Genomic DNA, 72,089 nt, shown 5'->3' on the forward strand with positions numbered 1-72,089 from the left:
CCACACGGACCACCCTCTCCTGAGGGCGCTGCTAGCTGGAACGGCCTGGAACATTCCATGCATCTCTTTCTCTGTTCCGGGAATCTAGGCCGTCAACTCTAGCGTTGGCTGGGCAACACAGCCCGGCCGGCAGCAGGGCAAGCGAGGTCACCGGGCAGCTGGCCACGTGGGGACAGAACCCCTTCCCCCACGAAAGTCCACGGCCGTGATGCGCCAGGCACGACAGGCTTGCGGTGCTGGGGGCTTGGTCAAAACTTGGACGTGAGGCACACGTGTGTCGGGCGCCATTACATTTGGAGGTCTTGTGTGCACGACATGCTGGGCTCAGAGGACGTAGAAAACACCCTCTTATTTTCGTACGTGAATTGGCCAATGTCCAGACAGGGGGCTGGCAGAGAGTCCTTGGGACGAAGGACAGGTGATCTCACGGGATAGGTGCAGGGCAGGATGCCAAGGCCCAGGCTCTACCCCCAGCTGGTCATCCAGGAGCTGTGTGACGACCGGCAACACGTTCAGCCTCTCTGTGCCAACATCCATCAGATAGGTCCAGGTAACGGAGGAGGTACCCGCCACCTTGCGTGCGTCCCTGAACGCGGGAAGAATAGAGTCCCGCGGCAATGTCAGCCACGTGGGCTCAGTATCCAGGTGGTGAGGAAACGTGACGTAGGGAGTCAGGCCCGGGCTGAGTCCCAGCTCTGACGCTGCGCTGGGCCGTGGGGTCACACGGAAGGGAGCCAGGGGCTCCAAGAGACAGCTGCACCTCCGCGTTCACGGAGGAGGCACGCTTCGTAGCAGTAGCAGACGCAACAATAACACCTAGAGGGCGGGAGGGGACTTGCAGGGATGGCCAGGTTTATGGCACTGATGGCAGTGAGAGTTTCGCGGGCACTCGCTTATCCCCAAAACATCATAATTTGCATACACGAAATGCGCACAGCTTTTTGTGTGTCAGAAAAAGGAAATTTTTAAAAGGAGAAGGTTCTAACCGCTGAAAACTCAGAGCCTGTGGGGAAAGGCAACTTATAAATGGCTTTCATACCATGGTTCATACCAATTCACTCAGAGAATGGAAGGAAACTCAGAAGTTCCGGCCCGTGGAGTGTCGCGGCCCCGGGCGGGGTGAGGGCTGGCTGACATAGCAGAGGATACCCCGTCTTCCTTCGACACCTTCCGTTCCTCTTTGTAAGCTGCCCGCCCGGGCGCGGCGAACTTTGTGTCTGTCCCAGTGTGGCAGCCCTTCGGCTTTTGCGAAATACCATCATCCGGGAGCTGGAGAATCGTGACCTACAGGCCAGGTTCTAAAGACGGCTGAGGGGCCAGAAGAACCAGCCTCGGCAAACGGCCAACTCAGATGCCCCTGTTTTGGCTGAACAAAATGGGTCGTAAGTGTGAAAAGTTCCTAAGAGGGTCAGTACGGACACAAACGTGTAAATAAACAGCTCTTGCCCTGGGGAGCAAAAGCCGTGAAATTGTCGTCAACCACAGTTCACAGTCATTTATGACCATATATATGGACATTTGTGCCGTATGTGGGGAGACAGATGTGTGGCTGGTTTTCATGCTGCATCACAGGTAACCTGTTTGATTTTTCTTTATCCGAAGCCTCTTGAAAGCCATCGAGGTGCTAAAAGTTGGCTTTTTTCCTTGACCGTGCAAAGAAAACTCAGACAGGGGTGATGGCCAGTGACCGGATGCATTTTTTCAGGTGAAACAGACATTTCTTAATGTATTTGTTTCCTTTTTTGTGTTAATCCTTCAGAGTTATTCAGTTTACTGTTAATAACAGATTACCAAAAGAGCATTTGTAGCTCGGCGTGGTTGCCGCCACGGGTTTAACTCTCCCGCCTCTGGAAGTGTGTTCTCCACAGTTCCACACACTTGTGTGCACGTGCACACATATCCCCACATGAATGCATACAGTCTGGTTTTGTTCAGCTTAATGCTATAATCTAACTGCAAAATACAAAAAGCACCTGTGCAAAATAAAAATCTCAAAGAATGGGTCAATAGCCATTGAAAATAATGTTGGAACAGGTGTTGCATGAGAATCTTTGATCTTGAAGACCCTTTTAAAAGTGTCAGAAACAAAGTACACGGTGAAGTCAAAGAGAAAACCCGAAGCATTGTTTTCTAAAGTAAGGAAGTTTTGTGTTTTGTTTTGTTTAATGCAAACTTTGCTCTATCGCCTGATGTTTCGTGGGATACAGTTGAAAAGACAAAATCCAAGGGAATTAGACACGTGGCACACAGGGGCACCTTCCTCCCTGTACCACGGCTGTGATGGGAAAGAGGCCCGACAAACGTGTAGGAGCAAGTCCTGGGTCCGCGCGGAAAACTAAGCTAAAAGGCAGACAGACGTCTCATTAACCATCGCAACTGCGCGAGCGCTTTACGCGAGCAACACCCAAGAACAGTCTGAAAGCGAATGGAGGTCGCTGGGGTTTGGGGAGGGGTCACGGGAGATGGCGGAGGAAGGCCCAGCTCGCGTGCGTGGCGGTCAGCACCCACACGCTCAGCTCCGGCTGCGCGGGCTGCGCGGGCTCCACGGCCCGTACCGCCTTCCCGCCATAAGTGAAAGGGCCAAATACTATGCGGAAGGAACGCGGAAGGCCGGGCACTCTCACCTACTTGGAAAATGCCTGCTACCGTTCATTAGGCACACGTGTGGGCCAGGTACTCGGGTGCAGGTGCAACGTGGACAATGTCCACACCCACGTGGGCTCAGAGCGTCAACGCGAGCAGGTCAACGAAGCATCAGCCCGCTGACACTTGGCCACAACACTCCTTCCCATCCTTACAAATTACAGAGGAACCCCGAGTGAGGGTGTTCACGCGAGTTACGTACATCAATATTTACTGTGTCAGAAATCAACACAGCGTATGCAACATACATGAATTTATTCAAAAATAGCCACAGGAATATTTCACTTATGCAGGTTTTTAAATAACATATACGTGTGGAAAATAGTTACATTTTCCAAAACAGAATAAAACTACAGAGTGGGACTTCATCAAACTAAAAAGCCTCCGCACAGCAAAGGAAACCGTCAACAGATGAAAAGGCGGCCGACAGAATGGGAGAAGAAATTTGCAAAGCATAGATCTGATCATTGTCAGTAGCCAAAATATATAAAGAACTCCCACAACTCAGCAACAACAACAACGAATCCAATTAAAAATGGGGAGAGGAGCTGGACATTTCTCCAAAGAGACACACAGACGGCCAACAGGTACATGAAGAGGTGTTCAACATCACTAATTATCAGGAAATGCAAATCGAAACCAGGATGAGATACCAACTCACACCTGTTGGGGTGACTAAAATTAACAACACAGGAAACAACAAATATTGGCGAGGATGCGAAGAAAGGGGAAACCTCTTGCACTGCTGGTGGGAATGCAAACTGGTGCAGCCGCTCTGGAAAACAGTGCGGAGGTTCCTCAACAAGTTAAACACAGAACTACCCTAGGATCCAGCAATCACATTTCTGGTATGTACCCAAAGGAAACAAAAATATATCTGCACCCCTGTGTTCACTGCAGCATTATTCATAATAGCCAAGATACGGAAAGGACCAAAGTGTCCACCAGTGGATGAGTGGATAAAGACGTGAGATGTATATGAATATATACGTATGAGCTGAATAACAGCTGTAAAAAAAAAAAAAAAAAAAAAAAAAAAAAAGAAGGAAACCCCACCATTTGCAACAACATGGATGGACCTTGAGGACATTATGATCGATGAAATAAGTGAGGCAAAGAAAGACAAGTACTGTGTGATCTCGCCTATATGTGGAATCTAAAAAAACACCGGACTCGGGGCGCCTGGGTGGCGCAGTCGGTTAAGCGTCCGACTTCAGCCAGGTCACGATCTCGCGGTCCGTGAGTTCGAGCCCCGCGTCAGGCTCTGGGCTGATGGCTCGGAGCCTGGAGCCTGTTTCCGATTCTGTGTCTCCCTCTCTCTCTGCCCCTCCCCCGTTCATGCTCTGTCTCTCTCTGTCCCAAAAATAAATTAAAAATGTTGAAAAAATAAATTAAAAAAAAAAAACACCGGACTCACAGAAATGGAGGACAGGTTGGTGGCTGTCACAGGCAGGGAGTGGATGCAGGGGGCCGAAGTGACAAGATCAGTGAGTCCTGGGGATGTCGTGTGGAGCGTGGTGACTACAGTTAACGTACCGCATCATAGATTTGAAAGTTGCTAAGAGAGTAGATCTTAAACGCTCTCGCCACGAGAAAAAGCACGTGTAACCGTGTGAGGTCACGGATGTGAACTGGACTTAACATAGTAACTGTTTCGCAGTATATACAGTACTTCCCAGTAAATACACGGATCATCACGTGGTACACCTAAGCCAACGCTGTGTTATATGTCAGAGATGTCCCGGTAAAACTGGGGGGCCGTGCAAATCAAACAGAGGAGGGCAGAGAGGGGCAGACAGTAGGATGTGCCCACCAACCTCCATCGTGTCCCGCTTACTAGGAGACGCCAGATTCCCACATACCTGTGCCTACGGTCTGTTGTGATGTGGTGCTTTGACTGATCGATCGACTCATGAAGACAACCAGCTTCGTGCAGGTATGTGGTAGGGAAAGAGGGGAGAGTTTTAGCAGCCTTTGCAGACAATCACCGATATATTCTTTTATACTACCCTGAAACTTGACGAGCAGTGTGTTATGGTAAAGTCTGCTAATTCAGTATCTGACTTGAGTCATGTTGGACCCACTCACGATTTTGTCGCCTCATGCTCTGATCGCCTACTGAGTTACGCAGATCTTCCAAAAGTCAACTCATCCTATGTTTGATATAAAAAAAAAAATCACATTTGTTAGTGTCTCCAGTGATCTCATCAGAAATGTCTTTAGCACTGGGAAGCTATCAAGTTCACAGTGACAAATTAAATTTTTCCAAAATTCTAGCATTCTCTTCAAAGCCTGAATTTTATTATTGGCAACAAACACTATCCACTGCTTTCCTTGAAGTGACAGGCTTACTTTGTTCATTTTCAAAATAAACAAGATTGCCAAATACCCAAGTCCGAGCAACGACAGTTGGTCACCCGTTCTGTCATGTGAGGACGGAGTCCGGGATGACGGCAGCCAGCCAGGGCGCAACGACATCTCACACTCCTCAAGTGGCGTCCTCGGCCAGCTAGACGCTTTCTCGATCTGTAGATTTTCTGTGTAATTATTGACTGGTCTCTCGAAACTTAGAGTCTAAATGGCCTGCAGGACAAACCACGCTAATATATCTCCAAGTTAAATTTCAAACGTGTGTGCGTGTTGTCTTTAACTTTGAAACCCATTCTATGCAGAGTGCTCCCAGCACATTATTCAAGAGACGGGCCCACAGTCTGAAGCGGGTGCCGCATTCCAGCGGCACTAGAAACTTCAAGTCTGGCAAGATGGCCCAGGCACGCTGCCGCGAAAACCGAGTGGCAGTGCTCGTCTTGGCAAAGTCGCAACAACTTAGGTTTTCTAATACAAAGCAGTGTCTGTCTTAGCCCCAAAGCCTTCCACGAAGCCTCTGGTTAGAATCAATCGCTCCCTTTCCTGTGCTTCCCAAGTGCTCCCGAGACTGGATCACAGTAGAGCTTCCTGCGCCCTGTGGGATTCCCCAAGCGTACTCCTAGGCTGCCCCCTACCACCCTCTGGGTCACCGTCCACAAGCTACACTCCCCGTTCATTTACGCATTTGCTGAGGAAGCTCGCGGCCTTCTTGATCTTCGTTTCTCTAAGTGCACCACACGGGAGCTTACTCAAAGGAAGTCTTCCACAAGCATCTATTCAATTACACGGAGGCATTTTTTTTCAAGCTCAAGTAACCAGAACGTGGCGGAGCAGCATTTGAAGCCAGACCTGCTGATTCAGTTTGTAGCTCACTGATGTTTCCTGTACAAAATGTCCCCTCTTCTACAAAACCAGTTCCGTGTTTGGCAGCTACAAACCCTCCCACCTGTCACTACCGATCAAGTAGGACATGTCCAATGTCTTTACGTAGACAAGTGTGAAGTGACAAAGTCCAGAATCACAGTGACTCCGGGAACCTTGCACAGCAAGGTCTGTACTCAGAGCACCCCCCGCCCCCACCATAGACAATATCGCATGTTCTACTCCGGGTCCCTTACTGACACATTCCATCCGACACCAACACATATCATCGGACACCAACACATACTGTCAGATACCAAAATATACCATCAGATGCTGCCAGATATCAACACATGCCATCAGATATCATTAGATACCAACACCTGCCATCAGTTACCATCACATACTATCGGATCCATCAGAGACCATCAGACATCAACAGACACCACTGTATACCAGCGCCATACTTGTGCAGAAGGTCATACTGCCGCCCTAACCGAAAAATCTCCTCCAAAATTCTTGGAATTTTGGCACTTCAAATCCTATGGAAGCCGGACTCCTGGCTCCCCCGTGGGGTCTAATGGCAGCCCACAGACTTTTCAGGACAGGCCACCATCTACATTGGCCTTCACTGCAGCACCGACTGGCCGGCCCGTAGTCCCATGGAGAAAGCGAGGCTAGACACGGTGCTCACATCCACCGGAACGTTCGTATTGCAACAGTCACCCTTTCCTAACTGTGGTGCTGTGATCTTCAGCAAGGTCGCCATTTGGGGGGATCACCCACACTGGCTCCAGCCCTCCGTGAGGCTGACTCCCCACAACCAGCTGCAAACTCCCACGGCCAGAAAGAGGGGCTTTACAGAGCGGGATTGCCCCGAAATCCATACTGCCTGGAGCCCCCGTCGCTCCGCATTCCCGGAGGTGTCTTGTGCAAACATTCGGAAGCTTAGCAGGGCACTTAGTTTGAAAAAGGTTTGTCTCCCGGCCTATGTCTTCAATAAAAAAAAAAAAAAAAGCATTCAGCCTCCTGGGACGACAAGAGCAACACAAGGCCTCAGAGCCGACCTGGCTCCCTCAGAGCCGGCGCCCTCGCAGGCTTGAGAAGCTATGTTAGATTTCGGTACCAAGTTTCACATAAGCCCCGAACCTCCCTTGAGCAAACAAGGGCTAAAGAAAACCCGGGGCCTCCCTGGACAGGGGAAGGACATCAGCAGGGGTGAGGAGGGGCGGCAGCGATGAAAGCCGGTGTGAGGAGGGGTCCACGCCTCCCTCCCCGCGAGATTCCCCGACTCCTTTCAGACCGCATGGAAAACATGGAGCTTTTCCACACAATCCCTTGGGTCAACTTAGCAAGGACGGCATTAGCAGTTCCTTTTCACACAGTCCTGCTGTAAGTTTGACTTGAAAGTGTTCTTTAATGTCTTGAAAGCAAAAAGCAAATTGAAGACACAGTCGAGGACACTTTGATGGGCGTGGGAGCTGCCGGGGCCTGATGGGTGCAACACAGAGACGGGAAGAAAAGCCTTTTGTAGCCGGGTGGTTTCCCCCAGCCAAACGCTCGCAGTTACCGCACAATTTCAGAGAGTAGTGGAGCCCGATGGGAAAAGTGCCATTCGCTCCCGGACTCTGCCCGTTATTAAATGTCTGCAATAATTAGCAAGAATATGAATTGCTCCTTGCTTCCTCTTGGCTGGAGAAGACGAGAACAAATAATGCTCTTGTTGGTAAAACTGGGGTTTTAGTGCGGTTCTCCCCTGTAACTCGCCCATTACGTTTCTCGTGTAATTCAAGAGAATTACGAGGACGACAGCTATTAAGGTGAACGCAACAGCGGTAGAACTCAATCCGCAAGTGTGCCCCCGCATATCTCCAACCAAATATGGAGGCACGTTTCCAGGGAGGGGAGTCAAGGGGAGCGGCCAAGGATGCTCCGAAGCATCCACAAGACAAAGAGCTTAGCTGTGACCCGCGGAGGGCACTCGCCAGCACGCGAGGGACCCACGAGGAACGGTGGCGTGGTAATTGCGTGGCCGCTCTTGTGACAAGAGCTGTGAACAAGCAAAGCTCTGACTTATCGCTGCCGGGAGGAGGCTTCCACGGCCATCATAGTTATCAGGACTCAGAGTACACAACTCTACCAACAGTACAGTGCTGATAATTGTGGTCACACAGTGTGTCCGGGTGCTAATTCAATCCTCACAAGACACCACGAGGTGGATATCATCTTGCATCAGTTTCCACAGCAGCAACCGAAGCTAACACACCATCGCGTGGCTCTCTCTCTGTGCTCTGTAGAGTAAAACGCCAAGGCGAAGCTTTCCTGAATGAGTAATTCTGTTGTCGGTAAAAGACTTTTATCTCCCGTCTCAAAGCAGGAAGACAGGCCTGGCTGGCAGGTGGGGAGACAGTTCGGTTGGGAAGCAGGTATCGCAGCCCCCGCCCCTCCCTGCAGCCCCTTCCCACCAGCCCAGGATGCTAGTTGTCTTCTTCCTTCAGAGTCTGAGCCGAGATCCCCGCTTTTACTAGCATGGAAATGACTGGCACAATTTTAAAGGCATAAAAACCTCGCTCTGAATAGACCAAGACTAGGCTCTGGGCTCAGATTCAGGCACACAGCTCCTTCCCTGTACCCGGACACCTCCCCCCTCTGCTCACCGATGGCCTCGAAGATTGCCCAGGCCCCGGGCCTCAAATCTCAGGGAGGTGTGTCCCTCCCGTCACTGTGACTATACATTCAATGACGCGTATCAATTCTCGGGGACTGAGCAGTCAGCAAAGCCTAGCCTGACTGTCCCACGGTCTGCCTGACACCATGGCCGTGGCCAGAGAGTTGCTGAAGCCTTGAACGTGGCTCATCTGAGCTGAGCGTGCTGCAGACACGGATTGCAAAGACTTGGATGTGGATTAAAAGGATGGGCAGTATCTCATTCATAATTTCTATAATGACTACGTGTTGAAATGGTGATGTTTTATATAATATATTGGGTTAGATGACTACACCATGAACGTTATTTCACTCTGTATTTTTTTTAATGTTTATTTTTGAGAGAGAGAGAGAGAGAGAGAGAGAGAGAGCCAGCAGGGGAGGGGCAGAGACGGAGACACAGAATACGAAGCAGGCTCCAGGCTCCGAGCTGTCAGCACAGACCTCGACGTGGGGCTTGAACTCAAGGACCGCGAGATCATGACCGGAGCCGAGGTCGGAGGCTCAACCCTGAGCGCCCCAGGCGCCCCCACTCTGTCTGTAAAAGGCTTTATGGTGGTTACTGTTGAATGTATGAGCACACGTGTGGCTTGCATCCTGCCTCTGCTGGACGATGACCATCTCCATCCTCTGGGTGAGAGCCCTTGGCTGGGAAGCTGAACGCTGAATCTCGCCGGAGGCGGCAGGAAGCTCTAGGACTCTAGGAAAAGCTGGTTGTCTGGACTCAGGTGAGGTACCAGCTGGCTCGGGGGACACTGTGGCCACAGGGAGGGTCCGCTTAGATCTAATCTCGCTGTGGAGTGCCCGTGTTCGAACATTCTGAATAGACGAGGAAAGAGAATTTTCACATGCTTTCACAAGACATGCGGGGCAAGGATTTCACCTTCCCGGTCAAAGCTTACCCAAACAGCAACACTCAAAGCCACTTCTTTGTGAGCCCAGCAGTCAGAGGGAGCGAGACGGGAGCCTGGGGCCCTACTGGCACCACCCGCCCAGCTCCGTGGCTGGAGCCCGGCTGTCCTGCACGCGTCAGGTACAGAGCCTGGCCCCGGCCTGGCCGCCGGGGTTCTGGAAATGCCAGCTCGGCTCAGCCCCCAGGTGGCCCTGCTGTGCGAAGCCCAAAAAGTGGGAGAAGGAAGCCGAGTGACATCACCGAATTCTGCTCTGTCGGAGAGCAGACAAGACACGGGTGAGGGACAGCCGGGCGGAAGGATTGCAACAACATAGCAGGATTTGGTGATGGGTAGTGAAGAGGCAGCCAGGGCCCCTTCGGGGAGAGGGCCGGGACAGGCTGGGGCCAGGCCGGGCAAGGGGCTCGGATCAGGAGCTGCTTCTGGGCAAGGTCCTCGCGACTCTCGTCTGGGCTGCCAGTGTTAGCGATATGAAACCAAAAATACATACAGTTGGGTCTCGCTATTCACAGTACCTGGTGTTCCTTCCGTAAAGTTGCTGAATCAGGGACGGCCGGACCGTCGCTCCCAGGAGAAACACAGGGCTAGCTCCTGCAAGGCTCTGCTCACAACATGTTCGTCAACTGGTGACTACACTATCTTGCTCGTGTGTGTTTCTGTGTGAGACACTTTATGCAACATACAATGCTGGCTCACTGACACTGAGCTCGTGCCAACAGCACCGTGACTCAGCCTGAAGGAAGCTTCTCTGGCACACGCGTCCTCCCCAGAAGGCACACGTAGCCCCCTGCGTCTAGGAGCCCCAGACAGCCCTGCAGGGCCGGGCACGGGGGCACGTCCAGCAGGGAAACACCAACAAAAATGCGAAATGGAAACCACGTGGCACTAAATAGACCTCGAAAGGGACACGTGTTCACAGCATGACTGAAACCAGAAAGCAGAGCCGGGAAGGGGCAGCTCAGGCCACGTTTGCTCCCTGTGCACGTCTGTAACGCCCCTGAAATCCCTCCAGCTACGGACTCTGAGGGTCCAGGTGAGTCTTAGCAGGTAGGTAAATTCACAAATACGGAATCCGTGAATAAGGAGGGTCTGTAACCTTGACAGTGAATTGCTTAGTCTACCTTTCCTTAGTCTTATTTTCTCATTACAAAAACACTGCATTGACAAAAAATTGTTTAAATAACTAAAAGTACGGGAAAGAAAAGAAAAACCAATGATCACATCTGACTTCAATTCAGTCTTTGATGTATGCTCTTAAATATACATTAAATAAAGAGGGTTTATGGTGTGTGTAGTTTTTCCTGCATTTTTCACTTTATCTCGTGAGCTTGTCTCCATGAAATAGTCTTTAAAAATATCTTTAAAATGCAACTGATATTTATCACAAAAGTAATAGTCATTATAGGAAAACTTGAAACCCAGGAGAAAGTACAAAGAAGGAAATGAAGGAAATTAAAATCGTTTCCCCGTTCCCTCTTCACCCTTAGAAGACAATTGAGAGTTTTGTACATTTCTTACAGTATTTTCATACTACTGAAATGATATTAATGCCGGCTAACATCGATGGAGTGTTTACACTTACTAGGACATTTGAAATGTACGAAATGTAATCCTGGCAACAGCCACATGCGTAAGATACCATCCTTCCTATTTCATGGATCAGGAAGGTGGGGCTGGAACAGGTTAATTAACCTGTTAATTTTATCTGTGATTAGTTAAAAATCATACAACTAGTTAACTGTTGAGGCCAGAATCCAAACTCTTACCCCTTTTGGCTCTAAAAGCTGTGTAACTGACCACACAGCTACGTGTCGGGGTCTGTGTGTGGTAATAGTGGGGACCCGGGGACACACCTCCAACGTTCTTGGAAACGCAATGCCGTATCCATCGTTCACAGAGCCTATAACTCATTTAACCATCTCATTATTGTTTCATATTTGCATTATTCACAATTGTCACTTTTATTAATAAAGCCCAATTGAAGACACTGATAATAACTGGACATAATTCCAGACTCCTCCACATGGAAATTATCTCACGACTTTTGATAAACGTTACAAAATTTAATTTCCAAAAGTTTACACCAGAGTGGCAAATGTGTTGCCTCTTTGACGTTTTTGTGTTGTCTTTTTTTTTAAGTTTTGACAGTTTAATAGGCAGAGGGTACAATTATGTAATTATTTTGTATATGATTTGTTTTGTTTTATAATTTTTAGCATCAACTCTTACACTTCTTTTGTGTCACCTTAAATCTTGATGCTATTATAAGTGATATTATTTTTATTTCAGCTTCCAGCTGTTTAATGCTAGCATACAGAAATACCACTGCTTGCGTTTTGATCTTGCTAAACTCATTAATTCTCATACCATTTTGTAGGTTCTTTTGATCTTTCTACATAGATGATCATGTCATGTGAATACACAGTTTTACTTCTTCCATTCTAATATGTATGAATTTTCTTAATTTTTCTTTCTTTACTCCACTGGTGACAACCTCAGGTCTGATGTGGAGTGGACCCTGTGGGAAAGCCCACCTGCCCTCAACCCCATCCATGGGAAAGGCAACAGATCTTTCACCCGTGAGGACAACATTAGCTGCAAACTCTTCGGAGGTGCCCTTTACCGGGTTCAGACACAGCTTTCTATTCTGAGTTTGCCAAGAATTTTTTTTTTATCATGAACAGGTCTTGAATTTTGTCAAAACTTCTTCTGCATCTATTAAGGTAACTATATGGTTTTTCCTTTTTCATAATGCATGTCACATGTTGACACAGAAAAATTCTTAATTTTTTATCAAACCAAATATGTATTTCATGAGTACATGAGAAGTATCTATCATGATCATAGTGTAATTATCCTAGGAATACAATGGTTTAACATTTGCATACATATTCAAAGGGCAACATTTAATAAGAATCCCTGATTTTACTTTCTTAAACATTTCTTCAAAATTTAATATTTGAAACGTTAGTACTAACTACTTAATAAGGAAATAACAAAGGTGCCCTCGTTAAAATAGGGAACAAACAAGGTAATAATGTGATAGCATTCCCTGCCAATTAAACAGACAAAATAAAAAAAGTAATACTCAATAATGCCAGTGAACTGAGGACAGACACTGGCACTCTTAATGGTGCAAACTTTTGGGGAAGAGATTTTGCAGAGAGAAATTTAAAAAGTGTTAATCAATGGATAGACATAAACTGGAGCTCATCAGAGTGAACAGTCTTCTCTTTGAAAGATCATTAAGAAAACGAAAAGGGAAACCACCAGTGGGGAGCAAATGTTTGCATAACACCTATCTGATGAAGGCTTGTATCAGAATCCAGAAGGAGCTCTTATGATTCAACAATAATGAGACAAACAACCTCATTTTTAAAAGGGTGGGCAAAAGATTTGAACAGATGCTTCACCAAAAAGGTGTACAGACAACGAATGAGCCTGTGAAAAGATGCTCTAAGCCATTTGTCATCAGAAAAATGCAACGAAAATCACAACGAGACATCACTACAGACCTATCAGAAGCACTAAACTTCTGGCAAAAGCTGGCAAGTGGGACTCTCACGCTTTTCCGGTGGGAATGCAAAATGGTACAGCTACCTTGGGAAACAGGCTATCATTGTCTTATAAAGTTAAACATAAACTTACCATACAAGCCCATCCCAGATATTTACCCAAGATAAACAGAAGTGTATGCCTTCGCATAAAGACCCATACGTGAATGTTTATATTCGCCTCATTCATAATAGCTCCAAACTGAAAACAACCCAAATGTCCATTACTGATGAATGGATAAGTGAAATGTCAAATATGATAGAAGAGAATACTAGTCAGAAATTAAGGGAAACAAGCCACAATCGTCCATGCAGGAACACGGGTAAACCTCAAAAGCATTCTGCCAAGCGACAGAAGACATACATAAAAGCCTACAAATTATATGATTCTAATAATAGAACATTTTACAGAAGATAAACTATAGGGACAGAGATCAAATCGGTGGTTTCCAGGGTCTTGGGGTAGGAATAAGGAGTTTATTGAAAAGGCATGAAAATCTGGAAGGTGGTGCAAGTTTTTTTTTACATTGGTTGCGGTCATCATGATTACATGACTGTGTACATTTGTCAAACCTCATCTAAGTGTACGTTCAAGGGGTACATTTTAATGTATATCAATTATACCTCAATAAACGTGACCAAGGAAAGAGGAGAGCAGAATTCCAAATATAAGCCAACAAACAGAAGAAAACCACTTCTCTGTATGTCTTTAATATTGTACCATCGACCATCTATTCCTTGGCTCTATGGCTTTAGGCCTCCTCGGTTCTTATTAAAATGCAAACACCTTTGTGGTGCGGGAAACATCAAAGTTTTTTCTATCATTAATGCCATCTGGCCCAATAATCTCAAGCGTCCAATAATCTCAGGCTAAACAGAACAAAAATGCAGAATGTGGAAAGCTCAGTGGGGTCATAAGCATTTCTGGGGAGGTCAGAAAGGTCAGCTCAAGGGTGCACGTAAGCTGGACAGATGGGATTAGGGCCTCAGGATATACTTGGGGCGGCGGGGAGAATGCCTGAGCGCCTGATGGCGGGGGTCTCTTCCCCACCCAACTTTCTGCTCACCAGGCTTCCTTTACAGCCTCAGCCCCCCCGCCCCACCCCATCACAGCATGGAACAGTGCGAAAATGTCATCACGGGATCACTGCCAATGTGGAAAGGCGACATGAGCAGTCGCCCATGTGTATAAGATGAGCCATGGCCCTCAAAGAGCAAAGTGGCCCCGTTCACAGGGGTTCCCTCCACCTTCCATCCAGACGGTTAGGGTGGAATCTATCAGAGAACTCTCCTTGCTCTAGGAAAAAGCAGTTTTTCTTAGCAGAATGGACAGAATTTGGCATTTTTGTTTCTCTCTGACCTTTTTCTCAGAAGCCACAGTTTCAGCAAATGTCAGGGTTTGCCCTGGGAGGGGCCTGGTACCTTTGAGAGAAAGAGAGAGAGAGAGAGAGAGAGAGAGAGAGAGAGAGATGCTATGCTCTCCCTTGGCTATCTCCGACCTCTCAGGTCAGGAAAATTCAGCTTCTCCCAGCTGGAGGGTCCTTTAACATCAAGGGTTAGCGTTAAGCCAGAATATTCTATTGCTGTCCTGCATTTCAGAAACACTTGAAACAGAAGCTACAGACGGTTTCCAACTGTGCGAAGGAAGGTGGCGGAGGCTGCCGAATGTGGGGGCGGGGGCCGGCCAGCCCCTCCTGTGAGGGTACCCTCAAGGCTGCCCTGGTCGGAAGGCAGGAGACCCCCTAACGACCTCTAAAGGCATGCTATTATTCCTTGGCAGCAAATAATGTTAGAGCATTTTAAAACCTCTTTCTAAAATGGTTCCAAATGTCCTATTTCCTGTGAAGGGTACAGGCCGTCTCGAAAACAGCCTCTAAAGAGCAAACTAACTAACAGTGCTTTGTGGGAGGGGGAGGGAGGAGTCTGGGATGTGTCGTACTCACATATGGCAAGTGTCTACCGAAATCATAAATGAATTTCAGAATCTGAATTAAAGTATGGCAGGCATGTACCAAGACCCACATAAAAATCTATTTAAAAATCAATAAGTATATTAATAATAAATCCCAAACCTGCCTTTTCTATCACTCAAACTTGCCATTTATTATTGTAAAAGTATCTAAGAAGCTAATTTTATCTTAACTATTCATCGTTCTATTTGACTAGTCAGCCAAATGGATAAGAATGATGTGTTTTAAAGTCATGGGGAAAGGTAGTGTTCCCTTTATACAGTGTCCAGAATTCTTCAGTGGCCATCACTGCACTGGGACATTACCACAAGCCTATGATATAATTTTTTAGTTCTCATTTCAGAAATGAGGCAACTGAATTTCAGGAAGAAAATAAGGGATTTGCTCAATACAACTATGTTATGGGCTAAGCCCACAGCCCAATCCAGGCTCCCTGATGTCTAGTGATTTCCCTGATTTGACACTGGCATCCTGGGAGCCAGGCATCCGTGGAGTAAGAAGCAGGCTGCAGTGGGGGGGGGGGAGGGGGCAGGGCACCAGGCCCCCCTCCCCCCCAAGGCCTGTCATCGGACACTGGGTCCTGGCCGGGGGAAGCTCTGATCCATGCGGAGAGGCTTTCTAATTTTCCTACTCCACCTGGGGAAGGGAAAGAATCTCCAACCAGGGAGTTTCCAGGGGAGGAAGTGGTAGACGTGGGGAACGTTCCAGCTGGTCTCTCAGAACTGGCAGACAGAGGGAAGTCCGAGGTTGCAATAAACACGCAAACTCTCAGGGGGCTGTCTGAGGCCAGCTTGAACTGGAGGCGTCTGCCTCTCCGCTGGGGTCGTATCTGAACGTGCACCTTTATCCGCAAGCCTGGATGATGCACCACTCTTCCCCGGCACCGTGAGGGAGGCCTTTCTTGCAGAAGGCCTGGGCTCAGCCGCTCGGAGCGCCGCAGAGGAAGGCAGCGGTGCGCGCTGAGCCCCTGCCCTGGCCGCGGCGCCGTGAACGTGGGGGCCCTGCAGGGAAAGCGGCTCACGGGAGGATCTGGGGGGCTCCTGCCTCCAAGGACAGCCTGCCCATGCACACGCACATGCACACAGAGCCACCAGCGAGGCTCAGATTAGAGGGGACTGTGCCACACGCAACACACAAAGGGGATCGCTTTTTCTTCTGTTCTCTTCTGGTGAGTTTTTTTTAGATAGGTAATCCAGCAAATTAAGCTCTGGGAAGATAAAGCCATTTTTTTGTTTATAAATTTGTTTTTAATGTTTATTTATTCTTGAGACAGAGACAGAGCGTGAACGGGGGAGGGGCAGAGAGAGAGGGAGACACAGAACCCGAAGCGGGCTCCGGGCTCCGAGCCATCAGCACAGAGCCCGACGCAGGGCTCGAACCCACAAACCGTGAGATCACAACCTGAGCTGAAGTCGGATGCTTAACCGACTGAGCCACCCAGGCACCCGAAGGAAGCCATTTTTAAGTGGACACTGTCACAATATCCCCAGATCTCGAACCAACAGCGTGAGCCAAGATTGGGCTGCAGGGGATGCTACAGAAAAATATCTGGGGAAGAAAGAAAATGTAGCAGCTGTGCCCACTTTCCAAAGATCAAGGCGCTTGGCATTGGGACGGGTCTTGGGATCCATGCATATTGCTGCCATCGCTACAGCTGGCAATTCTAGATAATTCGGACAAGCCAAGCAGCACATTTCATGCCCGAGCCGTAAGAAAAAGCCTGCAAGTACAGCTGTGGCTGAACAGGAGACGTTCTCAGAGTTAGCAGTCAGGGGTACAGTTTTCCAGTGTGCAGACTCTCGACTTGGGTACACACTGGAGAAGCCCAAGGAATTTTTAAAGTACTGACACCAGGGTCCTGTCCTGGGACCGCTGGGGGCGCAGGTGTGGGCAGGGGGTTTCTGAGAGTGCTCCGGCTGGTCTTAGGACACAGAAGGCTTTGGGAACCACCCAACAACACAAGCTAGAAGAACCGCAAGCTGTTCCCATCTGGAAGGTTCTTCAAGAAGCTCACATGAGGGCAAATCCAGGAACATTAACAAGCAGGCAGCAAGGAGCCACAACAGGTCCAGGCTGGGTGTGCGTTTGGCTGCCACAGTCTCAGCACCCAGATGTGTTTGGTCACGGGGTCGGCAAACACTTGTCCCCTCCTGGCCCCTGAAGACGGAGTCGGAGGGCTCCATACACAGGTGCGTGGAAGCCAGATCCACACCTGGCCAGGACCGCCACTCAGTCAGAGACCCCTCGGGGCAGCCCGGCCCTCACGTACACGCACACTCACGGACACACTCGTGTACAAACACACACCCGCCCGAACGCACACTCGCACTCGTACACGGGCACGGGAGCCGCTCTGGAGACCATTTTTCCTCCTGGGACTCGACCGCATCGCCGGGAAGCGTGAGCGGGTCACACACAGGGACACCTCCACCAGTTGTCAGCCCACAAAGATCAGCAGCCCCGTTAGTCAGTCGCAGATTTTTACTCAACAAGTCACTGGCCCGTACTCTCAAACACAACCATAGACCGTAAACCATGAAAAGTAGTGGGTCACTCCATTTAAGTCCTGCATGGACTGTTACAAGTGGATTCTCAGAAAAAGGTGTCATTAGAACCCGGTAATAATGCTGACGTCACTGCCACTAGCCGACCATCTCATCAACCTGCCTCTGAGAACTCCCGAACAGACCCCTCCTTCCCGCGGGGGTTCAGAAGCGCCTTGCCAGCCGCGCTGTCCTTGGGTGACAGCCTCGGGCCCGCCCCCTCCCCCTCCTCGGTCACGGCGGCCAAACATTCCCAAAGGCCAGTTGCGCCCTCCTTGGCGTCCGCCGTGTCACAGGAGATCAGGACGGGGAGTGGGGCCCAGAGCTTGTCACTGCTCCTACTGATCATGGGCCCGGCACCGAACCCGCGTGTCAGGAAGCACTTGCTCTTTTCCCACACAGGCGACGGTCCCAGAACGAGCTCTGGGCCCATCTACCCGGAGACGGAGCGACAAGAGGGGGGAGGATGGGACCAGGCCCTGACGCAGGAGGAGAAGGGCCGCCGTCCACGCAGCAGGTCTGCTGGGGAAGCTCCCCTTTCCGCCGGGACTCGGTTGAACCCTGGAGCAGAGGAGCCTCTGTCGGGACTTTCGCCGCAGCTCCAGAGTGGGCGAGCCTCAGGGAGAACCACTTGAACCATCTTGTTGTACCGTAGCGGGGGCATACCTACCTCAAAGGGGTGTTGTGCGGAGCTTAATTAATTAATGTTTGTAAAGTGCTCTGGGCTCCCGGGATGAAAGGGCGCCCGAAAAGTGCAACGTATTATTATTATTAAAATGTGTTGGCGTCGGGCCCGACGCGGAGTACAGATAGACCCTGATAAAAGATGGACCACAAAAGAAGAAGTTAATAGGGATGTTTCGGGCGTGCTGCTAATAGGCTCGCTGAAATTACTTCTCCCTCCTGTAATGATGATTCTGAGCAGAGATAGGATCTTAACTGCTCGCAGAACCAAAGGGTATTTCCGTGGCGGTCGTTTTGAGGACCCGGAGACTGGTACAAAACAACAGATGGCCAACCTTGCCCCGCCTCGCCTTGCGGAAGGCAGAACTGGCCATCTCTGCTGCGGGCCGGGGAAGCCGTGTTCCCCGCGAGCCGGGATTTTTAGAAGATGAATACATATTGAATAGGTTATCTGGGCCTCCACGTGGTAAGCGACGTGCTGATGCTTAGAGGTGATCTGAGGAAGCAGGAAATGAGTGAAGAGTTAAACGGTGCGGCTAAAGGAGAGAAAAATCCCTGAGTGCAGGCTCCCAGGCTGGGTCCCTGCTGCCGGCTCCACACGGGAGTGCGGGCCGAGCAAGTCTGAACACGCACGTCTTTATTAAAACACACAAGTTAAGTGTCTCCTGAAGTATTTGGGGTGTTTAAACGTGCCACAGCTGACAGAGTGTAATTTTTTAAAGTCCTGGCACACGGTTACACCGGGGAACGTGTATCTGTTTCTGTTCCAGGAAGAACAACAAAAGATCAGGCGGGGGGGTGGGATATCTCCTGCCGTTTCCCTCCCACGGATTCTGGCCCTTGGGTCCCCCCGTCGAGGTTTCAAATGAAGACACGGGCCCAGAGAGAGGAGACTCCGTAGCCACGTCATCTATCTCGTCGCTGGAAGGGCTCCGGTTCAATCAGAGGCTACTGAGGGCCCCGAATAAAAGTCTAAGGAAAGATCTCTTTGCTCTGATAATCTCCAAATGGGGATGTCCTGTGGAATGGAGCGGGGTCCCGTGCACCGGTCCGAGCGCCATGAGCAGCCACCGGAGCTGTGGGGCGCCGCCACACCCCCCTCACCTGACCTCAGCTAACCCTCGAGACAAGGTGCGGTTCCGGCCGATTTTCCACCAGAATTAAAGCTCCGCGTGACCGGTTCGAGGAGGACGCACAGCCTGCGTCTCTAGGCACCCAATTCAGTGCTTGTTGGTGGCGGTGCCCGTCTTGTCACTGCCGTGGCCTCTGACCTTCCGCCGTGGCTCCCGTCCGGGCCGGGCCGGGGCCTGGTGGCTCTCGTGAGCTTATCGCTTCCTTCCTCCCTCCCGTGCGGTAATGTACTCGACAGCAAGCGTGGGATTTACTTATGTCCTCTGGTGTGCTCTGTAGTGATTAGTAAGGTTAAGACGTGTGGTTACTGCTTTTATATCAGGCTCTGCAAGGATTTTCCCATTTTCTAGCACATACAGGGAAACATGCAGGGTATGGGGTTTTGCACTTAGGTGTACGACCCTCCGAAAGGAAACACCAAAGGGGCATCGCAGGGGGAAAATAAATGTAAGTGAAGTAAGCCATCTATAAATATTCACAGGTAGAATCAGGGATCAGAACAGAGTCTTCGGGCTCCCCCGGCTAGCCCCCCCTTATAAGGTGGTGTCGGAACCCAGAGAGAAGGTGGCCGCCACTGGAGTGGATTTGTCAGCAGTAGAAGCAGGACCAGGAGGCAGGTGTCTGAACACTGAGCCCACTGACCCCGGAAGGCAACGAGGGCCTGGCCTACGTGCCCGTGGAAACATCAGGTCTGAGTAGGTGACCACTGAAACGATGTGGCATGTCTCCCGCTCCCTCACCACATGTGTCCTTCGTTACAGCATCCGGAGAGCTGATGGCAGTGGGAGCCGATCCGGAGAGCCTCGAGATCGAAGTGTGTTCTTAGTTCCGCCATCCGGCCTCCCTGACTTTTGGAGAGAAGGACTTTGAAAAACAATGGCCAAGTCTCAAGACCAAGGTCGATTACAGGTTATGAATCTGTAAGGAACGTTTCCCTTCTCAGAGTGGATACGTGCCCCATTTGCCAGAAGTAGAATTTTGGTGTCAAAACTCTTACTTCTCACGTGGAACTTTATTATAGAATTAGATATGATCACACGTAGCTATATACGTGTGTGTATTTTGCCTCCAGACAATCATGAGGTTGATGGTAGTAATGATCCCTCATTCACGTACAGTCCTTCGAAATCACTACTGAAAAGATATGACAATTTGAAATATGAAATATTTAGTAAGTCTGGAAGTGCCAGCCCTCCGACTCTGTTCTTCAATACTGTAGATTTGGTTTGTTTCTATCACAAAATGTCACGCTGGGGTTCTGACTGGGATTTCGTCGAATCTATGGGTCAAGATGGGTCTGGTTGTTTTCTCCTTCTTTATATTCAGAGAATGACTATAATTCAATCAGGTCTGAAAAATTCTTCGTGTGATGAAAGAGACCATGTAAATCAGATGAGAAAAAAAAAAAAAAAACCAAAAAGTCTAAAATTTCTGCTGGGAACAGAGAAAATCTAGCTACAAACAAATATTTTACCTAAAAAATTTAGTTCATCTATTACAAAACCTTTATAATTTCTAAAATTCATGCTAAGTTTCTACATTCCTACTAATATATTTCTAAATTAATTTGTCATTTATTTTAAACATTAAGTTAATATTAAAGTTAACACGAAATTGATATTAATGTTATTGGATTAAAATAATTTATTATTTAATAATTACTTAATATCATTAGTTACTGATTGATAAGTAATGAAAAACTGGAATTGCTTTAAAATACTGTATCAATTATTATTTATTACTATATTTCATACATTCTTAAATTTATGCCAATTTCTTTTTATTATTAATTTTTTTATGTTTTTATTTTTGAGAGAGAGAGAGAGACTGAGTGTGAGCGGGGGAGGGGCAGAGAGAGAGGGAGACAGAGGATCCGAAACGGGCTCCAGGCTCCGAGCTGTCAGCACAGAGCCGGATGTGGGGCTCGAACTCACAGACCGCGAGATCACGACCTGAGCCGAAGTCGGACGCTTAATCGACTGAGCCAACCAGGTGCCTCAATTTATGCCAGTTTCTTAAAAGCAGGATAAAATATTTACTTCCATTTTAAGTTACCAATGCTACTTTGGGTGTGTTCATTTTTCCTCATGTTTTATGTCCTTTAAGCCCAAATCGATCTCCTAACAACACCGAGAGCAGCTACTGGTAATAGATTAATCCACAGTACAGGAAACTCTAATTGCTCTGGGAGCCACGCACTGCCTCCCAGGCCATCTAGGACCCCGCACCCGTGGCACCTGCCATACATGCTGCCTGCCTCTCATCAGAGAGGAGGAGAAACTACCAGAAACTCATCAGTCAGTTGCTTCCTAGTGCTCTGATTAGAGCTGTAAACGAGGGGAGCGCCCTATCACGTGTGGTCCCTCAGCTCTGGACATGAAATACTACTTACTATTTTGCGACAGCAGCAGGGGGCAGGGGGGTCTCTGTAGAGCACGAAAGGCGCTCAGCACCCGCAACCCGACACGAGCCGTCAAGCACGCATCAGAGGCGCCAGGGAAATTGAGGCAGATATTTGCTAACGTCCGAGGTCAGGCAGCATTACTGGGTTAGCCATTTTGTCGTGACGGGTACGAGAACTGTCTGTATGTTTTAGGAACACGTGGAAGAAGGGACGCATTATCATCATGTCTCCATTTACTCGAAAATGTTTCTGCAGAAGAAGAGCTGAAGAAAATACGGGGACGTTTTACTAAGTGCAGGTCACAGGCCATTTTATTAAATGCAGCATTTAGGATTCTACTCTCTTCACTTCTCTATATGTTTGAAACTTCTTAATTAAAAATGTTAACATCCACTTTATAAAGACCGGAAGGTGCCATGTGGCTTCTCTGGCCCCAGGGGCAACAGTGGGAAGAAACCGAACCTCACTGATCACAATTCTGACCAGCCTGGAACCGGTACAGTGCAAACCTGCGTCTTTGATGAGACTTCGAGGCCTTTAAACACTTTAAGTACTTGTTAAAGTCACAGGAACAAAAGTCAACTGGTTAGCATACAGAGAGTGGGTAAAAGGAAAATGTTTCCAGCCTAATGATTTAAGAAAAGTGTCTGCGGGACTTATCTGCACTCAGAGCCATACAAATCAGAGAAAATAAACACTCAGACTTTGAGGATGACGTCTCTCACTGCCACACAGTTGGCTAAACAAGTTCAGCTCGTGTAACCTTCCAGTATGTTCTGTAACAGCCTTATTACCCTTAATAACTGCCCGTCAGAATGAACGATCCAGAACGCCCACTGGACTTGTCAGTTCCCTATGTAAAAACTGTCCTTGAAAGACCCCTGGTCACCCAGAGGCCAGGCGCAACCGTCCTGCCTCATCCCTCGGCACTCGCTGCCTCTCACTGCTGTGCCGGCCTCGTGTGTCCGCACGGTTCCCGGGCCTGAGTCACCCCACTCGCTTTCAACTTCGCCACACGCGCGCGGGCACACACACAGGCCCTGCTCCCATCTACCTGGCGAACATCTCCTCGCCCTTGGAAATGACTGTGGTCTTTCCTGGGACCCTCCCCGCAGCTCAAGGGACTGGGCGCCCGTCCTGTGCGCACAGGACCACTCCTCCCGCGGCCCGCCCCTCCTCAACAGGCACCTCTCGCTCTGCGCCTCCCAGCCCGGCCACAGGGCTGACTCCTAGGAAGTGCTGTCCTAAATGGAACTGAAGTCAAACATATCCCGTGTAACGTTTCCCTAAAAGCAATTTCAAGGAATCCAGGGGACAAAGAGATTTTAATGGATGAGCCACAGACACACCGTAGAGAAAGGTTTCCATAACCCCAACCTCCACCAGCGAGGCCTGTCTGACAGCCTGTTTTCTGGTTTTAATCTTAGTCCGTCTCTCTGTAACCCCCCAGACGTCAGAGAAATCAGGCCAGACATAAGAGATTGAAGGTCTCACCGGGTAGAAGAATGCAGAAATGCACATAGACTTTAACCACGTCAGATCTCTCAGCCGCGTCCTTCCGACTCACAGCTGCCTACTTTGGTTCCTCGTTGTCCCTCGGAGGAGGAAGAAATGAGAGGACACGTGCCAAGAGGCACTGACTTCTGCACTGTCGCCGGGAGGCTCAGCACTCAAGGCCGTGAGCAATCCTGGAACACGTTTTGCTGCCCCAGCCCCTGAGAGGGTTTGCTCCGATGGTCTCGGTGTTACATTTGCTTTGCTTCCGGGAGACGGCATTTGGGGACGTGCCCAGAATCCTGACCCCTTTTAAAGGGAGTCCTGCCCTCCTTACCCTCAGTGACTGCCCTCCTTACCTGCCCCCCTTACCCTCAGTGTTGGAAATACCGGTAACATGTCTTTCGGTGTTTCTAGAAATCTACGTGTTCCTTCTCACCTGGCTCTTTTTAAAATGTCATTACTATTTACAGGGTGTGTTGTGGCTTTTTGCCTGTGTTTGCCAAACGTGTCGAAGAAATGATTGAGGTCTTTTAAAATCACTTTAATTCTGGAGGGGCCGGACCCGTCGATTAACTGCTGAGTCAGCTTTTTCATCGTCCAAAGATCTTTCTCGATGCTAGCACACTCCGTGCACAAATCTCTTCACCACCATGTACAAACTCCACTCACCTTTAAGCATCAAGGGCTAGGATTGCTTTATGGGATGCCTATACCCCAGAGGCGCCTGGTGAATATTTACTGTTGAATAAGCTTAGTCCCACCGGCTTGTTTTTTTCTCTTACAAAGCAATAGTATTGATAACAGGTTCATACACATTGCAATAACCTAGTAGCATATGAAGATAACACGTGAGATTGTTACATGTATATCTAACCGTGTGGTTTTTGAACAGGAAGGTTTGGTGTGCCTAAAATCCTTTTTTATCAAAGGCCAAAGTTATTTTACTTTATTTTTTAGTTTTACTAAAAGCGTGCATATTTAAGGTGTACAGCAGGATGATTGGACATACACAGTGAAACGAGCACTTCGGTCGAGCTAATTAACGCAGCCGTCGTCTCACACAGTTCCCTTCCGGGTGTGGGGCGGGGGCACCTGACTGCGCTCTCTCCGCAAATTCCCAGCGTTCGCACGGCACTGCTGACGGCCTTGGACCTCTAAGACTCCCTCGCCCTACGGAGCGTCCCCCCCATGTCCCCCACTCCCCTCGGACCCCGGTAACCGCAGCCCTCGCCTCTGCATCCGTGGGTCGTACGAGGAGTTGTAGGAGTTGGACCTTTCGTGTGTTTGGTGCCACATATAAATGAGGTCACGCAGGGTCTGTGTCTCTGTGTCTGGCTTATTTCACTCAGCACGTCGTCCTCCAAGTCCATCCACGTTCTTGGGACCGGCAGGATTTCCTCCTCTTTCGTGGCTGCGCGCCACCGTCCTCCCCTGTGCACCCACCGGCGGCCGCAGGCTGTGTCCAGGCCTCGGCTGGTGCGAATAATTCCGAAGCCGCTGGTGCCGCGTGCTGGAGACCGACTTCTCGTCGGGTCAACGCCAATGCTCTCTGAGCCCAGAGCCGCCCTCCCCACCCCCACCCCCACCCCCCCCACCCCACCCCCGCTGCTCTACTTTCTGATTTCTCGGTGGGGGTGTGTTCTCCGCGCACAGTTCTCTTCAAGTCCTGCTGCCCTCCGGCCTCTCGTGCCGGGCTGGCGATCTCAGCCACGCCGGTCACCTCCGAGGACTTTCCTTTTGCCGCACGTAATTGCCAATCCAGGGTGCTCTGTGATAAACCGGGGAACTCTCCTCCACAGCCTCTCACATGAATTTTGCAACACGCAGCCCCCAAACCGCACTCAAACGTTCCCGTGTGCGTGTTCTCGATCACCCATTTAATGCTTTCTGGAGAACGGACTCTAGAGACAGGCTGCCCACAGGCACCACACCCGGGTCTCCGCTGGGCCGGGCCCCTTCGATCCTTGTGGGGAAAGACCACACGCCCGTGTTCATGGGTATGTGCAGCAGGGCTGTTTCTGCCAGATTCTTGGACGCTTCTTGAGACAGATTTGTGATGTACACGTGAGGGGACACTCCCTCCAGCTGCTACATCCTAAACTACCCAGAGATACTGTGGCTGATTTTAAACGCTGTGAGACAGGGCTTGCTTCCTCTGATATACTCAAGAACAAGGTCAAGTATTTTGAGCTCTCTAAAAGAAAAACGAATTTCCCCGTATTCTTATGGCCACTGCCTCCGGTTGACATTGGACACATGGTCATGTGGCTCACTTTTCAGAACGCCTTCCCAGAACCATCCGAGAGCTCAGAGCACGGCCTGCAATTTGAGCCAGCTTTCAGCCTCACCACGCAAGCAGGCCAAGCAAAGATGCACTCTAAGTACGCGCTAAATGGACATCTTGGCCCAGGAAACGACAACGTCAGCAGCGGCGGCGGCATCTTTGACAATGAAGGACAAGGATACGCACGGCAATGGAGGCCGGAGAGCGGAGAGGCTGTCCTCGGGCCTCCCGGTGCGCGTGTGCCCGTTTCCTGCTTCTGAGGGTTTCCTGGCCTGCTGGCTCTTCCTCACTGATCTGTCTGCAGGACACCTTCCCCGGGGCCACACGTCTCACCGTGTCCTGGGTAATTATAACTATGTAAGGAATTCCAAGAAAATGCCAGCTCTTTAGCGACCTAGAGTATTTGACATTCTCTCCGATAAAAACCATTTGGTTGAAGGATTTAAAAGTCATGCAACACGTGGCTGAAAACAGGACCCGACTTGAAGGAATTGAAACTTGGGTGATGTAGATCTGAATAATTGAGATCTGACCGTAGAAAACAGCATTTTCTACCGAATTAGATTTTCATATTATATAGTCGTATTCTCAAATACTCTTGAAGATGCAGAAATAACAAGCAATTCACTGACCTATAAAGGAGGAGAGTAAAAACTCTGCTGAACAGGAGTCCTGGAGAAAAGAATATTCTAATTAGCAAACTACGATGTTTACCCGAGAATTAATAGGAAAAGCCTCTGTATCTTCGCCATGTCGCTGCTCAGGGAGCAAGGCTCCGTAAGTGGATTTTAAGTGACTTCTCTTGTGGACGACACTGCAGTATGACTCCAGGTCACCATTTCAAAGCTTGTGGTAACCCCCTCTGCCCACGTCGCGGGGGCAAATGTCTGCAGGCTCTTCCCCCGGGGGCTGTTGGGACATACAGGACGCAGGTTGCAGGCGTCATGACTCCAGGAAAGCAGTTAACGGTATCACGTGTTTTACTTATTAGCTGTTTCACTTTCAAAGGGAATGTGTCACAACGGTGATATGTTGTACGTGGACGTGGCACCTGCAGCTGGACAGAAGGAAAATGGTAACGTTGGTCTCTGCCTTCATCCTTTGCAAGAATATCACCATGCTACTCCCCAAGACTACTATCTACGCTTTACTTAACATTCGGAAAACACGTGACCACTGTCTGTGATTAAGGTCAAGAATTATTATGGAAACAAATTATGTAACTGCTGATACCGGAAGCCGATCCAAGGATAAGTCATGGTCAAGACCATGGGCACGCAAGCTAGCCTGCCTGTGTTCAAACCCAGTCCTCCACTTTCTAGGCTATGGTTTTCGGAAGGTTCTTGAACTTCCGTAAGCCTCACTCTCCCCACTGTAAAATAAGGGTAGTAATTGCACTTGACAAATGGGTCCCTTATGATAACTTAGTGACATCTCTTAGCACAACGCTCACAGCAAAGGTTCACCGCGGTCACGAGTGGTAAGACCTTGCATCTAGGTATGGTGCCTTGTGGAGCTCCTTACCAGGCCGACACAGGGTGTGATGGGCAATGCTCCTACGACACGGATTCCCACCCAGCCGAACAGGTGCATGGATTTCATCACTCTGGAGGAAGGCACGTATGGCAGGTTTCTGTGCCCATCCATGTTCCTGTTTAGTATATTTACGGGTTGACTGGATGAAGAAAGAGATGGCATGTCCTTGGCTGGAAAAAAAGTGCCTCCTCTCAGCTAGAAGGTCATGTCCCTCAGCCGAAAGCACATTTAAGGAGAGGGGCGTGGCATGCTTGCTTTGCAGTCCTTAAATGCTGATCCAACCCTGGTAATCGATGAAGAAAAGAAACTGCAGCTAGATCAGCCTCAAATTTTAAAATAAAATACGCTCCACCAAACTTCAGCTGACATACAAGTTTCGGAGAAGACGCAATAAAGTCAGTGGTGAATCAAGACTCAACCAGGTCTCGAAAACGTGAGACGGGTGCCTGTGAGCAAGCCCGCAGCTCCGCTGAGAAGGGGGCAAAAATCCTGCTCTCGGGCTTTGTAAGTCACTTGCAACCACTGGGACCAGGAAACCTGGCCTTACCACAGACAGACGAAAACCTCAGGTTTGGGGGCGAGTGACAAATGCAAGGAGCCCACACTGCGATACATGTCGCATGACGGAAGGCTGCTTAAAATGCGTCCAATCAGGCTCCACAGGCAAAAGTTCAGATAAAACCACGAAATAAAGCAGCACTCCTTCTCCCAGACCGGCGTTCAAAGAACAGGCTCGGATTTGCCAATTTTATTTGAAGGAAGCCAGTGAGCAACCGGGATGGGTCCGGAGAGGACAACAGAGGACCGCTCGGAGGCAGGCGTCCACCCAGCTGCCGACGGCTCATGCACCGGCACCTTCACGCCCCCCTCCTTGACTGTGTTCACAACAACCTCGTGAGATGGCATTTTTGTCTCTGTTCTACAAGCGAGTCTGTGTCGCAACTTCATAACGAACCTCAAAATGCTAGTGAATGTGCCCAGTCGGTGTCCGGCCCCAAGTGCAACTCTGATGTCCAAGTAACGTACGTGATGCAAAGCATCCGTAGCCAGCCAGGATGGCTGACGGATTCGGGACACTCAGCAGCGATGGAGTCACACTGCCTTTGCCCAAAATGCTGCGGTGCCTTCCATGTAGCTCCAGGAGAAAGAACCGGAGGAACCAGCAAGTAGAAAGAAAAGAACACACATCTTGGTGCAGCAGAACCGAGCGAGTATAACCGCACAGGATCCACTCGCAAGTGGCCAGTGCCCATCGTAGGAGGGGTGGGAGCAGACGGGCCCGCTGGCCAGAGCCGTCGCACAAGGGACCTCACGTTACCTGTGACGCTGACTGTCCCCTTCCTGCTCTTCTGGCTTCTCCCAAGTCCCACAGACCCAAAGGGACCGTGTGTTTTCACCTTCACGAGGCCAGCAGCCTTGGACTCGGGTTACCGCCCAGTCTTATTGCAATTAATGCGTGAGTTGGATGCTTAGAAACACGACCTTTCCATCGTGGGGACTGTTCGCACATTCAAAAAGAAAGCAGTATTTTGTACAATGTTATTGATTTTCTTAACGTTTACTTATTTCTGAAAGAGAGAGACAGAGCACCAGCGGGGGAGGGGCAGAGAGAGAGGGAGACACAGAATCTGAAAAAGGCTCCTGGCTCTGAGCTGTCGGCACAGAGCCCGACGCGGGGCTGGAACCCACGAACCGCGAGATCATGACCTGAGCTGAAGTCCGACGCTGAACCGACTGAGCCACCCAGGCATCCCTTATTTAATAGATTTTTTTTTAAAGCACTAGCAATAACAGCGTTATTTTAAAAATCACGTATCTCCTTTTAGCCATGTCGTTGTGCCTCAGATTCAACGAGGGGCCGCCTCTTCTGAGGTAACAATTGTTATTTTTTATTAAAATGTACCTAGGTGTCGCTTTACGTTTTCTGCCATGATCGGCTCTTGGCAAGAACAAACCCGACTCTCCCAGGGACAGGCCACCTTCAGAGAGATCTGGCTGGCGCTCCTGCACAGGGGAAGAGCCAGGACGGGGAGGAGGGGGCGAGGGAGTGGGTGCCCTGTGTGTCTGGTGGGAGGCCTGCCGAGGGGGTGGGCCCAGCCCCACGCAACAGTTCCACCTTCTCTCCAACCTCGTGTCCTCCTCCTCCTGACTCGCATCAGCTCTTTGTCGTTCTCTCAGCGAAGAAGGAACACTGCCCCCAGGAGTGGGGAGGCTTACCGCAGGGGCGAGGGAGCATGGCAAGGGTTACCACAGGGGCGAGGGAGCATGGCAAGGGTTACCGCAGAGGCGAGGGAGCGTGGGGAGGGTTATCCCAAAGGCGAGGGAGAACAGCAAGGGTTACCGCAGGGGTGAGGGGATACGGGAGGGTTAACACAGGGGCGAGGGAGCACAACGAGGTTTACCGCAGGGGCAAGGGAGCACAGCGAGGGTTATCGCAAGGGTGAGGGGGCACAGAGAGGGTTAACACAGGGGTGAGGGAGCACGGAGAGGGTTAATGCAGGGGTGAGGGAGCACAGGGAAGGTTATCCCAGAGGCGAGGGAGCATGGCAAGGGTTATGGCAGGTGCGAGGGAGTACGGCGAGGTTTAACGTAAGGGCAAGGGGGGATGGGAGGGTTAATGCAGGGGCGAGGGAGCACGGAGAGGTTTAATGCAGGGGTGTGGGAGCGTGGGGAGGGTTATCCCAGAGGCAAGAGAGCACAGCAAGGGTTAACGCAGGGGTGAGGTGATACAGGAGGGTTACCGCAGGGGTGAGGGAGCACAATGAAGGTTACCGCAGGGGCGAGGGAGCACAGGAGGGTTAACGCAAGGGTGAGGGAGCACGGAGAGGGTTAACGCAGGGGTGAGGGAGCACAGAGATGGTTAATGCAGGGGTGAAGGAGCGCAGGGAAGGTTATCCCAGAGGCGAGGGAGCATGGCAAGGGTTATGGCAGGTGCGAGGGAGCACGGCGAGGTTTAACGCAGGGGCAAGGGGGGACGGGAGGGTTAATGCAGGGGCGAGAGAGCACGGCAAGGTTTAACGCAGGGGTGAGGGAGCATTGGGAGGGTTATCCCAGTGGCGAGGGAGCACAGCGAGGGTTAACGCAAGGGTGAGGGAGCACGGAGAGGGTTAACGCAGGGGTGAGGGAGCACGGAGAGGGTTAATGCAGGGGTGAGGGAGCACAGGGAGGGTTACCCAGGTGTGAAGGAGCGTGGGGAGGGTTATCCCAGAGGCGAGGGAGCACAGCAAGGGTTCACGCAAGGGCGAGGGGAGACGGGACGGTTAACACAGGGACGAGGGAGCACGGCGAGGGTTACTGCAGGGGCGAGGGAGCACAGCAAGGGTTAACGCAAGGGTGAGGGAGAACGACAAGGGTTACCACAGGGGCGAGGGAGCAAAGCAAGGGTTAACGCAGGGGCGAGGGACCACGATGGGGGTTACCACAGGGGCGAGGGAGCACGGGGAGGGTTGAAGCAGGGGTGAGGGAGTGCAGAGAAGGTTATCCCAGAGGCGAGGGAGCGTGGTAAGGGTTACAGCAGGTGCGAGGGAGCATGGCGAGGTTTAACGCAGGGGCAAGGGGAAAAGGAGGGTTCCAGTAGGGGTGACGGAGCACAGGGAGGGTTACCGCAGGGGCGAGGGAGCATGAGGGGGAGAGGGAATGATCCCTCCCCTTGGTGTTAACATCCGCCTGTGCTTTTCTTTGAGTTCCTGGATGAGGCAACTCTGCGCTCCTAATTGTGTTAAGACATTGTTACGAGACATACGGGTCCTCAGATCTGAAATTGGAGGGCTTAGTGCCCACGTGGCCGCTCACTGCCCATGCTCAGGTGTCAGTGACAGATGTGTCCGTTAAACGGGACAGAGGTCACACCGAAGATTGCTAAGATGAAAAGGACATCGGCAGAGGGCAGAAGGTCACAGGATACCTTCGGGATTCGAGGTCAGGACCAAAGCAGCGGTTCCTGAAAACAAAGCGTAAGCGGGTCCCCGTGTGGAGCGCCTGCGTCAACCAAATCTCAGCCGGTTTTTAAATATTTGTCCACAACCCACCAGACACCAGACCTCGTCCAGGCGTTCCTTTGTCACAGGTGAGGGAGGCCGGTCCTCCGGTCCTGGGACGAGGCAGGTGCATGTGGAGCTCCGTTGGGCACGGTGACGCTGCAGCGGGATGCCGGGCGCCACACAGACGGCTGGATGAGGGTGAGGGGGGTCCAGGACGGGCCGCACAGGAGAGAACGTCTCCAGGGGCAACAGGGTTCCTTACGCCGGAGGCCAGTGTGCTTGAGCCCTGAGTGTGCACCAGCACAGGATTAACCCTCTCCCTACACTTCCACACTTAAGAAGTGGCAGCTCGATCCCCAAGACCCAGCCCAAATCGACCCTCACTGCGCCCCCACACTGCCTTCCAGCCCGTAGAGCCAGGGAAAGACGGGGCCCACCCCCACTCCGACCCACGGGCTCTCTTCCTTCTCGGGGCACCTGGCGGACAAGAGAGGGGAAGGAAGGAGGGGAAAGGGGGACACTTCACGCTGCCCTCTGTCCGAAGGACGCAGAGAAGGCTCACGCAGACTCTCTGAGACGCCCCCGCCAGGCATCGCGGGCCAAAGGGGAAGGGAAGCTGAGTTCGGCAGCACCCCAACGGAAACGCTGACCCTGGAGCCTGCACATGGCACGGAACCTGGGTTTGGTTCAGGCCATCAGCCCCGCCCAGGAAAGTGCCAACAAGAAGGAGATGTCACAATAAAACCCAAACAGCAGGAGACACTGGGGCTACACTACGGACAGACCAGCCATTCTCCTATTTAATGGTCCCACCAGCTAGAGACAGAGACGTCCTGGGGCCGCCATGCACCCAGGGCGGGGGGGGGGGGGGGGAGGGGGGATCCGGAGGGGCACACCCCATCTCAGCAGGTCGGGGGAGCAGCTGGCCGGGCACACCGCGATCACAGCTACCTGTTCGTGCCGTCAGCCCTGGGCGGGGTTGGGGGCTCTGTGGGGCTGGGCTTATGAGACAAGAAATAGATGCCCGCACTGGGGACAGTGGCTGTGGGCTTTCTGCGAAATCAATGACCACGAGTCCAGGACTAAACAGAAGAACACAGTAGAAACCCGCTGATTATCTATTAATTCAATTTAATTTGGAAAGTTACACTCATGCGGCCCTTTCTCCAGCAGCCCTACCGAGTAAACAGGCAAAGAATGCTGCTTTGCCAGACGCCCTCTCGCTCTTTCCTTTAAATAACTTCTGAGCGTCCATAAGCATTTGCCGTAGCTTGTTAATTACTTGTCGAAGGAATCAGGCAGAGAGACGTCTGATGTGTTCGTAGCTGAGGCTGATTGAAGATCAGTCAGAAATTAGGGTAGGATTTCCTTCTCTGAGGTTATTACACAGTCAATAAGAAATGGGTTTGGATTTGGAAGAGTCCATTTTTGGGCAACCTTGACGATGACATCATTTCCTCGAAGCCAACACCTGACTCACAGCACAGCACCTAAAAATAGGCAGTCCCAGCTGAGCCTCCCCTCAGTCGGGACGTCCCCCGTCCCCTCAGCCAGGAGCTGCGTTCAAGGTCATTGTGATCGTGAACAAATGACCACCTGGAGATCAGTAAAGCAGGAAGTAGCTTCTGCTGCGGCAAAGATAATCCAGGCTCTCTGGTTGTGCAGTCCTCCTTCTTGGCCCCAGGGCCAGGGCAGCAGAGACTGCATGGGGGGTTGTGAGGACAACCCCCCCACCCTCCAGTGGCTGCAGCTGTGAGGTGCAGGCCAGACCCGTCTGCGGGGTGAGGCCACCACAGGCCTGCCACCCCCACTGTCCTCGGCGTCCTCGGGGCAAACACGAGTGGAGAACACAGGCCTCTCCCGCCTCCACCCTCTCCGGCAGAAGTGTCAGCTCCCAGCCAAGCAGCCACCAGGCCAGCGACCCGCCGGTGCTCATGGGGTCCCGCATGTTGTAGGCGCCGCGATAGGCACTCAGTGAGGTCAAAGATGCTGTGTGGTTTCCTTTAAATTCGATCCACGTTTAAAAAATTTTTTTTAACTTTATTTATTTATTGAGAGAGTGTGCGTGCGCATGGAAGGGAGGGGCAGAGAAAGAGGGTGAGAGACGGGATCCCAAGCTGGCGCGCGGTCAACACAGAGCCCGACACGGGGCTCGCGCTCATGACCTGTGTGATCACGACCCGAGCCGAAACCAAGAATCAGACACTACCAACCGAGCCACCCAGGCGCCCCTCAGTTTACTTTCTAAATAAAAATTGTGCATATTTAAAGCGCAGGCAGCTAATGGCAACATCATCTCCTCACATGACATCTCCGTAATGTTTATTTTTGAGACAGAGAGACAGAGTCTGGGCGGGGGGGGGGGGGGGGGGGGGCGGGGGGGCAGAGAGAGAGAGGGAGACACAGAATCGGAAGCAGGCTCCAGGCTCCGAGCCGTCGGCTCAGAGCCCGACGCGGGGCTCGAACTCACGAGCCGCGAGGTCACGACCCGAGCCGAAGTCGGACGTTTTGACCCTCGCACGGCTACCATCACTGGGAAATGTACGGGATGTGGTTAGAGACCCACGTGAGCACAGCAGACACGTGTGGCTGTGCCTCCGGGGTGTCCCGTTGCTTCTCTGCACATCTCCTCCCCTCTTCGTGACCGACGACACCTGCCCATCCTTCGGGGCCTTGGGTGAGCGTGGTGGGAGCCCCCACAGGCGCTCCGTCAGCCAATCCCCGCGTTCACCTGGGGTCCCCATGCGGCACGCGGGGCCTCCACACTCACTCAACTATATAAACGCCGCTCCGTACCCTGTGACCAGCATCTCCCCCTCTCCACAACCTCCCCGGGTCCCCGGAAACCACCGTTCCACTCTGTTTTTATGGGTTCCATTTGTTTAGATTCCAGAATGATCATGCAGGGCTTTTTCTTTCTGCGTCTGGCTTGACAGGCTGCCACAATGGCAGGCTCCTTTTCTAAAGGTGAACACTATTCCGTGTGTGTGTGTGTGTGTGTGTGTGTGTGTGTGTGTGACGATTTCTTACCCACTCACCCATCCACGGACACTTAGGTTATTTCTGCGTCCTGGCTGCAGTGAACACAGGGGTGCAGATACCTCTTTGAGGTGCTGATTTCATTTCCGTTGCGTCCACACCCAGGAGTGGGATTGCCGTGTATACGGTTATGCTGTTTTTAGTTTTGGGGGGAACCTCCATCCCGTTTTCTGTAACGTCTACACCAAATTACACTCCTACCAGAAGCGTACAAGGGTCCCTTATCTCCAATCCCTCACCACCGTTGCTATTTTTTCCCTCATAATCGCCATCCTATCAGGCGTGAGGTGCCATCTCTGTGCGGTTTTGATTGGCATTTCCCTGATGTCCAGAGAGAGAATTCACAATACACATCAGCCTTTTCTGAGGAAACATCCAGACCGTGAGTGCTTGGTGTCGAGAAGAAAAAAGGGAAGGCTGAGGACTTTGGAGCAGGTGTCCAGGGTCTTGGCTGGCATGAGGCCCCGAAGGATGGGCAGGTGTCGTCGGTCACGAAGAGGGGAGGAGATGTGCAGAGAAGCAACGGGACGCCTCGGAGGCACAGCCACACGTGTCTGCTGTGCTCACGTGGGTCTCTAACCACATCCCGTACATTTCCCGGTGATGGTAGCCGTGCGAGGGTCAAAACGTCCGACTTCGGCTCGGGTCGTGACCTCACGGCTCGTGAGTTCGAGCCCCGCATCAGGCTCTGTGCCGACGGCTCGGAGCCTGGAGCCTGCTTCCGATTCTGTGTCTCCCTCTCTCTCTCTGTGCCCCGCCCCCTCCGCCCACACTCTGTCTCTCTGTCTCAAAAATAAATAAACATTAAAAAAAAATCTTTAAAGAATTACTCACTGAAGTGAAGCTCCCCTCCTGGTCCTCTGCTGTCATGTCCCTGGGACAAGTGCTCCTGAACAGAGAAATGGCCCCAGACGAGGTGGCATCCGGAGGCAGGATAGTCAGTGACAGTCCACGGAGTAGGCTGAGTGTGGATGTCATGTGCGCACACACTTGCTCGAGCCATGACTCCCGCAAACCAGTCTAGCGTGTCTTGAGCCCCCGAGGAACGCAGAATGGGTAGGGCCGCTGGGGTCAGGTAATCACACGGTCACTTCCTTGCTTGATTGGCCTGGTCGCGTTGCTTAGGGAGACTTCAGCAAGGCAAGTGACGTGACCAGCTGTGGAGATGTCAGAAGGCATCAGGAAAAGGATCCGTCACGGGGATTGTTATTAGGCCACCATTTTTATTGCCCCGCGAGCAGCACAAACGCTGTTGGGAACACAAAGGGCGGCTGGGGGCGTCCGTGTCATCCGCGTGGGCCACGGCCACGGCGGTTCCGCTCCCTGGACACGCGGTGGAAGCTGCCGGCCTTCAGGTCCAGTTTGGGATCCCGTGCATCCTTTTGGCCCTAAACCCTAAACCCTAGCCCTGGTTCTTCCAGACAGAACTAGAGACACATCCCCAGAATCGTCCACAGCCGTTGCCGCTGTGGTGGCCACCTCTGTGAATGTTGTTTTGGTTGGTTTTCCTCCTGGCTCAAAGGCAAAGCTCAGTTTGGGTGGGAAAACAGCTTGACTACCTGTGGGAGGTAACATTTTTATAATGTAATTTTGTTCATGTAATACTGTTACAAGAAATTCAGTTGTTACTAATTAAAATATGCAGAAACTCAGAACGGACGTTTCTAGAGATGCAATGTCGAATTTGTGATCCGTAACAGGCCCTTTGGCAAGAAGGTGTTTGAGGACAACTGTAGTCTCTTCGGTGAGGCTCTCCTCGGGGCTATCAGTTATTACGGAAATGAGGTCAGCTCAGAGGCGCAGCGCAAGGCGCTCTGACTGGAAAGGTGACCAAACGACACGTAAAAGGCACAGGACTCGGGGGCAATTGCTCATGCACATCGTAGCGGCTTTTGGACTCGCTCCTTCCGTCTGGCGCAGGTTCCTGTTGGGTGCGTTCTGACAATGAGGAAATCCCGCCACCTGCCAGCTGACCCCTCTTGGACGTCAGGGCCCTTCCACGCCAGCCCCCAGCGCTCCCCTGTGGTTCGCAGACCCCGCTTCCCGCCCGCGGACCGGGATCCGCGCTCCCTGACCCGCCCGGCCAGCTGGACTTCTCAGGGGCGGACGCGTCTCCTCCAGACAGGGCTGAGCTTTGTCCGGCACCGCTTCCTGCAGAGCGCGCCCCTGGTCAGGACCGCTGGCCCGCACCGCCCGCACCGAGGCCTCTCATCCGCTCCGACCGGCACCCCAGCCGCTCTCAGACCACCTCCGTCCGCAGGCACGGTCTCCCCACTTCTTTGCACCAGCTCAGGCATCATTCAGAGGTTTTTAAATAACACGCTCGTCTACCTGAACTACCATAGTAAGGAAAAAGCAACAAGAAAGCGTTCCCAGTGGCAGTCCCAAAATACCGTCCCACTGACCTACCTCTCCCGTTCCAGTTTGCCACCCCAAAGAGAGCTCGTGAAGGAAGGCAGACCCCAGATCACTCTGGGTCAGACGTCAAGCAAGCGGCGTCACTGTTTCTCAAATCTGCACGACTGCGGTATTAATTACTTAATTGAGCATGCCACAAATATTTTAATTAAGTGCCCGCTACACTGCCCGGCCTTATCCTCTGCATTTTATCCCAGAGGCCGTGCGGGGAAAGGAAAAACTCCCCAACAGGCTCGTGTTTCTGACAGTGAGTCGTTCCTGGGAGTGTGTGCATTCCTTACGGAAGCACATTAATACCTTCTGTTGCATTACTATTTAAGGAATCGCACGAGGAAGCATTTAGGATCTGGAGACCTCAGCAGAGGGGAAGGCGGGCATCAGCCAGCAGCAGTGAAGGCCTGGTGATGAACGGGGTCCATCTGAGAGCCGCCCCCTGTGGCCTGCCCCCAGCACCTGCTTAGACATCGCCGGCTTCACGGGACCCCAGCTTCTCCTGGAACCAGCCTTGGGTGGGGGGGAGGGGGTCGAAGGAATGTCCAATTGCTTGTGTCTAGGGGTAGGCAGTCCACGCCAGGGCTGCCCCCAAGGACTTTCCGGAAGATCCCAGGGACACAGGGTCCGAGCCAGAAGCCAAGAAGCAGGATGCCCACTGCCCCCGGCTCCCTCCGTGCTGCTGGGCAGCCATTTACCAGCCCCCCTCCGCCAGGTCTCCTTGCTGACAATGAGGGCAAAATGCCGTCCAGGGGTGGTTGTGAGTCTCAGATTGGATAACAGCTAAGAAAGTGCTTTTGTGAACCAGGGAGGACCAGCAGGGATAAGGCACGAATGTCACCACTAAAGCGAGTCCGGGTGCCAGAGCCTGCCGAGAGGCGTTCGTCCCCTGCCTGCAGCCACGGATCTGTGTGCCAAAGAGAGGACAGGACAGGAGAGAAGGAAGGCAGCGCGTTCAGGAAAGGTTGTGGATGGGCGGGTTCAGGAAGCGGCTGAGTCCGAGCTGAGCGATGCCGGGGTGGCCCGGCTGCAGAGAGATGGGGTGGGGCCCAGGTTTGGGACCATTTGTGATGGAATCGTTGTTGGCAAGTTAGGAATGTCGATTTCTTCGTTAATGGTTGGGAACACCGACGGCTGTGTGATGAACCTGAGATTCGACGGGGTTATCGACGCCCTGAGCACACCTTGCCCCCCCGGGAGGCGCTCTCCCTTCACGCCATCCCCGGTGCCATGTTCAGACACAAAATTACGGATCCCAGATGAAAACAGGGTCTGCTCCACCGTGGTAGGGCGTCTTGGGCGGAGTTTTGCAATTACGCACGTGAACAGGCCCCTCTCGTGCACGCAGACGCAGCACAGACAGTGCCATAAGTCGCTCTCAGGCCACCTGCCCCAGACTTGTCACCGGCCGCCCCTGACGCCCCCGGCAGGGCCTCTCAAGGCAGAAAAGTCGCCTGTGGTTCTCAGTCACCAGCCCAGGTCGGTCCCTGCATGCGCTCTCTGCGCTCTGGCGTAGCTCAAACCGCTGAGCTGGGAGAGGCCGCGCACGGCACGTCCTCGGACTTCCTGTCCACGGCCCAGCTGGCTGGGCACAGTGTCCGACTCTGCGGCCAGGTTCCTACCTCCTGGGGCAGTGAGCCCCGTCAGGGTGAGCACCCCTCTGGTCTCCCAGCTCCCCCAGCTTTTCAAGGAGGCCGGGGCACACGGTCCATGCTCGTGAAGCAAATGCTCGATCGAATTGAATTGATCTCCTCATCCATACCAGGATTTTCCCCTGAATTGATCTGCTCGTCTATACCAGGAATCTCCCCTGGACTCAGCACACTGGGGATGTTGGACTCACATCTCACGAGACTGCAGGTATAGACAGCCGATCACGCCTTGCCTCTCACTGCAAGGACCTAACGCTCTTTGTGCTGAGCTGAGAGCTGGGGTTTGAAGGACACGGCATTTGTTCCCACTCGCAGTGACCACAGGGAGGCAGAGAATCGTAAGGCCCAACCCACACAGGACTCGCGGCCTTTCTGCTTGATCCTCAGAGAACAGGGCGTATCCTCCTTCTCACATGTAAGCCGCTGCTGTTCACCCCGACACCCTGTTCCACAGGGATCACCCTGCCTCTGAGGGCACCCCCTTCAGGGGGACACGAGGGGCATCACCCTGCCTCTGAGGGCACCCCCTTCAGGGGGACACGGGGAATCACTCCCCTCGGGGGGCACCCCCTTCAGGGGGACACGGGGGCATCACCCTGCCTCTGAGGGCACCCCCTTCAGGGGCACCCCTTGCCAGAAGGAAAGAATCAGAGCACGGAAACAATGCGGTTCATGCTCTCCAGAGCCTTTCATTCGAGTGACGCACTGCCCCCTGCAACCGTCTGTTAGGACGACCCAGGGCGCGATACGCAGCTGTCTTCAGAGACTCAGCAGACACTGTCCAGGCTCAGACTGTAAGAGGCCTCCCAGGGTGGGCCCGGCAGTGACCGTGCCAACTAGTCACACCCTCGCGTGGACAACTGTCCCAGGAGAAGGGGCGGGCACGCACCGCAGGCCCTTCGCCAAGCCCCTCACACGATCTCTGTGCGTTCTCACTTCGAGCGCAGCATGTTGGACCCGGAAGGGCCACTGCAGACGTCTGGTCCCATTTCTCCATTGTACAGCGAACAGCCCCAGGGAGGTCTGGGATCTGCCCAAGGTCGCACATCAGTTACCGTGAAGGTTCGAACAAAACAGCAAGCCTCCTTCCTAACTGTGATCGCCGTGTCCTGTGGCCCCGGGAGGAGCACCGTCCCCGTTTCACAAATGGAGACATGAACCTGCGAACACGGTGAAAACAAATGCACAGAGGACTCCCCGAGCCTGACCGGCCCCAGCAACTCCAACACAAGGAATGTGTCCGCTGATACAAACCAAAGGAGTAGAGTCATCCTGGGAGCACAGCCCCCACAGGCACAATTCCGACGGGGCCCCAGTCGAAGGTCATCCAACCAACGGGTAATATTCAATCCACTACGCAGGGAGGCCGCCGTGCCTGAGTCAGCAAAGCAGGATCCACGCCTGTCGATGCCCCAAGGCTGCGAGACCAAAACCCAAGGACGACCAGGCACGGACAGCCAACCGGGCTTCAAGCTATAGCCACTCGAACACCGCACGCTTCCTCCAGGGAGTCCCCCGGCTCCCGCCGGCGGGGAGCTCCCTCCTGACCACTTCCAGCTTGGTGTTGCCAGATTGGAGTCGACTTCCGCTGAAATAACCCTTAAAATGATTGATGTGTCTCAACGTATGTTCTAATAGTAATTCACTTATTTCATGGAAATCCAGCCAGCGTAGGGCACCATTTCCTTCTAGCTACCTGTTAAATGGGAATATAATGGCAGGAATGAAAATACACAACATTCTGTCCATCAACCAGCCTGGACTTGTAGCAGAGGTTACACAGCAGAAATTGAATGTGGGCACGCCACAGTTAACGCTCAGGCACACTGAGTCAGTATAGACGTAAGTGGCCAGCTCGGAGGAGGATGAATGGGTATCCTTTGGAGGCCTTTGGTAGACCCACTAGCCTTTTCCAGGTCTCACTTCTTCCACCTATAAAATCAAGAAATTTTAATTCCTAATAACCTCACTCTCGGGTCTTAGATTCTCAGGGAAGACTTTGCGGGTAAGGTGGGGCTTAGGAGTTAAATGGAGAAAAGGAACATCAACCATTGTGAAACCCCAGGCTTGGAATCCATTTTTGCCAAAGCCAGGCATATCTTTTCCTCTGAACGACATTAGACAATCTCTAAAAGTCTTCATTATTTTCGCTTAAAAAACCCTTTCTCTCAATCAATGTAGTCTTTCCTAAGGAGTGTGGGTCAGTCACTTGGGATACTCCAGCAAAGCCAGGAGGCAGAGGGCACGGGCACTGGGGGGACGTTATGTGGTAGGTAATCATTTCAATTACCAGACTCCGTTCTTTTGTCTCCAGCTTCATTTTCTGTTGTAATTTATCAGTTAGGCTGAGACTGGCTCAGCTCTTGGAAAAACAACCCCATCTCTGTGTAAGAGACACTGCCAAGAGGTAAATGTTTTAAAGAGGAAAATCATAAAGCATCAAGGATGGAGAGGGTATTTTAGGGAAGGTGACTCCTCTTTTCTCAGGATTATACTTCACAGAGAATCATTACCGTTCCCCTTGCCAAAGGCTTGAAAACTCATCTCTGCTTTCACTTTTACAGCAATTATTAATATACCACCACTCACGTTTCCGTCCTTCTTAAACCACCAATATTTTAGCCTGCACATCCCCTAAATCAGTTATGGATACACCGGGGCAAGGTCAGAAATGCATATACAGTACAGACGGTTAACCATCCACAAAGCAGTTAAACACAATTAGGCACGGCTTGCGTTAGCACAAGGTTGCCGATAAGCCAGGCAACCCCGCTTAGGCTTGCCCCTCGCGATCCCCTCCACACGTGCCCATCGATGAATAAAAAGACAGCTACCAAGCCCTTACTCTCACCCCAGTCCCCCAGCCGTAGTTCAGGTGTTGTTTAGAATACATTAGAAAAGGGATGCAAGGAGTTTATCATTTCAATAAGGAGCCACAACTGTCAAATCAAAAGAACTTGAAGATCAATGCCCTATATAGGAATTGTGAGGAAGAAGAGATTAGGATTTGTACAGGTAGATGAGAAGACTCAGAAGGAGGAAGAATGAAGGAGACAAGCCAGTCTTGGAAAAAGGTGTAAGATGTGGTGGTGCACGAGAATGCAGGGATGGGTCAGGCAGTGCAAGTAGCACAAAAAAGGGGGTGGGGGCAAAGGTAGGAGCCAGTAGCGTGTGAGAGAGGGGGGGCTGGAAAGGGCTTCACCAGTTTGAAGCAGAAGTCATGACACAGGGTAAGAGTGAATGAATGAATGAATAAATAAATAAATAAATAAATAAATAAATAAATAAAATAAATAAAAGTTAAAATACTCCTGAGACCCTGTGTGTGCCCTGCTCAAAAGGATGATGTAAGACATGACCCCAGTTCTCAGTGAACTGAGATAAGTAAGCTTGTGACATATGCCACATCTTCACTGCCCACTCATCTGTCCATGGACACTTAGGTTGTTTCCATGCCTTGGCTGTTGTGAATGATGCTGCAGTGAACATGGGGGTGTAGATCTCTCTTCCACACTTGCTTTACATTTCCTTTGGATATATACCCAAAAGTGGGGTTGCTGGATCATATGGTAGTTTTACTCACTTCTTTCCTAAAGTCTGGCAATCTGTAGTTGATTAATACCTGTTGTTAGACCTTTTTCTCATGAGCTCTTATATGTTGTATTTGTGCTCTTGTTTTATTGAGGTAAACTGTGTGAGTGGTTTTAAAAATTCATGATAATATGCTTTCTTGTGATTGTTGCTTACCTCTAGGCAACGGTTTTCCAATAGAAGCTTCCACTTACCAAGTGTTCATCCCGTTAACTTAATACATTTCTCTCTGGTATTTTAAAATAGACCTTTTAAATTATAATTTATCATTGAATAAGGAGCTTTCTTCCCATGTGTCATTTGATGAAGCTACACATAATCCAAGGTCATATTCTAAGCCAATAGGAATTCTCCTTTATGTTCAGGGTTATCTCTAGGAATACGCTCAATTAGACTTACTTTGCTCTGGCCAATCAAAGCGGCAGTGCAGGGCCGCTCCTAGTATAAAGCTTCACCCCCCCCCCAAGCCCCCACCTCTCCAGCACACAGAGATATACACATTACAAACATAGCTTACGGCATCAATTTCAGTGGAGCCCCGCCTTCTCTGATCCCTGAGACCGTGTGCCACACTGCACCCAGAGAACTCCTGCTGCCAGCCCAATCATCTTCCCTCATTCCAAACAAATAATTACTGGTTTTCCCCATGGGCTAGGTCACTTGCTCTGGAGAGGGTGGCTCTGACTGCATGTCCTGAGATCTGCAGCTGGGGGTGGCCTCCCTGAAGGTCTCTCCGGGCTTCTCTTTGACCTTCTCTCTCCTTGGCAGCCTTCCCTCAAATATTGTATTTCAGGCTTACAGATGTCTCCTGATTTTGTTGTAAAGATGGCATTTGCATTTTTATTTTTCCATTTTCTTGCTGCTTTTGGGTGATTTTCAAGATGATATGATGGAAAATGCCATCTTTACATAGCTAATTCTAAACAAGAATGTCGCAATAAATTCAGAGTGGAATTTTAAATACAGAGAGGAAAACGGGAAACGGTAAGACTTCCCGAGGTCTGGAGTCATGAAGGCCTTCAGGCACACACACACAGCAGAGGCTGGGCCAGGTGCAGGAGACCAGAAGCCTGCTGGGAAAGGCTTCTCTCCCCGGGGCCAGTGCATAGGGCCCCACACTCTGCACAGGTCAAGTGCAGCCACTCCGGGGTTTGCAAGAGTGATGTGACGCTCTCACCCAAAGAAACTAAAAACTGTGTCCTCACAAAGGCAAGAGGCCAGATATGAGAGCGAGCCTGTGGAGATCTCTTCCGGCTGGCAGCGGTCTGGGATGTCCACACTCAGCATGGGGTCGTGACATCAGCAGCGTCCGCACCTTGAACTTTTCTTTGCCTTTTATTTCATTCTTACCTTTTAGTGGAGCCCCTTTTATAAACTACAGACTCTCAGCTTTCCTAGAATAAAATAAAAACTACTTTCTGCCTTATTTTGTCCATGATCGGGCCACGTAGAACAGCGTGAAGAGCAGAGATGAATAAACACAGCATAATTCAATGTCGTGTGTGTGTGTGTGTGTGTGTGTGTGTGTGTGTGTGCGTGCGCGCGTGCGCACATATGCATCTGGGTATGTCTGTGCATGTGTGTGTACCTGTCTGTGTGTCCATGTGCGTGCACGTGCGTGAGACAGAGGTGAAGGAGACAAGCCTGCCTCTGGTTGCACGAGTGTCGTCTGTGACCAGACCGCTCACTTCCCGGCCTCCACTTTGCTCAGCAAGACAAGCGTGGTTACAATGCCAGCCAGTGAATGAGAGGCGAACTGGACTTAAACAGGCCTGGGAGGAGAAGGTCCTTAAGACAGTGGGAGTGGAGGGGTTTGGCGCGAGAAAAGTGGAGAGCCTAGAGCACCAAGTTAAAGAGGAAACACCCAAAATGGCTATCTTATGGATGTTGGAGGGCTCACCCCATTGTTCCCACTACTTATCTAATTCTCCCCAGATGGCTCCAGCATTCTCCAGGTTGGGCCGAGCAAACGGCACGGAACCCGCCCAGTCACACGCTGTGCCCCCCGGGGCCGAGGAAGGAGCCCTGTGCCTCTGCGCACCGTGCTTGTCTGAGCTCAGGCCATACGATCCTGATGCATAATTAATGGCGGGAAATGCATAACCCCATTTTCTGTTGTTTCTGATTACCAGATGGCTCAATAACAAACTTTCTTTTCCAAGAAAATATCCCACTCTGAGACAGATATTACCCAAAGCTATAACCAGACCCTCCAGCTTCACCTTCAGGGACAACCACGGCCGGGGGATCAACGCTGCGGGAGAGACTTCCCGAGAAAGGGGACAACGCGAGCTGATGCCCTGTAAGAGCCAAACATTCCCTGGCCACACACAACTCCCGTGAGCACGACCACAACCCAGGACAAGAGGCAGGAGCGTCTGCCGGGAGGACACAGGTCAGCATCGCTGGGCCTCACCCCCTGTAACCAACCGCCCTCAGGCGGCCTGGTGCTGCGCTCACTTCAGGTTTCCTGTGAAAAAGTGCCAGGACCGGGGTGCCTGGGGGACTCAGTCGGTTGAGCGTCCAACTTCGGCTCAGGTCATGATCTCACGGTTTATGAGTTCGAGCCCCGCGTTGGGCTCTGTGCTGACAGCTCGGAGCCTGGAGCCTGCTTTGGATTCCGCATCTCTCTCTCTCTCTCTCTCTCTCTCTCAATCTGCCCCTCCCCTGCTCGTGCTCTGTGTCTCTATCAAAAATAAATAAACATTAAAAAACACTTAATAGAAAAAAATAAAGAAAACATGAGTGCCAGGACCCTCCCCAGACTCTAAATTTATTATGATTCCTTCAGCTGATGCTATCGTGTGCTTCCCTTCTAAGTTTCCGTGGAAAGCGCTCTCTGAAGTCCATCTATATGACAGCACCACAAACAAGAAAAGAGAAAATAGTAAGTGTATGTGTTTACTTACGTGCTCTCGTCATTCAGTAAGAGAGAAAAACGCTGGCCGATGCCCTCACTTATAGCAAGAAACACTGAGTTTCTCGGGGAACTTGTTATTGTCTCCAAGTTGGTTTTGGTTTTAAAGTAGTTTTTCGTCTGTTGTTTGTTTGCTTCCCGTGGGAGAGTGACATCAGCAAGCCACCCGTGAGTGTAAATATACCCTATTCTTCAAAGATGCTGGACCCAGAACCCAGAAGCCTGAGTGTGAGGCCCAGGTTGCTACAGGCAGCTGGGTGCTCGCCTCCCGGGGCCTCAGGGTCCCCACCGTACAGACAGTGGGGTGCGTTCACCTGCCCCACGCTCCACGGATGCAGACCACGGGTGTACGAGGCACTGGCTGTGCCACGTATGGGGGGCCCTGCTCCGGGGGACTCGGCCCGACGTGTTACAGGACGCAGGCACCTCCCACCTGCCCAGGAGGAAGGAAAGCTGACTCAACTGGGGCCCTTTGTATGGTACCCCAAATTCGGTGTTCCCCCTGTCGGGAACATTCTGCGTGGAAAGTCTTGACCTCTGAGCACCGGCTGGATAGGATGTGAGTTGCCACTGAGTGGGACCAGCTCTCCTCAGAAAGTGACCAGAAGTCTGAGGAGAAACTAGCTTCATCATTTCTTCCTGGAACAAAACCGAAACTGAGAAACACCCTCCCCGCTGATAATCAGTACGGGGAGGACGACGGCTTGTCTCCTAAAACACAAAACTTAATTCCCTGTAGACCTCTAGGGACTGAGCAGCCCCTCCCGCTCTAGCTCACAATAGTGCTGGCATTTTCGCCGCGCGGTTGAGCGTTTGACATGAATTATGCGAGGCCAAATGTATTTCATCTGGGTTGGTTCAAGAAATTACAAGTGTCCTAATACCCAGTGACAGAAGCTGACATATCAAAGGATTCATAGAAACACCAACAAAAAATAAACCACCATTTCGCTGCCCCTCCCCAAAACTAAATTCCTCATTTTACAAAGGCCATATAATCCTTTCGTTTTCAAACAAATACCACTGCATCATTGTTATGCTAGCGTAAGCCAGCATAAACCTTGCAACAAGGGGTACGTCCAGCGTGCTCTTTAATAGCCCTGCTGGTGGGGCTCCCGCCTGACACGGGACTGCGGTGGCATCGTGTCAGCTCGACCCCGTGGCCAGCCACGGCAGCACAAAGGATCCACCTGAGAACTTGCCACAGGAAACTGTGCACGGTGTTTTCCTGCCCCATAAAAGGAGGGGGAAACAGCCATTAAATTAATTGGCGCTAAAAGCATGTAATAGTTATCTAATCTATTAATTTTTAGTTGAATATTAACTCCAGTGTCTGCCATGACACGCATTTGACCTGCACAAGGAGCCAGGTCACCACCTCCGTCTTTGAAAGGAGACGAGGGGTTGGGGAAGCCGGGGGGAGGGCATTCTTTCGCTTTGACCTTGTATTCGAAGACTGTGTTTGCTTTTAGACAAGTATTGACTTTACGTGGGGCCAACCTCGTGGAGCCTGATGTAGCATGTTCCTCCGTAAATTTTAAAGGACCGCAGGTTCGAGAGGTAGCTTTTAACTCTCAGACATTTGAAAAAGTTAAGGTGATTCCATCATTCTTCAAAGGAGGAAAGAGCGTCAGTTCCCAAGGAGGGAGAGCGGGAAGGGTTGCCCAGGGCCTCTCAGCAGGACAGATGAGGGCACAGAGGCCCCAGGTCTGCTTTCCTCCTCTGTGGTCCCCTCATTTTCTATCCTGCATTCCAGGAAGGAGGGTGAGCTCCAGAAGAGAAATCATAGCAATAGCAACAGTGCAGTTTGCTTGCGCTTTTGAAAGATGTGTCTAAAACCAGAGTGATTCTCTAACCCGTCAACCTCCTACTGAAGAAAAATCATTAAAAAAATATACAATTCTGTGGAAACTATCTGATGGTCTGACCCACATAAAGGACTTTCTTCCCAATGATCGGAGGGGCCGGGACCAGCACAGATGGCCTCTGGCCGAGGCTGTCCAAGCGGGAGTCCTCATGCCCTTCTGGAAAGTCGGGCACTCCCTGGGCAGGCATTTTCCTACACCTTGAGTCCTGGATCTCGGACCTGCACAGCCCTGGATTCACGGCGCAACAAAGAAGGTTGGGTATTTCCACAAGCAAGGAGTCTCTCGGTAGTTTTCCTCTGCCCAGGGGCTCATGCCCGAGCTGTACGGCATATTCAGGGGCAGAGAAGTGTCCACCCGGTCTGGCCGGTCTCTGGCCAACCGGATGCATTTGTCATTCTTTGGAGCTAGGCAGTGGTCAAGCCTCTAAACCCTGCAACAGGAAGCTTCTGGAATGACTGGGCTGTTCTCCCACCTGTCCTGGAATGTCGTGATGCCTGCGTGGGAACAAGTCCAGCATGAGGATATTCTGGGAGAGGCCGCCTGCCTATAATCGGACACCACCTATCGAACGGCCGTCACTTGTCCTGAAATCAGAAGCATCTGCAATCCAGCAGCGCTGCCTTCGGAGGGCGTCTCTGACCCATAGCTGCCTTTTCCACAATGACAGGGTGGAGGAATCCAGGGCAGAGATGCCCCCGGGTCCTGCAGGTGTCCCCCCCTCCTCAAAACAACAGGGAGAAGCCCCGAGCCACCCCTGCTCCTGGCCCACGGCAGCGGGGACTGTGTACCCAGAGGGGCCCAGGGGACAGGCACAGCAGAAATACACTTTGCACACGAGAGCCTGGGCTCAGATGACCACCCGGATGTGCACGTCCACAGGTGCGACTGTGCGGGCCCGTCTCACTTAAATGCCCGCTAACATTTGTCTTGTGGGAAAGACCCCCTTGCGAAAGTCAGAACAGCTTCAGACACTCCAGCCACGTTCCCTGCCCCTCCAGCGGCCCCAGCGCCCCCCCCCCCCACCGAAGGCTGTCATGGGAGAAAGAAAGGCCACACTCCAACCTGCTGTGTCCCCCTCCTCCCAGCATGGCACCTCCTGCCCAGCCACTCCTCCCTCTCGTCCCTCTGTTTATATTTTGTCTGGCTCAGCTTTAGATTGTGTGAAAATATCTGACACTCCACCACCAGAAGCATGAAATACTGAGTGAGATTAGGGTAGCTGGGGGTGGGGGGAGGGGGGTGTCCTGGAGCAGGTGGTCCGGGGTCTCTGTGCATGTGGGAAACCACTGTTTTTCATTTGTTCATCTTCTTGGATGATTGCTGCTTTGCATGTCATTTTTCCGTTATTCACTTGTGACATCCGTTATGCATAACGTGGACCACCGCGTTTAACTCGATGAAAGACAGTATCGTTATCCCCACTTGTAAGATAAGGACAAAGCCACAGGGAGGCCCAGCAGCTCATCTGGAGTGGAAGAGCCAGTGAGAGGGTCTCTCTGGCCTCAGGGCGGGGGCGGGCGGCGGCGCTGGGGGCCGAGGCCCATGTCCCTGTCCCTGTCGGAGTGACAGCAGCAGTGCCCCGGAGCTGGTTAACTGGCTCGTGTTAATAAAGCTGTAGTCAAGGCTCTGCAGGACGCTCTGCCCTGTGGCTGAGCACAGACCCCGGCTCCGGCCGCAGATGCTGGAACGAGTCACTCTGTACACGTCGTTCCAAGTCCCTGGCTCCGTGCTGCACCTCCCGCCCTAAGAGGAAAGTTTCCGCATCTCCAACCCCAGGGCCCGAGCGGGGCTCCAGAGGCCCTTAGGGGATCTCCTGGGTCACGGCCACTGACAGCCAATGTGGCAGCTCGCCCCTCTTCTTCCTGCTGTGCTCCAGGCCCCACGTGCTCCTGTCCAGCTGTGGCCCCTCCAGGTCTGGGGGAAAGCCGCACCAGATGGCCCCTCCTCTCTCCTCCCTAGTGTGTCCTCTGTTTTTAAATAAAGGTGATTTTCATCTCTGCCTGACGGGGGTCACGTGCTGTGAATTATTCTTTCCGGAAGTTAGAATGCGTACCTACTTCTCACCATCTCTGCAAACGCCAGCGTTCCCAAAAGGGTGCCAGGCAGAGAATGCGCCCCACGTTGCTTGACGCCGTGATTCCAGCCTCCTCCTCTGGGCTCTGACCCAGGACGCTGGGGACCCCCAGCCTCCCTGCAGAAGGCAGGCCTATTTTTCCATCAGGGGCGCCAGAAAGGGAAACATACCGAAGAAAACCAGTGTCTCGGCTCTAACGCCCTATGTCCTGGCGGGGGGAGAGTTTTCCGGATGTGGAACCGTGGTAAGGGCCAGTGACACGGCTACAGGGGTCGTATCAGCACGCCCCCTTAGGCTCGCTACCTGTGCGCACCAGGTGCTCTTATGGGCTCTGACCACCGGCATGCATCCCCTGGGGAGCGGGGAGAGCAGTACGCGGCCAAGTGCAGCTCATTTGCAGGGCCCAGCACTGAGAACAGCTGCCTTCCATCATTTCCCTCCAATTAATTTGGGCAAATGTGTCGCCGCCTCAGCAGACAGCAGGTGTTGATTATAATGACATCAAGCAATATTTATCAGGTGCCAACATTTAATGGGCTTTTGCAAAATCAGAATGGTTTTGTAACTGACAATGAAGTGTCCATCTGAGCCAGAAAGTGTATGCTAGCTTATGTGATTCCTGTTTGATTTGGGCCAAATGAAAAGATCGCTCTAAGGCGAGCTGTGCTTCTCCTGAATTCTTGTCTCACAAAATAGCAGCGTGCTTCACAGATAAGAGCCATGACTTTCAGAAGAGGTGGGGATTTACAAGTATGTTTGGAATTCAAAAGGACTAGAGACACGATGGTATGTGTCTCATTCTGAGCCCGAAGTCCTTTGCAATGGAATGAAATGCTGAAATGGGGGCAAAAATTGGTTTCTTTTCCTTTCATGTGGGAGGGAATGTGAAGGTATTTATAGCAGCTCTCTCAGAAAAGATAATCTGTAGTTACGCAGGTTATTTATTATGCCAAACCAACACTGTGCTTGAAAAGTAATATGTGTTACTGTAGAGACGGCACACAAAACTGTGAGATTTGTTTTTTTACTAGAAAAAAATCACAACTGTATTCTATTCACTGTCTTCTCTGCAAAAGAGAACCCAATTCTCCAAGGGCCACCGAACATGTTTCCAGCCATCCTGTTCTCCCAGGACAGGCTTCCCCGACTCCTGGAGGTCTGGCCCAAACGTCTAGATGGTCGGTGATGCCCAAGCAAACCTGGGCTGTGGCAATTAACGGGAGAGGAAGGGCAGGAAGCACAGAGACGCTGAGAGCTCTCACGACAAGTTTTCCCAAAAACGCTGCCTCTGCACAAGCTGCCATCCAGCAGCACTTAAGCTTGGGGCACGGTGTGCCGAGAGCAAATCTTACGAATGGGTGTGCCCCACAGCCAGACACACAAGTGAGTGTGCCATTTGGCCTGTAAGTGGCATCGTATATGCCACCGACACCGCCCTTTAGAACCGGGCTGTGTTCGATGTAGGGCTGTGTCCCCCTGCGGACATCACCAGCCCATCCTTCGTCTCCAGAGCTGTCCCCAGAAGGTGAAGCGCTGGGCTGTGCTCGAGCCAGAGCCAGGGCGCTGCCCCCGCCCCACCCCCGCTCCACGGGGGCTGCCTCCACTCCGTCCACCCCAGGCAGCCATCAGCTGGGGCAGCGGGGCGCTCGGCGTAGTGTGTGGTCTTGCCAGGCAGGCAGAGAAGGACCTGGCTGTCTGTTTACTATTCACCATCCCAACAAAGGCACAGAAAAACATACTTTACTTAAAAAAGAAAATGACTAAATGGTGCTTTTGGAAATAGGTACAACACAATAAGGGGCGCCTGGGTGGCTCAGCAGGTTAAGCGTCCGACTTCAGCTCAGATCACGATCTCACAGTGTGTGAGTTCAAGCCCCACATCAGGTGCTGTGCTGTGCTGAGCATGGAGACTGCTTGGGATTGTCTCTTCCTCTGTCTCTGTCCCTCCCCCTGCTCGTGCTCCCCTCCCTTCCTCTCTCTCTCTCAAAATGAATAAATAAACTCAATAAAAAGAACTAAGTACAACACACTGTAATTAAGTTTTTAAGTGAGTGCTCCAGTTAGAACAAAGAATAAGGATATCAACAGTAAGATGAGCCAGGAGTGACAGCGCACGCCCAACACTCGCACTCTCTCAAGTCCCGTATGTGTCCTAGACGGGGGCCACTAGTCTGGGTCCAAGTTTCTAGGGTCAAACAAACAGGGATGACCGCTTCCCATGTACCCAGCACCAGGCTAGCAACGGACGCGTGGTGGAGAGCAGAACGGCTTCAAGATGCGTGCGCTCTAGCAGGGCAGACAGGCCGCAAGCACGAGTCAGTACATCCGTGCAGAATGTAGTGTGCCAAAGAATGTGAACACCTGTGTTGACAGAGGGCGGCGGGGGACCTGGGATGGAGGGTGATGCCCCTAAACACATCCTGAAGTTTGAGAAGGAGCCACATGTGCCGGGAGGGGGTGAAGCTTTCCCGGAGAGATGGGAGGGTGGGTGTGAGCGCTCTGAGGAGGAAGAACGACCCCTACAGGGTCCCGCAGAGAATCCAGGGGTCTATGAACCCATAGGGAAAGCACATCTTTATTTTCGCTGAGCTGTTACTGAACTCTAGTGCCCCGTCAGTGATGAATGTAGGCAACCAAACCCGTCACCTGTGAGATCACAGAAGATTTCACGTCAAGTGACGATTGCTGAAGATCTCCTAAAACCGTGCCCAGGCTCAGCACCGCCCCAGAGCCGCGGTGGCACAAAGCCACCAGGTCTTATAACTGAGTGATTCTGCTCTAAAAGTACATATGTTACTATGCCTCAAAGTTGCTTCATATTTCTACAACATATGTTCCTCTGAAACAACACAGCTCAACATGATTTGCTTCCTTTGAAATTCTATGTGTGTTATTTTATGCAAGGAGAAATCTTATTTGGGGAAGGGGCCCAGAGGCTTCATCAGAGGTCTGTGGACAGTTAATTTTAGAAATAACAATAAAAATAAGAAAACTCTAGATGCACTAAGTCTCTTTTAGAGGTTTCTCCATCAATGCCATTTCTTGCAAATGAACTTTTCATAATAAGTGAATAGCAGTGACCTCCTTGAGAACAAAAAAAATAGGAAAAAGAAGAAAACCACCTCTATAGAATTTAAAAATGGTGAAATTCGATGTCCACTTAGAATCTATTGCCTCTAGAAAACTATGGATGGGAGAGAATGCTCTCAACCAGATACAAGACATCTGCAAGAGATCTACATCAAGCGTCCTCCTGTGTGAAATGTCAAAGTTCTCTCTACGAGGTGGGGAATGTGGCCCATCCTCACCACTTCTGTTCAACAGGACACTGGAACGTCTACATGCTTCCATAAAGCAAGGAAAGGAAACTAAATGTGCAAGGATTGGTACAGAAAAGATAAAACTGTCATTATTCACAGTTGATGTAACTTTGCTAAGGATACAATCCAAGAGAATCTATAGATAAATTATTAGAATTAATACATGAATTTAGGAGGGTTACTGGATTGTGGTCAACCTATAAAAATCAATCGGCTCTCTTCGTACGGACAGCAAACAAATAATTTCTAGAAAAGAGAGAAGATAACAGGGCAAATGCTCGCAGGGTCCTGTGCTGTGTCCCACTGGCCAGCCTGATTTCAGCACGACTGTGGTGGACAGCTCCACGCACACGCACTGCCCCACGTCAGGCACACACGTGGGGCCTGCTCGTCTGCTCCCGGCGTTCGTCCAACACCTGGAAACCCTCTTGGTCTGTGCACAGACACTCAGAAGTGCAGGGACAGCAACACCCCTGGAGGTAACCCTCAACTACTGCGGGAATGGGACTGTTGGCAAATGTCCCAGCCTGTCCTCTGGTGGGAAAATCCTAGGGCCCATTCCGTTTCCTGTGAGACTGGGTTCCGGTTGTCCACAGCGGTACCAGCTCAATAACACCTGCGGTACTGGCTTTCCTCTCCTCCTGTCCCATGCCTGCTGCTCTGCTTCTTGGGACCACATTCTAAATAAGCTACCTGCCCTCTTATCCTTGTCTCAGACTCTTCTTTAGTAGAGTATAAACAAAAACCATTTACAGTAGCGTCAAACAGCATGTGTCACTATGAATGAAACTTACAGAAGGTACGCAAGACTTCTCTGCAGAAAACTAAAAAGCAGGATTATAAGTTAAACGACTAAGTAAGTTCACGTATTTGTGGACTGGAAGACTACATATTGGTAAGGATATATATTCACCAGAATTGATTTATACATTAAATACAATGCTAATCAAAACCCAGAAGGCTTTTTATAGAAACTTGACAAGCTGATTCTAAAATTACATGAAAATTCAAGGAGCAAAGAATAGCCAGCATGCTCTTGAAAGAGAACAAAGCAGAAGACAAGTTCTACTAGACATTAAGATCTTTTAAAGTTATAGTAATTAATATGATGCGGGATTGGTGAAACAATAAACAAACTGACAATCAGAACCGGAGGGACAGCCAGAAATAGACCCCTAAATGTACAGTCACTTGGTTTAATACAAATGCGGCACTAAGACGTGGGGAGGAGTCATTATTTGTGATGAAAAATTCTAGGACAGTTACATACAATATATATTTTTCAAGGCCTTATTACTTCACACTGTGCATATAAATCAATTACACGTGGTTTGGAGAAGGAACCACAAAGAGTAAAAACAAGGAATCTTGTTGAAAATAACATAAGGAAAAAACGTTTACTCTTTCTACTTATAATCAGGTTTACTGTCTACTCTTCGCTAGTTGAGGGCACTAAAAAATTAACGATTGCTAAAACAGTGTTGTTCATGCACCTTTATAAACATAGGACAAACACTTTAGTCTCACGTCACGACTTTCACTTTGAATCACATTCCAGTAGTAACATCAAGCCTTAGTCTCTCTGTGTTTTCTTGATGTACTTTTGCCAAATCCCACTCATACTTCAGGTCCGTAGTTCATGAGCGGTTTGCTCTTCTTTCCGAACCGTGATGATAGGCCTTGTTTTTCATTCAAAATCGTAACCCTTTTGTATTTATTGTTATAACGGATCTTTTATTTCTTGTTATATCTATAATTTCCATTTTATGATTTCTTGTTGCTCCTTCGTTTTCTATACTTTAAGAAACGGAATTTAAACGGCCTCACTTAAGAAATTATAACAAACTAGAAAATATCTAGAAATGTAAAGCATCTTGGGAAATGTGCCGGGCGCACATGAAGAAGATTTAAAAACTTACCTGAGAGATGTAGAAAAGGACCTACAGAAATGGAAAGATACAGCATGTCTACCTCGCGTGTTAAACTAAGGATTGTACCACTACCAACCGTCGATTTGTGTGTGTCTTGCAATTTCATTTACCATTTCCATTTCTAAGAGCTTGACTGCAGTTTTTATAATTAGATGAATGAGTCTAAAATGTATACAAAAGTTATCTGGCAAAAAGTATCAACGTAATTGAAAATTTCAAGGTAGGGGCGCCTGGGTGGCGCAGTCGGTTAAGCGTCCGACTTCAGCCAGGTCACGATCTCGCGGTCTGTTAGTTCGAGCCCCGCGTCAGGCTCTGGGCTGATGGCTCGGAGCCTGGAGCCTGTTTCCGATTCTGTGTCTCCCTCTCTCTCTGCCCCTCCCCCGTTCATACTCTGTCTCTCTCTGTCCCAAAAATAAATAAAAAACATTGAAAAAAAAAATTAAAAAAAAAGAAAATTTCAAGGTAAAACATGCACTCCCGAGCTCACTCACTCTCCCTCTCGCTCAAAACTAAAAAAAAAAAATAAATAAATAAAAACTTTAAAAAATAAAATAAAAACAAGTTAATTCAAAGAAAAGAATTAACAAGACTGCATTTTCCCTATCAAGCTGGCAGAGATTAAAACCCACTTCTGTTACGTCTTTGGGGGAATGGGAAGTGTCGCCTGCTGACAGTTTTGGTGTAAAGTGTAGCAAAAGCCTTGAAAATATGAGGCACGTTGGTCTGGAGGCTTCAGGGCCAAGGGACTGACACTAAGGCGTCACGGAAGGCTGCAGAGACAGCCATCAAAGCACGGATTCCGGGACTGAAAACCGGGAAGACGGTATTCACCGGGAGGGCGACGAAATAGTTTCGCCATTCCCTGCAACGGAATCATCTCGTTGTTGGAGAACACTGAAACACGTGGGGAAAAGCCAAAGGAACATCACTGGCCCAAAAAAAAAAAAAAGTTTCTCAAACAGAAATCGTGTGTGTGGTGTCGGGGTAGCGGGAGGCAGAGACGGACAGAGGCACAGGGAACCACCAGCGCTCTTGACCACACACCGTTACATACGCTCGTGTCCCTTGTGCAGCCCTGTTTCCAGAGGACGCGCCCACAGCTGATACCTGAGGCCCCTGCCGAGCTGGGCCCTGGCGCGATGAGGACGAGCAGCTGGAAACGGCTCCGGGGGGCACAGAGAGGGAGCCCGTAAATGCCCGCGGCAGGCGCCCGGGCCACACCCGTGGGCCCCACCTGAGGGATGAGAAGAAGGCCGAGGTGTTTACCCAACGCGGCCACCGCCGAGGGCCGCCGAGGGCCGCCGAGGGCCGCCGGGCACCGCCGAGGACCGCCGAGGACCGCCGAGGACCGCCAAGCACCGCCGAGGACCGCCGAGGACCGCCGGGCACCGCCAGGCACCGCCGAGGGCCGCCGAGGGCCGCCGAGCGCCGCCGAGGACCGCCGGGCACCGCCGAGCACCGCCGGGCACCGCCGAGGACCGCCGGGCACCGCCGGGCACCGCCGAGGACCGCCGGGCACCGCCGGGCACCGCCGGGCACCGCCGAGGATCGCCGAGCACCGCCGAGGACCGCCAAGGACCGCCGGGCACCGCCGAGGACCGCCGAGCACCGCCGGGCACCGCCGAGGACCACCGAGCACCGCGCACCAGCGTCCGCCCACTGCGTGGGGCTGCCAGCGAGGGCCCGCGGCCAGAGCAGGGCTCAGGGAGATGGGTGCAGGTGCCAGCAGGCGAAGCCAGAGCGGGAAAGGCGGCGGGATGCCGCGGGGCACGGGCGGAGCACCTGCGGCTTCCCGCCGAGATGGCCAAGAAGAGGAAAGGGGGAAGGTATTCTTGCAGCCATATTAAAAGCGGAAAAGCAAAACCCCATCTGGGACACTCCTCAGCGGCACACACGACGGCAAGAACACAGAACCTAGTAACCTGATGACCGGCATCGTGGGGCAGGCAGAGAAGCCAGGGTGTCCTTCCCCCGCCAGCCGGGGTCTTGAGGCGGAACAGGCTGTGTAGACGCGGGCCTCGCCTGGGAGGGGCTGACAGGTGATGCGGTTTCCAGCCCAAATTCCGGAGTGGAAGAGGCACACAGAGGGAAACACCAGGGCCGGGAAGGAAGCAGGTATCCAGGAGGGACCGGGCATCCCGCCCCCCCCCCCCCCCCCCGGGCCCACAGTGCCATCTCGGCAGGGGCTCACCCGCTCTGCACCTGCACCTTCCAACCCCCGATCCAGGAAGTGGGCCAAGCGATACAGACACGAAACAGTATTAACAGTGGGACTTCAAATACTCTACATCATGGACGTCAACCCTCCGACTGCAGGCAAGAGCGAGGGCTCTTTTCTTAATTTCTTGCTAATCTCTTCATGCTCTTTTCTGCCAACTCACGGCGGCGCTGACTTTTTGATAGGCTTTTCACTTCTGATCCAGTACCGCCTTGTAAGTCGTTTCCCACGATGATCTGACGGCTGTGACACGTGACACAGAGTTTGCCTGAACACGCAAAACGAGACAGACAAAATCGCACACAAACTGCGTCGCGTCCGCTAGAGCGGGCACAGCGCGGCCTGGGCGGCCCTGCGCGGAGGCACGATCTTGGGACACAGAGCCTCCGGCAGGGTGACTCAGCCTGTGCCGTGTGGGTCTCACTCGGAGCTCGCCTGGAGCTCCCGCCACTGGCGCCCCGCGGTGAACTGTTCGGTGAGCGCTCAGGCGGTGTCCCGACAGGAATATAGGATGACAAGTGATACCAGAAAAGCTGAACATAGAAACTTGTGATGGGTATCTTGGCAGCAGCGTGGACTCCATAATGCCTCTAAAATCCAATCGCAAATTTGTAAATCAAATCAAAAGTATGTGAAATGAGCCCAGGCGGGGAGATAAGTGGGGCTGAAATAAAAGGAGGGTAACATATTGCATTGTGATGCTGAATTTAAAAATGAGAGACCGTCTTGGAGGGAACTAATCACTTTTTCGCAGAGCAGTTTCCTTCCAATGAAAGTTCCTATGCGGACTATCAAGTGTTACTTGAAATAGTTTCTGCCTCATGTTACCTTTATTCTGATCTTTCTAAAACCTGCCATGAAGTGGAGTTCAACCCTTACTTCTCTAGCACAAGGTCAGCGCAGGTAACGTTCGTGCAACCGGAGCGTGTGGTCAGGTCCCGCGCAATATAGAACGCAAACTCCCTCCCCAGGCTCGCCCCCGTCCCTTTCTTACCCCAGCCTGGAAGGGGATGGGCCAGAAACCACACGTACCCCCCCACCCCCCTCCCAGCTGTGGACTGCTCGTGGCTGCATATGTGAATGGACGCCAGTGTCATAGGCGTGCACGACTAATGAGAATTGATTTCACAGACATCCATGGACAGAAAGTGATTCAGGTGATGTGTCTTAAAGGGGGCACCTGCCACGTCCGCCTCTCCCACTCTCCCTGCCCCGGAGGTCTGCACAGGCCCCAGGCCTCGTGAAGGTGCTGGAAAGCAGGCAGGTGCGGATGTGGTGGGACGGACCCGGCAGCACAGGGCGCGCTCTCCCCACGCCTTCACCCACGCGCGCGCACACACACACACACACACACACACACACACACACAGAGGGACACAGAGGCTCCCTCTGGATGGCGAGACTGCAAGCTGAATATTACTTTGGCTTTAGCCTGGGACCTGTAAGTGAACAGAACTATTTTTAAAAACACACATCTGAAGCACGAATGGGTCTAGCCTACGGGCCGACTTCCAAGGCTCAGCCACCTCGTGGAACGGAAGTGGCTTGTACCTTCACACTGTGCTCCAGACTCCGACCTCGACGTCCCGCCCTGGGGTCCAGGTCTCCCTGGGCTGAAAGGTGTTTTCCAAAGTGCATGCACTCTGTGCTCCTGGAAGCAAAATCTCAGGGTAAATAGGAAGCACAAGCCAAACAGCACAAGAGCCCAAATCCGCACAACTGGGCGTTGGAGGGGGGGGGGGGGCTTTCCTTTGCAGGAGCCGACAAGGGTCTTGGTGGCTACTCCTCATCTGAGACACAGGACGTGTCAGGCAACCGTGCACGAGGGCACGTCTTCTCTTCTGTGTTCGCACCACTTTTACTGGGCTCTGCGTCTCGTAACCCCTGCTTGGGGCAACTGTCGTCTTACTCTTTTTGCCCATCCGGTGCGAGCAAGCTCTTTCTTTCATGGGTACGTAAGGTGATCGCGTTCACAAACACAGTATTTTTTACCAGAAGTATCGTATGTGCTTGTCTTGTTCTCCGACCGAATCAAAAGATGCTGCAGGTCACGGGCCTTTATCTATGCCTTGCACCCTGTCATGCCAGCATCATGCTAGGCACCCAGCAGGAGCCCAATGAGTATTTGTTGATTAATGGAACTTGAACCATGAAAGACAGCCCTCTTTGGGGAGTTCCATCCCTTAAGTGGGCCAATTAGCTTGTCTGCTCCCCATCACCACTGATGGGATATTGTGAATTACCCACGTCTACAATCAGCAGAGTCAGGTACTCATCATTGTGAATAGCTTTCCACTCATTCAGGCTACCAAAAATAGCTGTACCGTAAACTCTCATTATGCAGGATGATGTTAAGATGGGGTGTTCTAATTAATTAAACATTCGGGTCAGTAAAAAAGAACATATATATGCAGAAGCCCAGCTTTTACAAAATGAGAATCTCATAATACATACTTAGCGCTAAAAATCGTACCAAACATGATGGAGTTGCATCACTCGAGAATGATGGAGAGCCTCATCTTAGACCTTGTGCCGTGCACGCAGGGCGTCAGTTTGGAGAGAAAATCTGTAGCCCCATAAATACAGAGCATTTAAAAGGGAGGATTAAATCTTCCCTGACTCCCAATCTATCCGTAGAGCTCCAGTCTAATGTTCTAGGGCGAGCACTATTTTTTGGCACTGAGACTTACTGCCTTACGTGAACTCCCTGGCTGTTTTAATTCTGGACAAAGGGTGATCAAAGAATACTGTTTCTAGGTTTTAAAATGAATGAGAAGAAAGTTGGAGAGAAAATTTCCAGGGAGCTTGAATGTGAGGAATTTCCTCACTCCCCAGAATTTTGTCTCTCTTTACAGGAATTAATCAGTCAATATTCTCTCTTTAAAATTCTATTTTGGGCACACACATTAGCAGCCATTTCAGCAGGAATTAAAGTGGCTAAAATTAAATGTTGGCATGTTTATACAGTCTTTATTCAACTTTACATTTATTCATTCAAAGATTATCTAACAAACAAAAGACGAATGTATCAACTATTGTTTCTGGTTTTTTAGCTTGGGAAACGTAGGTTTCTTTGTGCACGTGCACGCAGAGGCATTTGAATAACAAAATGCTCTTAAATGAATAAAAGGACACGAAACATTGCGTGGTTCAGTAGATCTGTGGTTTGCACCTCTGGTCGCACGTTAGGATGACCCAGGAGTCCTTTAAAAAACCACACCCAGGCCGTGCCTGAGATTTGTTTTTGTTTAAATGTTCTGGGGCGGGGGCCCAGGCAGACACACTTCCGAAATCTGGGGAGCCTCTAACACAGTTGGGTTAAAAGCTGGGACTGTGGTAGACAGAAACACCGAGCTTCTTAATTAAACATGTATTAAAATGAGAAAGAGTTGGGGCGCCTGGGTGGCTCCATTGACTGAGTATCTGACTTCGGGTCAGGTCATGATCTCACGGTTCGTGGGTTCGAGCCCCGCGTCAGGCTCTGTGCTGATAGTTCGGAGCCTGGAGCCTGCTTCGGATTCTGTGTCTCCCTCTCTCTCTGCCCCTCCCCTGCTCACGCTCTCTTTGTCTCTCAAAATGAATAAACGTTAAAAAAAATTTTTTTTTAAAAGAGAGAAAGATTTGTCTTCTCTAAACGGGAGAGGAAATTGACATTTCTGTGGGCAAGGATGACTGGATCTCGTGGAGGAATATTTGAGGAGGTGTGTCCCACGTAGCTCGAGAGGCACTGAATGAACCCTGAGATTCTGCGTCATTCTCCCATCTCAGCCTCCCTTACGCTGATGCTCCAGATAAAATTCCAAAACCTTAAAGAAAAACAAATGAACAAACTCCTCTCATCCTTCTACTAATCTCGAAGCGGCCAGATTCCTCATCAAAAGTACTGAACGCACAAGTATCCCATAATTGGCTCCCACGTACTTACACTGTGCACACAGGTCTGTGAACCAGATAACATCTTGGGTGCGTGTCTGCGAGGAGTGGCGCTAAACGCTTCCGTATCACGACATCAAAGCCGTTCAGAGATGAAAGGGCATCTGAATATTTGCATCATAAACAAGCTTTACATACTAGATATTCCAAGAATCTTTCATTTTAACAGGTGGAGAAATGAGGACAGGAGCACCTCCGTAAAGCACAGAGCCTCACTTGTGGTTGCTGACTCAGTTGGTGTGGCTTTGATAGAACCACTGCAATTAAGCGCCGTGATGAGCAAGGACTTGTTCGGCTCTTCATAAGGTACACGGTGTTTACCGATCCCCGGTTTACGCGATAAATCTATCGTCCTTGGGGCACAGCTGCAAATACATGTTTACAGGGACGATTCTCAGTCCGGGGAACCAGTTTCAAAAATGTTATGTCCTTTTCTGAGGTTCTGTAACTTAAAAGGGGCAGCTGGGTACGTTTCAACCTGCTTCATGCACGGGAAGACGTGGGTTGCCGGTCCCTGGTCGTATCCCTCAGGACTGCTTGGTCTGTGAGCCAGGACAAGGGGGCACCCAGATGCACACCTGCCCTTCAGGCTTCCGGCTGCGTGGCGGTGCGTGTGGATCCGCACTCTTGACCATGGTGGTGAGATGCCTTGGTCGGGGAGCAGGGCTGCCCTGTCTGGGTGCCACACACCTATTCTCCACTCGTGTGAGGCAAGGCAGGGGGGCAATCAAGAAAGACATAGGAGTGTACTAGGTGTCTTTCAACTGTACCCAGAATCTTTGAAAGAGTCCCACTCACGCTTGCTGGATTAGAGAAACACTTCTCTGAGATGGCTTTCGAAACAAGGACAGTCATTTCTTCGATATTATCATCTACTTTACACACAGCAGACTTACACACGAAATATTTCAGGGGGACTGGGTGGCTCAGTTGGTTAAGCGTCCGACTTCGGCTCAGGTCATGATCTTCGTGGTCCGCGAGTTCGAGCCCCGCGTCGGGCTCTGTGCTGACAGCTCAGAGCCTGGAGCCTGCTTCGGATTCTGTGTCTCCCTCTCTCTCTGACCCTCCCCCGTTCATGCTTTGTCTCTGTCTCAAAAATAAATAAATGTTAAAAAAAAAATTACAAGATATTTCACGAAAATGCCTCTCCACTTAAAATAACGTTATCTAGGGGCGCCAGGGTGGCTCAGTCAGTTAAGCGTCCAACTCTTGATTTCAGCTCAGGTCATGATCTCATGGCTTGTGAGTTCAGGCCCCACATCAGGCTCCATGCTGACAGTGGGGAGCCTGCTTGGGATTCTCTCTCTCCCTGCCCCTCCCCCACTCACTCTCTCTGTCTCTTTCTCAAAAATAAACGTTAAAAAATTAAAATAAAAGGGGCACCTGGGTAGCTCAGTCAGTTAAGCAACTGACTTCGGCTCAGATCATGATCTCAGGGTTCGTGAGTTCAAGACCCCCATCGGGCTCTGTGCAGACAGCTCAGAGTCTAGACCCTGCTTCAGATTCTGTATCTCCCCCTCTCTCTGCCCCTTGCCCATTCACACTCTGTCTCTCTCTCTCTCTCTCTCTCTCTCTCTCTCTCAAAAATAAATATTTAAAAAATTAAAATTAAAATAAAATAATATCATCTAACATGGCAACTACCATTTGTCTTAGAGATATGTTTGGAGCACCAGGAACTTGGAAATATTTAAATAAATCAGTTATGTAATGACACTGAAGAGAGACATTCATGTTGGCATCATTAAAGATATTATTATTTCATTAAATGCATGAAAGAAATACCAAAATGCATTGTTTCGTGGGCCACCCTTCACCCCTGAAAAAGCAGCAGGTGCTGGCTGGGAGTGGACTCAGCTAAAGACAACCTCGTTAGACGGAACTGACCTACTTCCTGGCATGCCGCTTCCGTCCGCTAACATTCACGGGGCTTTTATTTGGGTGGCTTTGGGATGATTGCTATTTGCTAAAATAAATATAAGAAGGTATCCACACTCTCAGAACCCGGGATATTCTGCTGGGAAAAGTGAGACTCAGCGATCAGATCAACCGTAAATGAGACTGTGTTCTGATGGGCGCTGAGCGTAGTATGACAGGAATGTGCCAGATGTTGACGGAATCCTGCGGAAGTTAGACTAGCTGCAGCAAGGCCGACACTGAGACGTGACCCTCGCTGTTCTGCTCCGGACGATCTGCCCTTCCTCCTGGACAATGACACAAAGGACCCTGGTGCTATGGTCGGAGCAGGGTGGGTGAGGGCCACAGATTAACATAACTCAACATGTTAGACCAGCCTCCTCCATTTTAATCTCTCTGGGGTAAAGGCACAACATTTCTAAGACGTCTCAGGTTTCTGCGACCCGACAGCGACAAGAATGAAAGGGTCCTGGTACCACTAGGGGTTCTCTGGACCGCTGACGGCTGGGCTGGAAGCAGCTACGAAATCCCCATTCAAACCCGTCTTCTTCGTCCCAAGGCTCTGGCCACACACTGACCTACCCAGCCGTTCTGCATCCCTTCAGCAGGACCCAGGACGACGACCCTTTCTACCCCCTGCAGACCACGGGAAAGCCAGGGGAATGGCCACAGGCCCACACACTCCCACCGGCCAGCCCCACACTGTGCTATGGTGCCACCTCGGCTCTTCACCGAGACAAACCCAGAGCCCCTCCCAGAGCTCGGTGGGAGGGGGGCGGTGAATGCCCCTTACTCTCCCTCCACACAGTGCTCTCTGGAACCTTGCCTCTGTTGGGGCAAGAGAGGGGATAAGGTTTTCTGTCCACTCCGTCGCCCCTCTTCCGCTCCCTCCTGTCCACAGCCCATTCAGTCAGAAGCAGTCAGCTCCTCACGTCCTGTGCCCTATGCCTTGGGCTTCCCCCACCTGGCACGTGAGGTCCACTCCGTGGACCTACACTCAGTGGCCTAATGGGGATAAAGGACCTCAGAAAAGATCTCCTCCCTTGACAAAGCCTGGAATTCACGATGATTCTGTCATCGTAAAGAGCCTACTTGGGATATCAACAGATGAAAATCAATGTCCTTTTATTTCTACCTCTGTAACGACGTCAGGCATCTGCGAAGGGGTATCTCTGGGAGAGGGGGGTGACGGGGAGTGGCGGTGGACAGGAGCAGCAAGGGGAGCTGCACGTTAAGGTGCGTTTTAGAGCACCGCCATAGTTTAGCCGTATTTATTAGCTCTTTCACCAGATGGCCAGGGACGCCTTCCTGGAGGCAGTGGAATCCGAACTTGGCGACTGGGGATGAGCAGAACACGGGTGAAACGTTGGGTTGCAGAGGCAGGGTGCACACAAACTCAAGCAAAAGCCCAGAAAGTTATCATGAAAAGTGTAAACCGCCTAAACACTTCCGAAAACCGGGATTTGTGCAGATACAGAATTCCCTGAAGCCTGTCCGAGTTTGGTATATATGCAGACCTATCACCTTCACTTTCTAGCCGATAAAAATCTGCTTTTGCAAATGGTTGCCACGAGGCTCCGCAAGGTCCCCAGTTGTCATAGAGACCTCCAGCAGTGACTCCGGGAAGCAGAAAGTGCGTTTACTGAATCAAAGGGTAAGCATGCATTTAATTTCATAAGCAGCTGCAGGACATTTTCCAGAGCGGCCGCAGCACATTACAGATCCACCAGAAATGTGCTAGAGTCCCAGCCACTCCTCTTCTGTTAAATTTTGGTCATTCTAATGGACACGGAGTGGTGGGCCAATGTGGTTTTGGGTGCATGTTTTTGATGGCTGTGATGCTGAGCGCTTCTTCTGTGCTCCCTCAGCCATGTGCGCACCTGCCTGGGCAAAGTGACTGTTCAGGTCTTTCACCCATTTTTTGAAATTTTTTTAATGTTTATTTATTTTTGAGAGAGAGAGAGAGAGAGAGAGAGAGAGAGAGTGCAAGCAGGGAGGGGCAGAGAGAAAGGGAGACACAAAATCCAAAGCAGGCTCCAGGCTCCAAGATGTCAGCACACAGCCCAACGCGGGGCTTGAACTCACAGACCGCGAGATCATGACCTGAGTGGAAGTTAGATGCTTAAGTGACTGAGACACCCAGGAGCCCCATCACCCATTTTTAAAAATAAGTTGTTTCTTTTTTATTATGGAGTCTAGAAATTGCATCCTTGATACAAATCCTTTGTCAACTTTACGTCTTGAAAATATTTTCTCCTAGTCTAGGTTTGCCTATTTTCTTTCCTTAAATGTGTTTTTCGTGAAGAGAAAGGTTGTTTCGTCTTAAGTCTAATCAAATTTTTCTCTTATGAATATTATATTTTATGTGTCCTGTCAAAGAAACGTTTGCCTGCCTCCTATACTATAGAGATATTCTGCAATGTTCCCTTTTAAACACTTGCTAGCTTTAGTTTTTACTTTTGCATCTATGATCCATCTTGAATTAATTTTTGTTTATGTTATGAGGTTGGCCAAGTTTCTTTCTTTTCTTTTCCTGTATGGGCACCAAGTTTTTCCAGTAATATCTGTTGAAAAAACTTACTTTTCTCATTGAACTTCTTAGTTGCCTTGGTTAAAAACCACCTGACCATACGTGTGGGCTCTAGAATCTCTATTTTATTGTTCTAACTACATCTTCTTACACTAACACACGGCTTGATTGCTGTACTTCCTAATAAGTCTTGACATCAACTATACTTTGGCTAGTCTATATTCTAGTCTATATTCCTTGTGCTTCCATATCAGTGTTAGAATCAACTAATTTTTAAAATTCTGAGATTACGACTGGCATTGCGTTGAAAACAGATCAAATTAGACATGACAGTTTAACAATACTGAGACTTGCAACCATGCATGAATGTGATGGATGTATCTTCATTTATTTAGGCATCTCTATTTTCTCTCAGCAAAGTTTAGTAGTTTGCAGTGTATATATGTCGCATGTCTTTTGCTAACTTCATTTCTAGGCATTTTATGCTCTTTTGACACTATTATACCTGATTGTTTTATTTTCTTTTCCAGTTGTTTACTGCTAGTATATAGCAATTCAATTGTGGTTTTGAATATTGACCCTTTTATCCCAAGACTTTGTTGAATGCACACATGTGTCCTAATAAGCTGTTGTTATTGTCAATAATTTAGAATTTTCTGTGTAAACAGCCAGGTTGTACATGAACAGGACAGTTTTACTTCTTCACTGATAATCCATATGCTTTTTATTTCTTTTTCTCATCCCCCTATGCTGGGAGGACCACCAGTACAATGTTGAATGGAAGTGATGAGAGCTTAAGTTGTCCCCAGTCTTATAGGGAAAGCATCCAGTCTTTCAACATTAAGTATTATGTTACATGAAGGTTTTTGTAGCTGCCTTTTATCAGATTGAGGAAGTTCCATTACTACTTTCCTGAGAGTTTTTATCTTGAATAGGTTTTAGTTTTTTATCAAATGCATTTTCTGCATCTATTGAGATAAATACATCATTTTTTCTTTATTTGACAAGTATCGTGGATTATATGGATTTCCAAACACTAAACCAACTGTACACTCATAGGATAAAGCTCATTTGGTCATGATGTATCCTTTTTTTAATTTTTTTTAATGTTTTTATTTATTTTTGAGACAGAGAGAGACAGAGCATGAGCAGGGGTGGGGCAGAGAGAGAGGGAGACACAGAATCCGAAGCAGGCTCCAGGCTCTGAGCTGTCAGCACAGAGCCCGATGCGGGGCTCCAACTCACGGACTGTGAGATCATGACCTGAGCCGAAGTCGGACCCTCAACCGACTGAGCCACCCAGGCGCCCCCATGATGTATCCTTTTAATGTATTGTTGGATTCAGTGTTCTAGCATCTTGTTAAAGATTTCAACACCCTTGCTCCTAAGAGGTAGTAGTCCATAATTTTCTGTGATCCTTTTGTCAGGTTTTGTGTCACAATCATGATACTCACATAAAATTAGTTGAAAATTTTCTTTCTCTATTTTCTAAAAGAATACTGTAGAATTGGTGATGTTTCTTCCTCAGGTGTTTGAAAGAATTCACCAGTGAAACTATCTGGGCCTAGAGTTCTCTTTGCAGGAAATTATTCTGGTAGAAAGTTTAAGGTCTTTCCTAGATATAAACCTAGTCAGGGTTTTTCTTTTATCTTACGTCACTTTTGATAAGTTGTATTTTTAGTTTTCAGTATTATTTCAGTTTTTCAGTATTATTCAGTATTCAGAATTATTCAGTATTAAATTTATTGGCATAAAGTTGTTTATGTTTCCTCATTATACTTTTAACGCCTGTCGCATCTATAATGATCTCCCCCTCTTTCATCACTGATATTATTAATTTATGTTTTCTTTTTCTGAACTGTTATTGCCAGGGATTTATTAATTTTATTAATATTTTCAAAAGGCCTCGTTGGGGAGTGTTGTGTCCTCCACTGTTTTTGTCCCTTCCTGTTTCATTTATTTCTCCTCCTACCTGAATCATTTTCTCCCTTACAGTTACTGTGGTTTCACATGCTCATTTTTTCTCTAGTGTCTCAAGGGGGGAAATTAGATCATTGATTTAAATCACTTCCTTTCTAAAATAAACATTTTGGAGTTGTAAATTTCCCTCTAAGCACAGCTTCAACTATGTTCCATAAAATTTTATATGTAGTATTTTCATTTCATTCCGTTTGAATTATTTCTCTTTTCCACTGTGATTTCTTCATTGACATTTCAGGTTTTGAAGTTCATCATTTAACATAAATATTTGTGTTTTTCTAGAGCTTTTATTGTTATTGATTTCAAATGCAATTCCATTGTGGCCATAAGACAGATTCTGTAATATTTCAATCTCTTGAACTTGATTAACCGTTGTTTTATGGCTCAGCATGTGAATTACTATGATAAGCTTTCCATATCTGCTTGAAAATAGCATGGATTCTGCACTGTTGAGTGGAGTTTCCATAAATGTCAATTAAATCATTTAGATCCTATAATTTAGATTTATAATTTAAATGTATAGATTTATAAATGTATCGATTTTAATCATTTATTATTTGGATCCTATATCTTTACTGACATTTTGTCTAGTTGATTTTACAGATTATTGAGAACAGAGTTTTACTATGACACTGCATTTATCTCTTTTCTCTAATTTTTTGGTGCATGAATTTTGAGTCTGTTTCTAGCTTTGTATACATTTTAATTACTATGTGTTGCTGATGTAGCCTTTTATTATTATAAAATGTCCTTCTTTACTTTTAGTAACATGCTTCGTTTCAAAGTCTATTTTTCCTAGTATTACTGTAGCTACTCCAATTTTTAATGATTACTGTTTGAGATTTATCTATCTATCTACCTATCTATATATAAAGTATATCTCTTAAGACAACATATAGTTGACCTTTTTTTTTTTTTTAGAGATTGCTGTGATTTTTATTCAATTTGGGACCCTGATTAGAGTAAGAACAGTGAGAATTATGCCTTCCAAATATCGCGTTAATACTACATCATCGTGATATGGCTTCACGTTGATTGTATATAGATTGTATTTATAAGCCTGACAATCTATGCCTTTTAATTGGTGTTTTAGTCATTTATATTTCTACCAATTATTAATATAGTTTAATTCAGGTCTACAATTGTACTATTTGTTTTCTATCTGTCTTATCTGTTTTTGGTTTCTCAGTTTCTCCTTTCTTGACTTCTTTTAAGTTAATCAAATTTTTTGGCATTCTATTTTAATCCCTGTATTGGCTTTTTGGCTACATTCTTCACATTTTTTTAGTGGTTGCTCTAGAGATTACAATGTACATCTATAATTTATTAGAGGTTTATTTATATTTACTATTGTATCACTTCATGTAAAATATAGGGAACTTACAATACTATAATCTACATACAATCCTATCTACTTATATCTATAGTATACAATACTATATTACTATAATACTATCATCCCCCATGTGCTATTGCTTTCATAGATATTATAGGTACACACATGATAGAATAGTTTTATGACTTGTACTTTTAAAAATTCTTTTGTCTTCTTTAAAAATTGAAAGAAGAGGGGCACCTGAGTGGCTCAGTCAGTTAAACGTCCGACTTCAGCTCAGGTCACGATCTCACGGTTCATGGGTTCGTGTCTTTCTCTCTCTGCCCCTCCCCTGCTCATGCTCTGTCTCTCTCTGGCTCTCAAACACAAGTGTTAAAAAAATTTTTTTTAATTGAGAGAAGAAAACTATCAATATAGTGTTTACCCACACATTTACCATTTCTAGTGATGTTCACAAAATCTTCTGGATCCAATACCCACCTGTTACTTCTCTTAAATCTGAAGAACTTCTTTGGCATTTATTAGATGTGAGTAAAAGCTCCATATGAATTACCCTAGTGCTTGTTTATCTAAAATGCCTTTCACATTCATTTTAAAAATTGTGTTAATATGTTTTATTTAACTCAACATATCTAAAATGTCATTTTGACATGCATTTAATGTGGGGTGCCTGGGTGGCCCGGTAGATTGAGCTCCTGACTTCAGCTCAAGTCATGATCTCACAGTTCGTGAGTTTGAGTCCCTCATCAGGCTCTGTGCTGACAGCTCAGAGCCTGGAGCATGCTTCGGATTCTGTGTTTTCCTCTCTCTTTGTCCCTCCCCTGCTCATGCTCTTTCTCTCTCAAAAACAAATATTTAAAAACTTAGAAAAGAAAAACTTTTTAAAAAAAAACATGCATTAGATGTAGTAAAATTATTATTGAGATAGTTTACCTTTTTTTATTAACACTAAATCTTTCAAATTTGGTGTGTATTTTACACTTATGTCTCCATTCAAACTAGTCATATTTTAAGCGCTCAACAGCTTCCACCAACGGCTACTGAATTAGACAGCACAGTCCTGGAATGTCTTTTTGCCTTCAATGTTGAAGACTAGCTTCATGGATATAGAATTCTAGGCTGATACTTTCTTACTGCATCACTTTAAAAATGTCATTCCATTGTCTTCTGGTCTCTATTGTTTCTGGTAAGAAATCTGCTGTCAATTGTCTGATCCTTTGCCTTATGGAACATGCCATTTTTCTCTAACTGCTTTTTAATATTTTATATTATTATTTCAGTAACTTGACTACCATATACCTAGGTGTGTTTTTCTTTCCCTTCCCAGGATCTTTGAGCTTCTTGGATTTGTAACTTCGTATCTTTAATCCAATTTGAGACACTATTAACCATGATTTCTTCTGTTCCATTATTTTTCTCATCTCTGTTTTGGGACTGTAATTACACATACATTGGACTACTTGATATTTCTGCACAGGTTTTGGAAGCCCTGTTCATTTTCTTCAATGCTTTTTTGTTCTTCAGAATTGATCACCTCTATTGATCTATTTTCAAGTTCACTGATTCTTCTGCCACCTTCATTCTTTTGTTAAGTCGATTCTGTGAAGTTTTAATTTCCCTTATTGAACATTTAAGTCCATGACTTTTATGTACAGTTCTTTGCCAAAGTTGCCACGTATTCATTTATTATGCATCTGTTTTCCTTCAAGTTCTAGTACACCTTTATTAGGTGCTTTAAAGTATAGATCTGCTCATTGCAACATCTGATTCATTGAGAGTTGGTTAGTTGCTGCTGCTTCTTTTTTCTTGATTATGAGTCACATTTTCTTGTTTCTTCGTGTATCTGGCTTTTGTATTACTATTAAATACAAGTCATTATGAGTAAAACACTGTAGTCTCGAAATTCTTTCATACTGATCTAGAGAATGACTTTTATTTTAGAAAGTAGTTAATTCAGCCGGCTCAGACTCCTTGCTCTGAAGTACGTAACAGCTAGAATCTCTGTTTAAGTACATGGGCTTTCAGATGCTGCTTTTTCACCAGATTTTCTGGGAACTCCCACACACAAACATACTTTAGCAGTCAGCCATTATTTGGGAGGATTTTATATGCAGATTTGGGGCACTGTCTCTTTCAGGATTTTCCCTCTAACTTTCTAGATGACCTATCAGCTCCAAATTCTCTATTCTAACACCTCAGTCCAGAAACACTACAAGGTTTCTCCTGGGCAAAGCCACAGGAGTGGTACCATGGAGTAGCTTAGGCAAAAAAGATGTGAACTCAAAATTTTTACCAAGTCAAGTGCCTGTATTTAAAAGGCAGCCTCCCCTCCAGTTATGCCTATTATCAGTGACACTCCTTTGCCCCTTGCTACACACATAGATGTTGTTCAGATTCTTTGATTATCTATGGGATAGTTGATCTGACGAATCTATTCTGCCATTACTACAACTTTCAACTTCCACATAGTGGATTTTGAGTCTATTCTTATAATAATTCAATAGTTCTTACTATCAAGCTCTAACCTGAACCAGCATGAGATGTTTCTCTTCCTTTCCTTTTTCCAGCAGGAGGTTTTACAGTACCTTGAGGAATTCCAGTGGACCAGATCATGCCAGGACCCCCGGTGGAGACTTTCTCTCAGATGCTGAAGCCAAGCCAAGCAGAGCAGTCCAACGACAAGTATTGGAGCATTTCTAAAAATCTGCCACCCCCTCCCCACAACCACCTCCAGGGACAATATTTTGAAGCTCATGTTAATTGTATCCCTTAAAATTCATTTGGGGGGAAAATACCTGATAAACTGGGAATCTTCAGGAAATCTATTCCTGAAACAAAATGTCCCTTTCTTTCTCCCTTTCCTTACCTGGTTTAGAATTAGTCAGCCCCTTTTTACTGCACTATTCTACTACAAATATTGTAACCTGGCTTCATTTGGCTAGAGCCCAAGCCTGGGAAGAAGCTGACCATGTTCACAGCCTAGCTAATCATGCCAGTGTGTCCAAGCTTTATGAGTGTCTGTCTTTCTTTTTTTCTCTATAGGACAATATAAATTTAGAATGAGAGAAAAATACTTAATTTTAATTCTGATATTTAAAAGAAAACCAGCTATCACTGCTATGTATCTTGATGAAAATAATATGGTAATCATTTCTCAAGATACAGAAGGAAAAGAAACACTCACAATGAAATACCACTACATCCCACCAGCTTGACAATACTAAGTGTTGGTGAAAAGTGGAGCATTTGTAATTTCCATCAAATGAATGTCATTTCATTTGTAATTTTCATCATTTCTGTGACACAAAGATACAGAAAGAGGGACTGATGGGTCGGGCTGGCCTGTTATTCAGACCAACCTAGAGGCGTTAGAAACATGAGGGCAGGAGGTGTGTTTGACATTACAGGTGGGTGTGAAAACTGTCACATCACTTAGGAAAATATCTGACATCCACTGGCAGTGATGAAAATTACAAACACTCCTCATCTCCCCCACACTGAACACTGTCAATCCCATCAACCTGTAATGCTGAATATGGACACGCTCTTCAGTCAGGCAGTTTCACTCTTTGTTTACTCCCCAAACAATCCCATGCAGATGTACAATAAGACCTATGTCAAAGAACATTCTTTGCACTGTTTTTATGCAATGGCCAAAACTTGAAAACAACATATAGAGATCAATGAGGGAATGGATAAACACATTTTGGTCCGTCCATACAAGGGAAAACGATACGCAAGCAAAAATTTAACCATATGAAATAAAAAACAAACTATAGTGACGTGGAACAATATGGATGAACTTTACTGACATAACGCTGGGCAGGTGAAGTAAGATACAAAAGAATAGAGACTATGTGAATGAATTAATATAAAGTCCCAAACAGACCCTTTTATACTATGTGGTTTGGGAATGCACATATAGGTGGCAAAATGATACAGAGAAGCAAGGACATAATTACCATAAATGTCAAAGAAACAGGAGGGGAAGGAAGGAAGCAATATGGTAGGGGTGATGGATGCCCATATGTTTTAATTATTTATTAATCTTCATTTATATTCATATATATATGCCCGTTATATATATATATATGCCCATATATATATATATATGGGCATATATATATATATGGGCATTTATACTTCATATATATATATATATATATATTTCACAGTAATATCTTTAAGACATAATAAAATTAAGGAATATTAATGGCCATGAAGGCCACTAAATATTTGGTACTTTAGCATTTTCAGGGCTTCAAAAAGTTTTGAAATACACCTGTTTGCCATCAACACTCCC

The 72,089-nt window shown here is 49.3% G+C and overlaps 2 long non-coding RNA genes across 3 annotated transcripts; one reads left to right on the forward strand and one right to left on the reverse strand.

Annotated features, from left to right (window-relative positions):
• Positions 1-26,517: 26,517 nt before the first annotated feature.
• On the reverse strand, positions 26,518-55,139 carry LOC122235879. 2 transcript variants are annotated; one of them, XR_006213978.1, is made up of 2 exons: positions 54,980-55,139; positions 26,518-26,612 (listed from the first exon to the last, which is right to left on the reverse strand). It is a non-coding gene; the product is annotated as an uncharacterized LOC122235879 (long non-coding RNA). The 2 variants fall into 2 exon arrangements; XR_006213979.1 differs by lacking the exon at positions 54,980-55,139 and adding an exon at positions 27,080-27,254.
• A 2,763-nt stretch (positions 55,140-57,902) lies between these two features.
• LOC122235878 lies at positions 57,903-70,786 on the forward strand. The gene is made up of 3 exons (XR_006213977.1): positions 57,903-58,041; positions 60,193-60,329; positions 70,354-70,786. It is a non-coding gene; the product is annotated as an uncharacterized LOC122235878 (long non-coding RNA).
• Positions 70,787-72,089: the final 1,303 nt, after the last annotated feature.

This window comes from Panthera tigris, chromosome A2, assembly GCF_018350195.1.
Source record: "Panthera tigris isolate Pti1 chromosome A2, P.tigris_Pti1_mat1.1, whole genome shotgun sequence".
NCBI lineage: Eukaryota > Metazoa > Chordata > Mammalia > Carnivora > Felidae > Panthera > Panthera tigris.